This window comes from Amblyomma mixtum, chromosome 5 (genome assembly GCF_055824585.1).
Source record: "Amblyomma mixtum isolate Tamu chromosome 5, ASM5582458v1, whole genome shotgun sequence".
Classification (NCBI taxonomy): Eukaryota; Metazoa; Arthropoda; class Arachnida; order Ixodida; family Ixodidae; genus Amblyomma; species Amblyomma mixtum.
Genome location: NC_143016.1, coordinates 133,750,372 through 133,814,423, shown reverse-complemented (window position 1 = coordinate 133,814,423; position 64,052 = coordinate 133,750,372). Strand labels below are relative to the sequence as shown.

Sequence of the window (64,052 nt, the reverse complement as noted above, 5' to 3'; positions counted from 1 at the left end):
TCTGCGATTCCCTGAAGACCTCGCATTCCTAAGTTCTTAAGGAAATGAACTGCAAAGCATGATCAATGAGTTAGACAGGCAGAGGAGAACTGTGGTCTAAAACTTAATATGCAGAGATATATATTAATGTTACAATTTGTAGCGAAGCGCTGTAAGTGGTAAGGAAATACGCCTGCTTAAAGCAGGTAGTCACCGCGGATCGGGATCACGAGACTGAAACAGCCTTAAGAATGAGAATGAGGTGGAGCTCATTTGGCGGGTTCTCTCTGATTATGAGTGGCAGTGTCTGAATATCCCTCACGTGAAAAGGATAAAACAGCTTGTTTCATCGGCACTGACCGATAGGACAGAAACGTGGAGGCTAACGACAAGGGTTCAGCTTAAGTTATGAAAAGCGCAGAGAGGTATAAACAGAAAAATTATAACAGTAAGTTTAAGACACAGGAAGAGGTTAGAGTGGGTGAGCGAACAGACGCGAGTTTATCAGAATCATGTTTATGAAACATCATGTCGATGTTGGGTGCGTCGAAATAAAGCCAGTGAAAGGCTTGACGAGGCCTACGCACCCCGAAGAGGCAGTGCAGTGGTACACATCATCAGAGCACTTTCGAAGAACAACCAAGCAAACAAAATAAATAACAGATTTGGCATTAGCTGTACATTAATTGGGACTCCTTATTTAATTGATGCGGGAGGGTGTAGCTCAGCATTTGATAGTCGTAATTTCTTCACAGATTTGCAAGTCAGAATTAAGAGGAATAAATGCTCTCGGGCGCTGTAGTCTTGCAGGTGACATTGTGCCCATAACAATTTTTGTACGACCGGTTAAAACATACACTCTCATTGTGAGAACGAGCTCGAAGAAATAGCGCCTCCGAAGTTTGCGTGCGGTCAAAACACCTTAAAGATATAATTAGGTGCTCGAAATTTTGAGCGGTACTTTTAACTCCAGTAAGGACAAGATCAAACGCTTAAAGTGACTCCATTTAAAGCTCAAGTTCAGGATTCCTTTTTTATGTCCAGAGTGCGTAATGGTGCACCTTGATTTCTAAAATATTGGAAGATGCTGATGATGAGATGTTATTATTGAGAGTTTGACGGCTATACACTGCAAAACGCGAGGAAAACTCTACAGGCATTTTCCGGAGTCCTTCTCTATGCAATCTGCGCGACTCCCATACACTAAGCAGCATTTTTAATCAGGCATATATATTTTTTGACGGAGAGTAACTTCAGAAGAGTTATGGAATAAAGCAATTGACGCTGTAACATTTCTTTTCAACAGATTTAATATATTCGTTTCGTTCTAAGCAGGTTAAAAAATCCAAGGTTGTCGAGGTTATCCGGTGCCCTCCAATACGGCGCCCCTGACAGCCAGAGTCGGTTTAACACGTTAACATGTTAAATCCCATAAAACAAACCAACCATCTTTGCGAGCAGTTCCACCAGATGGCTTTCAATCGTACTGCAGTGCAAAAAATTTTATTTCTAGAAAAATTTCATTTGATTTTATTTACACCACGAAGATCTGGGCAGGCTCAGGCAAAAAAGCGAACTATCTTCACTTGAGTGACCCCCCCCCCCCCCCCCTGTACATAGCCATACAGCGAACAGAACTTATACATTGATAATCATGAATATGTAACATGTAACAAGAGCAAGGATGCAGAAGTACAAGCACATGATGTAAAATGACCCTTTTTCCAATTCAGATTTAAACAAGTTATTACAGGAACATGGATTTGATGAAACGGAGGCTACATTTATCAGCGTGAATGTTCTGGCACAAGAGAGATTTAAAAGTCGCTGCAAGTATAAAACAACATTTGGCACCCAAATTTGGATCTAGAACTAGGAACATGCCAAAATTCTTGTTGTCGAAATGGATAAGTAGGAATATTCGCCTATAAATCAACTAGCTGCAAAAACATATATCTTTATTCACTGACTTATACCTAAAACTCGAACAGTAGTCTTATAAGTTATTTAACGGGAGAATACTGAAACGTCGTAATAGATCTTTAGTATGGACACAAAAAATTAACATTGGCAATACAACGTATCGGCCTTTTTTGCAGAAGTGATACTTTACTAACATTTTTCTGTGTAGAATTCCACCACACCAATAAACTGAAATTAAGACTCGAAAGAGTGTTTTCAGTCATAAGCTCTATGGGAAAGGGAAAAACCACGAAATCTGGCAAGAATGCCGGCACTCATGCAAAGTTGTGTTTCGACATACATGTAGTGTGTACACCAGGACATATTTATGCTAAACAGAACACCAAGAGCTTTTACTGTATCAACATATTCCATTCGGCAGGTACCGCGATATAGTTCATAATATGCTGGCACCACACGCTGTCGTGGATGAAAAATGTTGGCTTTAGTTTGTGCAGTATTAATGAGTAGCGAGTTTGATTCATTCCATTTATTTATTACTGTGTCATTAACCCTGCGAACTAGTGATTGCTTGTCGTTGCCTCGAAAGAGCAAAGCAGTGTCATCGGCGTAGACAACGCACTCATGATTCTTGTGAATAGAAATCATTTCACTAATAAACAAACTGCAAAGCAGTGGCCCCAGAATGCTTCCATGGGGAACACCGGTATAGATTTCAAAAGATGATGTAGCGTTTCCAATGCCAACGCAGTCAACGCGGTTCAGGAGATAAGGCTGAAGGAGATGCTGAGCTGTTCCGCGAATTCTATGCACTTTAACTTTCTAAAGAGAGTTTAAGGATTCAGGCGGTCAAAAGACTTTGACTAGTCATTGTAATTTTCGATACACAACTGCTTAAGTTCAAAGGCTTTCAGGATAATTTCTTTCCGAGTCAGCAATGCTGTTTCCATAGATTTTCCATTAAGAACGCCGTACTGCGAGGGGCTCACGACATTAAATTTGTAAAAAAAGAGCTTGATAATCTTTTACGAATGACATTTTTCAAACCATTCGAAAATATCAGCAAAATAGAAATTGGCCTGTAGTTGCGTAAATCATTTCTATCTGGTCTTTAAAATAAAACTATAAGGGAAAATAAAATGATAAAATAAAACAGGTACGGGAAGCACCCGGCCGATAACATAAGATTGTAAATGTAGGCAGGCAGCGGCGCAATAGCAGCGCATATTTTACCGGTTCAATTTGAATGTCATTTATGTCCCCTGCCTTGCTGTCCTTTAAAGTTGCATATATCGAAGTTCAAATTCGTCTGTAGGCCGGGAATATATCCTGTATGTATTTTTCTTAATTTCACTTGTTGGAGGCAAAGCGCGCTGCGCTTGGCCGGCGGCGTCTTTAAAGAATTTATTGATTTTTTTAGCGAGGTCTATGACATGTGTATGACGGCCTTCCAGATTTATTGAGAAACAAAGGCGCCGGCAGACGATTCAGCAACCCATTGAGCTTCCCCCATACACCAGCAGCTCCCTTGGAGCAGTCATTACGAAACGGATTATGTAATGAGGTACGTTTCTCATTCCTCAGAAATGAGTTCAGCTTGTTGCGGTGCTGGCTGAATTTTTTCAAGACATGGATTGGCTTTGTTTTCAGGATTCTTTTGTATTATTTGAACTTATGCGTTATCTGTTTCAAGGACTCATGGCTTATCCGTGGTTTGCGACTTTCGGCACAATTGCTGTTGATGCGTTTTTTCAGGGAAATGCTCATGGTGAATGCGATTGAACGTGCGAATAAATTCTTCGTAGGCAGCATCAGCGGAGTCACAGCATTTGACCTTGTTCGACGGTCCTTCCCTGAGGCTAGTGAGATAGGCCTCTAAGTTTTGGGGCGTTATACTCTGATCTAACATTTCTGCACTCTGACGCATTGGTTTTTCGCAACCTTTCAAAAGGAAAAAAATAGGAAAATGATCGCTTATATCTGAGCACAGCGCGCCTGCTAAAGTTTCGTCTGCATTTGTGTTCGTAATAAAGATATCAATGAGCGTCACTGTGCATGCGGTAACACGGGTGGGCGTGTCTGCCATAACGGCATGGCCATTGGATCCTACACTTCACAGAGGCAATGCACTTTTAGAATTAGTCTTTAACAGGACAACATTAACATCACCCCCGAGTAGTAACTTACACGTGCTCTCGTTATCACACCTCACGACACTGTGGAGGTGTCCTACAAAAGAATTGAAATCACCATCCCGGGGTCGATGCATTACACAGTAAATGTAATCGCTGGATGATAGAGACAGGCATTCGATGGCCTCAGAGATAAAGCAATGTTAGGGAGGAATTTCGCACTGTACATAATTTTTCACTAAAATAGTAATACCTTCTCCACGTGGGTTTGCCCTATTTAAAAAAAAAATCTCGATAGACCTTGCCCTTATAGATTTCAGTATCAAACTTGTATCATGTTTCTTTCAGCATTCTTAAATCAAAATCGAACTCGTCCCGCAGCCCTGACAGGTCATCGTCTTTGTGCGGGGCAGACAGAATGTTTAGATGAAAAAAGTAAGGTTGCAGTTTCCAAAGGAAGTGTGACTTTACGGCTGTCTTGTCTAGTAGAGACTGCCATTTTCGATGCAGTTGAAAATAACGACAGTAAAACGTTGCATTCACGCTATTCTTTCAACGTCGAGAACGTGCGGATAGAGAATGGAGGTGATGTTTGTTTGCTTGGCCAGTATCTTTCCACCACTTGTCCAGACATAACCCCGTTTCCCAGATATTTTTTTTCCGATGGCTCTCCCGAGCGATTGTTTCATTGAAGGGCTTACGTGCTGATTCACGAAAACAGGCAGCTTGGGTCTGTCTGAGACCATAGTCTTCCGTTGATATGAGCCTTGTTTCTTTCTTTCTTGAGCACCTATTCGCGCTTTGAGTGGCTTTTAAACTGAGCCACAGTGTTTGGTGGCTCGTATTCGTTTTTCGTGGAAACCCGGTGACATACTTCCATGTCGTCTTCCGCAATGGGCACACTCGAAAGTTCCTTACCCCGTTCGAATGTTTTAGGAAGGCTTGCATTCCCTAACTTAGGCATTCCTTTGATCTCTAAGTTGCACCTGAGGGAGTATTCTTCTGCGGCTGTAATTGTTTGCTCGAGACGGCAATTACAAAAGAGAAATTCCTAACCTCTAAATTCGACTTGACCTGTGGTGGCCTATAATTGTTCCAGAGTCCGGCGTATATTTGGGAACACACTGGCATTAAAATGCTTTTGGTTACCCATTCTCGACAAAATCGCGTAGAGTATCGAGGCAAATTAGCGGCTACGCAGACGCAGGCGTAGGCACCGAATTAGTCGCTGAGATTTCCGTAACAAATACACTGAAGCACTGCAAAATGCCTCGCGATCGATCATACGAGTATCCCTTTTTATTCCAATGTCGGCCGGAAGCGGATAGCTAGAAAATATAGCCCTTCGGCGTAATATTTCTTTTCATACATTATATACCATTGTTCAAAGGTAAAGGATGAAAACAAGAGTTAAAAGTTAGCAAGCGAGTCAATACAGCACAAAGGATTCAAAATTCTTACTTTGCATGAGATAAAGATAAAGGCACAAAATAAACATAGTACACAATGTGCGTAGTCAAAAATTTATCAGTGTGGTAGATTTGGGAACGTCAACATTTAACAAAACCAGAGAGCAAATTACTCATTCGCATCCAAAAACGCGCAGCCATACGGCTAGAGAGGAGAGCTATACAGCTCTCCCATGTACCTCGTAGTTAAAGAAAAATTCTTCCTGGTCCGGCTTTGGAAACCGGGAGAAACCGTTTCATCCGAGCTGTCTCTCAACCAACCTAGCTTACCGGGACGGCTACCATATGGTAGGGTGATAAAGAATTTATCAATAACTAGAAGTGAGAGTAGCGTTCGTCAGATGGTTTTGGGGAATCCCACAAGGTCGAGATAATTTGTAACGAGGGAGCAAATTAATCATTGCATCCATCCATGAGCAGCCATACGGCTACAAACGTTACATAGCCTGGCTCTTTTATCCAGTTGCTTGGACTCCGCAACTCGCTGGAGTCGAATTCAGAGCACTAACATGATCTCATGTGGCTTTAAGGACGACAGGACATGCTACGTGAAATCACAGGCGCCGCCCGCCACTTAGAAGAAGAGGTTGTGCGTAAATCATTTGTGATTACAATCGGCACCGGTCGACCTTTATGTCTTGTACGATCGGCTCGCACGTTCACTGCTACAAAAGCACCTTTGCGGGAAAAGTTTGATATGGATGCTTTATTCAAGAGTTTCCAGTAAACTTCGCAAAAATATATAACGTTCCGTAGATCTGACAGCGCATAAAAATACCGCTTGGTAAATCCAAATCACAGGCTTTAAGGCCGGAATACATGGAGCGATTTTAACGCGGCGAGTCGTCGATTTTCTCCCGACGGCGCAGATTTGACGGCCGGCGTCGAGAAAAACGCCCGCCGCCGCCGATCAGGACCGGCTAGATTTTGACGCGCGGCGTCCGACGAGACCGGAAGCGGCGGCTGACGCGAGCCAATAGCAGCGCAGAAAGCCCGCTTTTCCGGTCCTCTGACTGACACCGCCAACATGGCCGCCATGGCCGTCGAGCTACGCAGTGTTTTTGGCACGCAAATGTTATTGTCGTGAAAATAAACGCTTCATCAGACTTGAAATGTCGCTTTTTTTTGAAGAACACGGCTGAATCTTGGATCGGAATGCCTGCGCTCTCTCCGTGAAGCAAATGTGATGAAGAAAACCGCAGCCGCTGGTGTTCGTGGCTGAGCGGGCGTCCAATGGTACGCGACGGCATGCATTCGAGCACGCAAATCTTTATAGATACTTAAGCGCGCGTGCTAAAATTTGTACAATGGTGTCGAAGTGAAACTTTCCTGATTTTAACAGATTGGTCAGCGTCGCGGTTCTCACAGACCTCCTTGCACAGTGGTGTTTGCGACTTGTTGATCACATTTGCTTTCGCGTCGATACGCGGCGGCGCACCGCCGCTTCAACGCTCCTTGTATCTCCAGCCGGGCGTAGCGTCTTTTTGTGCCGCGCGAATGCCGTCGGAAAAAACGTCGCATGTATCCCGGCCTTTACCCTGCAGCGCTAACATTCGGGGAGCTTGCCAAACACGTTGCGAATTTCACAGGTGGAGAGCGTGCAGATGCTACATTAGCCACGCGCGCCGCGCAGCCGAGACTAATCCAGTCACTGGCATATTCCACAGCTTGCAACACACGTACTATGCCTGCGAAAGTCTTAATTTTTTTGCCGTCCGTGGTAGTTCAAGTAGCATTGTGTGGTAATAAGGTAAAAGGGCTCATTGCAGATGCCATTATTATTGTTGCTGGGATTGCGATCACCAACACGCAACCATTTCTGCTGTTGGGAATACTTTTGCCGAATTCTCGCATTTGTTTTTAGCGGATGAAGTCGGTTCCACGAAAAAAACAGTTTTTAGACCGCTGACGCATAATTTGCGTGGCTATTTGATTGAAAAACTCAAATATAGTACAAATGTATTTGCCTACATTTTCTTCTCCTGGAATTGCGCGCATATCTCGGAAATGCCTGTAGCACAAGGGCCCTAGATCCGCGTCGAACATGTAGCAGGCACAAAACCCTTATTGCATAGCTAGTATTATTGCATTGCGTTCTGCAAGCAACATACAGGGGCGAAATGCCGACAATTGTATTTGTCTGTACAAGATCCGCAAAAAAGGCAGCAGCCAAACTTTTCTGAATAATAGCGCAGCCATCGCACTCAAGATAGCAGTCGCCTGGCTTCTATGTCGTGAATACCGGGAGCGCGAGGCACACACTGCGGATGAAACACCTGAAAGGAGAATGTGTGAAATACTTCCTGCTTGATTACGATGCAGCAGTGCTTAATTCAATTGTCTCTCGTGGGACATTGGCCTGCCTGCTTTAATCACTATTGAAAACACTTCAAACAGTATATGGAAAAGACGGCTGAGCAGATTCTTTTACTGAGCACAGGCATTTATCAGCACTGTCGGCGAGAACACGTGGTACTCGTCGGATCATAACTAAATAAAAGGAGTGTTGCCTATACTTGAAAGCACACGTTTGGTGTTACTGAGGCCCGACCTTTGAACAGGTGAGTGTGCTTCACTGTTACTTTTTTCGGCAAAGAATTGTTTGATGTCAAGTAGCTCGCTGCTGGCCTACAAAATGAAAAAATGTGAAATATACACGACATGCCAACTCAATAATGGTTTAATGTTTTACTTCAGACGATTTATTACGACTCTTGAGAAGGCTGGAACGCTACAAGGTTGTCAGCTTTACCTAGATGTCTATGTTCTGGGAGCATGCAAGCGCAGGTGCTCTATTTAAATCGAATTTCAAAATACTTGATTCGTCTTCTCTTATAGTGAGTTGTCATAAAGATTCTAATGTCAAAATAATTATAACACGTGTTTTAACTTTCCGAAGCCGTCTAATTGCAATTATTTACCACAGGCATGATGAAGACTATCTTGGCTGCGTTCTGCGCTTTTTGCTTCGCTGCATGTGAGTAGAAAAGCTTGTAATCAGCATTAAAGTTCGATGAAAAATTAAAGACATGGTGACCAGTTGTTGGTGCGGACTAGAGAGTAAGCACCGAATACCTTCTTTAGAGCCGCTTTGATAGTGGTTCAAATTGAGGATGGAAGAACCAGTTTTCAATGTTGAGCCTAGTGGAGGAGAGTGGCGCTACGCCGCTGACTGGTGGTACGTGCGTTCCTGCGCATATGTGAATTTTGTAAAATGAAAGTTCCTCTAGGAAGAAAACTGCATCCGCGAGTAAGTTGGAAACGTACGACTGGCGAACACGTTGTGTGCTCGTAGCTCAAGCTGTCGCTTAGATCGCGGCGCTGAAAAACGCCCGCTGGGGCCGCGTGCCAGCACAATGTGATTAACACCAAAGTACGGCATTCGCAAAGCGATTTTCATCAACTGCGTCTACCAAAGAAAGGTGCTGGGGGTGTCAAGAAAAATAAAAGGCTTTTCATCGTGTGTTTCAGCACTATATATCTTATCCAAAGTAGGGAGGCAAAATTGCTCGGAGCTCAACTAATGCGGGTGGCCCATATACGGAAGGGAAGTGTCACAAAACCTGAAGACATCTCATAGTTACTACTCGTTCAGAGGAAAACTATTTATAACAGAGAAAGAAGTATGATTATCACTCCTAATTAGCCAGTTAGAAATCAAGAATAATGTGTCGCCAATAATGTTAGAACTACCTTTATCGGGTCAAGAGAAGAAAGCGTTACAAAACATGAATGCATACTCTCGTAGCGTCGTTCTCATAGCTAGCACGTTTCTTTATTCACGATGTCGCAAAGAGCGGTGGCTTTGCGGCAAAAGCTTGAAAGCTGAGCGGTCTACATTACTAAAAGCGTTGCGCTCAGGGCGCATGCGCGCACTATTGCTGTTTTGTCTTTGCCGTTCCGTACTTGGACGGTCAATGAAGTGCTGCACGGTGCTGACGTGATATTACGGAAAAATTTCACATCTTTATAGACTGGCAGTTAAAATGATTGGCAGTTCCGCTGTATAATGCAGAGTGCACGTTGAATGTAAAAATGCACAAAATGAAGAGCTTGTTTTCCTCACGAGTGCCGCTGCAAAAAGAGGAGCAAAAAGTGTACGGAGTGGACTTTTGTCCCTCAATATCCCCGGCCAAGTACTCCTTAGGGTAATCCGCATCTCATATTTTGTGATTCCAGCGTCGGCGCATGTGATTCGGCGGGAGAATCCTTCTCATGGGGCGCCAATTGACGCAAAGCACAAAGCCGTCGGTGCGGAAGCAATACTCGTCGGCCAAGCTCTACGCTACGTGGCCCGTGAACTCGCGAAGGATGATTCACTCAATAACGAGGTAAGCATTATGACTTAACGCGGCCGGAAGGTATGGAGCGCTTAAGTACTTTAACTTGAAGGAAATGTTTGTGGCGTTACTGCGTTCCAAATGATCATATTGATCATATTGATATGATCATACTGAGGTTCCAAATGATCATATTAGGCACTCCGGTACGTCGATAGAGGGCACTGCATTTGCACGGGACTTCAGGCATACATGATTCACTGCATTGTTATGGTTTGGTTCGGTTTTGGTTTGTGGCGTTTAAAGTCTAAAGAAACTAAGCCTATAAGGGACGTCGTAGTTAACGACTCCGGACATTTCGACCACCTGGTGTCCTTTAACGTTCGCTGGTATCCCAGAGTACACGGGCTACTAGAATTTCGCTTCCATCGAAATTCGACCGTCGCGTCCAGGGTTCGAACATGCGTCTTTCGGGTCAGCAGCCGAGAGCCATAACTACGGAGCCAGCGCGGGGGCTCAGTTTTGCACAAAAAAGAACGACAAAGTTTCTCGCGAAATAAGGTTTCAGAAAGGGACATTTTCTAATATTCAGAAGTCGATTAAACATCGTCTTCTCCACGCCTACGAAGTCGTAACTCTAATTAACCATTAATATTTGATAATTGGATGGTAGTCTGTAAATTAACTTTTTTTACCTAACCAGTTAAAACGGTTTTCATCGTCACATCTCCTGTGGCAGACCGTTCGTTCGTGAATATCACGTTTGCTTTTAATCCCTCAGTATTTTTTAGATTCCCGAGAAGCTTTCCCTGAAACACTCGGCATATAGCGGCGTTAAATAAAAAGGCATGCTAGGAGCGCTCTTCTGCTAGGTTAGTGCGGACCAAAACATGCGTGAAATATTTTTTTTGGTGCGCAAAAATCCAAACGATCATAGCAATTCTCCAGTCTCATAAATTGCAGTCGCAAAAAGTAAGTGCGTTTCATTTTTTCGTTATCTTGCAGCTTGAGGAGTACTTTCTCGGTGACTTGTTCGGAGCGATCAAGGGCGCCGTGAAGAAAGTTGCGGAAGTAGCGGGCGATGTCGTGAAGGAAGTCGGAAAGGTGGTCGTGTCGCCCATCAAGACTGTTGTGGAGGTCATCAAGGATCACGTTTCTTTTTCCGCGCAAGACAACGTCACGGACAAAACCACCAAGATTCTGAATACAATTATTGAAAAGTCGGTCGCGAGCTACTCTTCCCAGGACTCCCAAAAGGCGGAAGACTTCGTGAAACAACTTTGCCTGCGTATCGATACAGTCGGACAACGACTCATCGAGCAAGGTGAAAAGCTCCTTGGGCTGTACGACGTAAAATTCTAGAATAAAGCTGAAATATGCTTTGTGTCATCGAGTACAGATGACAGAGAAAAAAATCTTTATTGCTCTTGTTTGTAGCACAGGTCACGTTTGCGGCTCAGGCTTTTTGAATCATCCATTCACCCTTTAGTTGCTATACAACATGCTCACTAAGTTCACGTGCTTATCCATGACTACATTTGCAAGTTTCTTGCCGTAGTGTATTGTCTTCTTCGGCAATAACATTAAACCCGGGAACAAAATATATTTCTCAGAAACGCTGCCATCAATAACAATACCAAATTTTTGGCATCGCACGTCGTCGAGGAGACAAAGTTTTTCTTGGAGCTGGATTTTTGGCCCATTTTTAAGTCTTCATTGCTGAATACGGGCAATAAATTTATGAAATTGCCGGCGACGAAGATATTTTTTTCCTGAGCAGAGTGACGAAAGTTTGGTTGAAAGAGGTAGGGGGGGGGGGGATAAGAGGAGTATAACGTTCCAAAGTAACTTAGGCTATAAGGCACGGCGTTGTGAAGGGCTCCAGAAATTTCGACCACCTGGGGTTCTTCAACGTGCACTCACATCACACAGTACACGGACCTCTGGAATTTTGCCGCCATGGAAATTCGACCGCCGCCGCCGCCGAGATGAAACCCGCGTCTTTCAGGTCAGCAGCCGAACAACATAATCACTGAGCCACCGCTGCGGCGAGTGAGGAATGTTCGCTAACTTTTGTTCCCACAGTAGTGACGCAGTTTCCTCACATTCTCTCTGCTCACCAATGGCCGAGACAAGATGCCTTTTTTGTCAGATGAAAGAAAAACAGCATGGTTCATTATGAAGCGCCACATTTATTTCTCAGAAATGGATACGAAGCCAGATAAGAAATTCTCTTTGTGTGCATTGAAGCTAATGTATACACCAGCAGCTTCTTTCCTCGTAGCATGCTGATGAGTGGAGACAATAAAGAGGCGTCACTTACGTCTTTAAAGGTTCTTGCGTGAGTAGCGTTAGGGTTAGTTTCCGCGACTTCTAGGTTTTTTTTTGTTAAATAGTAGCATACCGCTAGCACTCACGCTAACACCATGTAATAAATGTACCCTGGCAGCACGTCACTATAGGGCTCAATCTGGCAGGATAACTGATCAAAGACTTCAGCCCCGCACCTCCACCGCCCAGAAGCCCATCGCCTATCATCATCAGCAGCAGAGAGAAGAAGTTAACGCGTCGAAGGAAAGCGAAAGAGATCAGCTCCCGCTATCCCAGCCTCGCCGCATCAGTGCGTATCATGGCCGGTCCTTTTTTCTTACCGATTGAAAATTGCGGGTGAAAGCTTTTTACTGGAAAATTTTTACCAATGGAGAATTGGATTAGAGCCACGCGCCTGTTTCAAGCCAGCCGTATTCTTTATTAGTGCGTCAACGCTGCAGTTCTCTGACGAAGATGTCCACTGTGGAATGCTTAAGGAGAATTTGAAATGAGTTGATATGAAGGGCTCGCTCATTTAGTGCGACGTTCGGTCTGCAACTGCCATGCACGCATGTGTGCTTACAGAATTACGGCATGTAGAGAAGAGTCCAGAGGGAAGTGATTACAGTGCCTCCGTGAAGGAACCTTCCAGTGGCTTTGGCTTTTGAGGGGAAAGTCAATGTGACTCACCTTGTCATGATCAAATCATTCTGTTCTCGGCGGAGTAGCGCTTGTTTTATCATTAGATAAGAAAGTCGCTCTAATTCATAGTGCTCCATGTTAACTCCTCAAATAATTGGATTTCTCTCTCAAATTAACAATAGCACACGTGTATTTGAACTGAGAGATGAAACTACAGGTGCTTTTAAAACGGTTCTAATCATCGACTTGTTTTATTTTCTGGTATTATTGCGATCACCCAGCACGATATCACAACCAGCCCGTGTTTGAATCTTGGCCTGGTTAAACGTACCGACTTTTAGAAGGAATAAAGGATAAACCTCTCTAAGCTTGAGGTCTAACGCAAGTAATACCCCGGTATATGTGTTATTTTTACGGGTGTGCCATGACATGTGATCACCTAAGTGGATGGTTCCAAAACTGTTCTCGGACTCCCCCAAGCGGCCGCATCCTGCGAATGACAGCCGTCTTCTCCAGTTCCACATTCACTGCTTACGACGACACTCTCCTTCTCATCTTCATAATCCCAGAACTCTCCGCTCTATTTTTGCTTTGCGTTTTTCATTTTGCCGCAACCTTTATATCTTTAAATCTTTTGTTGCCATTTTTCTACATTTCTCTTATTATTCGTAAATACCTCATTTTATAAGTAAACATTATTTTCTTCATTTTTTGACTTTTCATTTTAGCAGTACAATATTTAAAAAGCTCTCCCGAACATTCTGAGGCATATCTTGATTTTCAGGAGTCCATCATTATTTATCCTTTCATTGATTTAAGCCTGTGAAGCTGTCTGGTAGTGGCCAAGGCACTTTATTTTTTCATTCCTGTTTGCTTGTCCCAAAAGACCAATTTTCTCTTTGGCACATAGGTAACATGTGAGCCGCAAGTCTTTTCAATCATTTGCAGGCTTGATACTCTGTGATTGCTGCTAGAATTTTTATTTATTCCTTTACATTATATGCTGCAAAGCACATCGTGTTTCTGCAATAACCCAAATATACAGCGCCTGCTTCTCCTTAGCTTTGAGAATATATCCCTGTAATGCTGGATTGAAGAAACGCTTCATTGTGTTCGTACTTCATATCATGTGAAACATTACAAAAAAAAGGAGTAACTTTTTATTAGAGCGTAAAGGAAATGTAGTTCTGGCCAATAAATTTAATTCACTTCGTGCTCAGTTCATGACATCCTGCCTGCAGTCTACTGCTTTGAAAGCGAGTTCAGAGTGGTAATGCCACGTGTATGATGTGTGATATGCGCTGTGAGGCTTCGGAGAGGAGATTCTCAGACAACTGTTCGTTGCCTCTGACTGCGTTATGCGACTGTCGCGTTCGGAGGCATTTCTCGAGTCAACGCGACAACTCGCCGTCGAAACCCACAGCCCGCACGATACAAAGAAAGGAGGAGGGGGAGTTTGGTGCCCGGCGTTAGTCGACTGAGACTGTTCACATAACTTCACTGTTGTACGTTAAAAAAATTGTATTCTAATTTATATATTTTGTCTGCATCCGTGGAAAAGGCTGCACAGTTTTAAAAAAAAGTGGCACAAGGCAGGCTTAGTATTTCTAATTCCTACTGGCGTGCTACGAGAATATTTCTATAACCCAGCGAAATTATGCGAAGCAGTGTTCGTTGCCACATCTAGAGGATGAAAATTTCATACAAAAAATTTAAATTTCATCAATTTCAAAAGCCACGACACCCTTCAATCAGCACAAACAGTGGCTCTTGAGCACTGACTGTCAAGCGGCGCCTAGTATTCATCTAAAGGTACAGTGCGTCGACTCTTTTTAGCTCATCGCCAATTCAGGGTGCACACAAACACACTGTGAGTGGCGTAGACTACCGTTACCGTCCAATCGGCACGCACATTGTCATTAGCCGGGAGAGAAGGCATGGTATGGAACATCTGAGACACTTTCCCGCCGTGGCTTTCCGCCGGTATGTAGAGGAAGTCGCCAGGCAGATTTAACCTTGCGCACTGCTGCCGGGAGCTCAGGATCTTCGACATCATACAATAATGTTCGGAGGCCAACACGATGTGCTGCTTTCCCATTTGCAAGGAATTAGTTTGAATTCGCCGATTGGAGACACCTCATGCGGGTATTGACAAAGCTGGCATGAAGTGGAGGCTTTTTTTTTTCTGCAGCACCTTTTTTACTCAGCGTGAAGACTACCGGCTTAAACACATATATTTTTAACTATCCAAAAAGTAAAACAAAACAAATGAACTCATTCACCGGACAGCGAAGCAAACACGGGCTGAGTATGGTTAGGAAGAACTTGGATCCTGGCGTGCCTACAGTGCCTCAGGAACCATCATAGGAGCGCCTAAGAATGTTTCAGAATGTGGCCACCGTTGTTTTGTTTGGAGACACCAATTTCTTTATAAAGGAATTTAAGCTGTACAATCTTCTGGCTCTCATATTCCTACAGATTTAAGGTAGAAATTATTTAAGAAACCCCACAAAAGCTTATGGCGAGCGCATCTGAAGACTTCTTGCTGGCTTGCTGACTTTGAATGCTGGCTTGCAGAAAAAACAAACAAACTTGAGAATCGAGAGGGACAAATCAGCGCCGACGCTAAGAAATCAGCTCCGTTTTCCGATGCCTTAGACCGCACGGTAAGTGCATCTTATCTTTTCTCCCTTCTTTTTTTTATACCCCGTCTCGAAGAAAGGTTTCTCCTCATTTAGTGCTCCCCGAAGCTGACTTACTTCTCCATAAGAGAGGAGACGTCAGGGATTTGAAAAATGACAGATTTATCAGCACAATGTCCGCTGCCAACAAGGCATTTACTAAGGTAATCGCTAATAGAGTTATAGCGCCCGGCGACGTTATAAATCGCAGGCGCTGAGATCGGCGGTACCAGCGCGCGATAGAGGAAAATAAAGCCTGGACAGCGCGTGCTCGGAAGGCACGCCCGGCACTGGCTGTTCGGAACTAGAACAGTCCAAACCTTTTTAAATTTGTGCGACTCTCCTCTCCACACATCCAATGTAATATTTCTCAGTCAACCCGCAGTCTATTTAAATGCCACCTGGTCTCGTTCGCATACTCCGCAGATATGTTTCGTGCAGTCTCTCCTCGATCCCTTAAACATTAAGCTCACAGATATCCATCCACTGCATAACATCTCACCTTCAGTCGAGATTGCATTTGATAAGATTTTCCCATCGAATGCCAAGCTCCAGCCCTTTCCTCTCCTTCACGGTTTGTGACAGGACGATCTAAGGTCCTTTCCTTTTCATATTCTCATTGCTACCGATGCCTCGCACGATCGTGAAAAGGCAGGTGTGGGCATTGTTTCACCTGCATTGGGATGGTCCTTTTCTCTCCGTCTCCTTGACTTCACTCCAATTTATCTGGCCGAATTATTAGCTGTCATTCTAGCCTTACGTAAATTAGATCCTGCCGTTTCCCAAGTCATGGTTATGACGGACTCTCTATCTATTTGCTTTTCAATTTCATCACCCTCTGAGTCTCGGGCAATAGGCCTCTTTAAGCAGCTGATCTCGCTCCATCTAAATTCGGTGAGGTTGCTTTGGGTACCGGGTCACGCGGGCTTTCATTTAAATGAGGTTGCTGATTCATTAGCAAGGGCCTCTCTCTGTGGCCCAATAATTGCTGTCCTGCCAACCTGCGCATATACAGCAGCGGTGAGGTTTCGCAATTACACAATATTTCAGGAATATTCAGCCTCGGCGCTTACTTCATCTCCCGAATATCAGCACCTTCTGCACCCTTGGAGTAGCAAAGACTGGAGTTCGCGCAGACTGGAGGTCTCTTTCACGCGTTTGCGATGCCGAGTTCCTCTGCTAAATTTCTACCTCCACAGATCTGGTCAGGCGGTTTCTCCGCTGTGCCCATTTTGTGCCGAGCCTGCGACAGTGGATCACTACCTGCTGTTCTGCCGCCGATTCTCTTCTTTGAGGAGGCGCCTATTAGAAATTCCGTTTCACCAGCTGGGTCTGTCTGTGTCCACTGAGGTTGTTCTTTCCTTTGGCGCTACTTCGCTTGGACGAAGCAACAGGAGTGCGCGCTGTGCAGTTCAAAAATTTCTTCTAGAAACACAGCGACTCCCATGCTAATACTAAATTTCTTTATTTATTTTTCTATTTGTTTCCATTTTTCTGATTATCAAACAGTTCATTTATTATTATTATTATTATTTTTTCTTTTTCTTCTGTCTCTCTTTCAGTCAATACAAAATTGATCCATTCCATATGATGCATTCAAATTTGCACATAAAGCCGTCGTCCCATCTTCGATCTCCGAGCTAACAGGACCCCTTTCGTTGCGTCGTCCAGTCTGTCAGCCTATACCTATTAATACTCCTTTTCCTCTAAAACTCCTAATCATTCCAACAGTTCACCGCCTGTGTCTTGGCCACTCCCCCGTAGTGGGTATGTGCCATTCTACTTGAGGCCAACCAACCAACCAACTAGAAGCCTGCCACGCTGGTCATCTTGCTCTGGTGCTCCGCTGCGACCCCGCAAATCTTCAACAGCAGTGAGTCCGGCCTAAGACATGACCGACCCCAGCGACCTACCGCCCTCAGGCGACCTTCCGCCTGACGCTACTTTGCGCCCACGGGACGTCGCAGCTCTCCAGCTCCGCCTACCAACCTTCTGGCCCAAGTTTCCGCAGATCTGGTTCGCCCAAGTGGAAGCCATCTTCTATCAGCATCACGTCACCTCGGAGGCATCTCGGTTTCGTCATTTACTTTCTAACCTGCCCCCTGACGTGGCTCAAGAGGTAGCAGACATCATCGCTGGACCCTTGGGCGATGCCCCGTACCAGCGCCTAAAGCAGGGCCTTCTGGACCGCACCACGGCGTCCGAGCGTGCGCGCCTCCAGCAGCTGCTCACCTACGAAGAGCTTGGAGACCGCCGCCCCTCCCAGCTACTCAATAGCATGCGGCAGCTCCTGGGCGAAAGCAACGCAGACTCGAACGGCGCAGTGTTGAGGCAGCGCTTCCTGCAACGCTTGCCGCAGTCCACCCGCCTCGTCTTGGCTGCTGCGAGCGACTTGACCCTTGACCGCCTCGCCCAGCTCGCTGATCGAGTCCACGACGCGACTTCTTCCGTCGCCGCCCTCTCTTCTCCACCGGAGACCTCCGTCATTTCACGGTTAGAGGCCCGGATCGATCAGCTGGCCGCTTCTATCGATGCCCTTCGGACGTCCTCTCATGCCCCGCACGGTTTATCCTCAACACCTCGCTGCCGTTCGTCTTCGCCGAGTGGTCCGCACTCGTCCAGTCCTCGCAGTCCGCGTCTCTTCTGGTATCGCCGAACTTACAAGCTCGCCGCTGCACTCCACCATGCAACTGGTCGGGAAACGCGCCGCGAGGTCACTGACGGCGGCGTGTGACCTCGCTCTTCAACCTGGCCGCCTTTTCGTCGTCATGGATCGCCCCAGGCAGCACAAACCGTTGGCCCAATGTTGGGAGTCGGTTAGCTATGTGTGGCCCTATACAGGGCCAATGTTGCCTTCATTGTCCCCATATTGGCACTGCCACAATGTGCCATTTCCAACATTGGCCCTACTTGTGCGATGTTTTCCCAATATTGGCTATGCCGCTTAGTTACACCTTCAACGATGGCCCTAAATGTCCGCTGTCGTCCCCATATTGGCAATGCCGCTTAGTTACACTTCCAGGGATGGTACTAAATGTCCGCTGTCGTCCCAATATTGGCAGTGCCGCCTCATTACACCCGCAACAATGGCCCTACTTGTCCGCTGTTTTCCGTGTATTGGCAGTGCCACTCTGCGACACACCGAAGGATGTCCCTGTGATTATCGGTGGTTATTTCTCTCAATTTGTTTCTTTTTCAATGTTCGGACTTGTTTATTTCTTCTTTATGACCAACAACAGCGCTAGCGTCGAATACTGACGCGAAATTACAATAAAAAGCGCGATGTAATTGATCGCGCGGAAGTGAGCAGAGGTCAGATTCATTCACGAAGGTATACGAATTTTGAAAACCGGCGTCTTTTGTAATTATGGTATGCGAAGAAAAAAAGAAAGAGAGAAAGAGGTGCTACAATCAAGAAAATGACATTTCGATTCGAGCAATGGTATAATAACGCACTAATTAACGTACTGCCTCGCATATCTCTGCGGACACCCACAGCCCCCGATTATAGGTTGCCGGTTCAAATTCGTGTCTCAAGATATAGGCTCAACCTAATAAGTTTATGCTGCACGAAACGCTGAACGATATGACACAATCCGGAACACAGTGCCTCACCCACAGGATGCTCACCCTAGAAAAGAACAAATAAATCGCTTTTTCCTCTACTACAATTTAACTAGGTCACAAATTATTACGTGGCGCATTTGGAGAGAAGAAACGATCTGAGTAAAACGGGATTTTGGTTTTATCGCAAATAAACTGTTGACGTGAACAACTTGCTGCCCATTTACTGCGTGAGGAAGCAGCAGACGGCGACGAAGATGTAGATGTAGTTAAATTTAAAAAAATAAGTGAACAAACGGCTCTGCTTCCTGAAGCCGCGAAGCTTCAGGAAGCAGAGCCGTTTGTTCACTTATTTTTTGCTAGGTTTTTTAATGTCGCAAATTGTTTTGTTATTCTGCTGTGCTTTTTGGGTATTCTATATCGACGGCTCTTGCATACGTTTTTGCTTTAAATTATCACGTTTATCAAATTAAAGATCGGAACTTTTTTCCGATCGCATTTCCACTCGTTTTTGTTTGCCTTTTCTTTGCGCGGATCCTTAATACCAACGAGCCAGAACAGGTGTATTGCTCAGTAGCGCGTCGCGCAGTTTCGAGCTAGCGCAGACACGCACGGTTGGGCCGCTGACTATGGCTCAGACCGACCTGCCTACACTGGTGTGTATAAAATGTAGGGTATTCGTCGCTCTAGAAGCGAATCATTGGATTCTATTGATGAATGGTGTTGCTTGGACGTATGTAATCCTACTTTACTTTGTCCACCAAAAGCATCATATATGAAACACTCAAAGAACACGCATTGTTCCCGCTAATTTTAGTTATTGTTTTATATTTCCGGTATTTTCATAGTAACACATTTATCTCAGCTTCAACCAAAGAGGCACACGACCGCAGAGATTGCGCTAATCTTTGGAGCCGTTTTGACGAAATCCATGCTCAAGCTCCACGTTCCCACTTCCAACATATCCGCATTGTCGTTTCCTTGACGGTTTTCACGTGCTCAACTGCCTATGGCGCATCCTCCGGACATTCCGGAATTCTTAATTCTTTCACTCATTTCAACCCTCCCCCCCGCCCCTTTCAAGACCCATACAGCCGCTTTTTGCCGGGCCGAGACTCTTTCTTGGAAGAGCGCTGGCTCTCACCATACTGGAAGTTATTTTTTTCTTTGTGATTTTAGATACACTGACCTTCTCTAACCTGTTTTCCCCTCGCGCCCAACTAAGCACAACGTCGCTCATCCACCCTCCCTAGATTTTCTTCTACCCCTTTTCCAGCTGCCGTTTCTCTTGCTGCAGCAAATTCTCCGAAAAATATAAGAAACCTGTCCCATCGTCGTCTCCTGCTTTCCCCGAAACTTGCTCAACGACTATCGCCTGTAGCTAGCAAGGCGGCGAAAAGCCACACAACCAGCGTGCCGACGAAGCATGCGCGCTGAAGCTGACGCCGTTCGTTGTCGAGAATCCACATCCGATACGTTTTGACAATTATGACGTAATTCAGTAGCCTGGCCTGCAAGATTCTATTCGTGAGTACCACCATACTTTTATCTTGAAATATGTTCGGAAATGAATATGGTTCTTGGCGTAATTGCCGGTTCGACTCAGCGCCCACCTTTTTTTTCTCCGGCAGGAAAAGAGAAAGCGACAAAGCACTGACGCGACTTCTGAATGTCAACTTTCACTGCGAAATGTCTAGCGCAAAGGCATGCACACAATGGTGAGAACTTTATTTTCAGCTTTGATGAAATGGATTTACCGAACGTTGACTATCTCTACAATCGCCGTGGCGGAGTGTTGTATGGCCCGACTCATACTGCGTTCATTACTACATTGGTCGTCTAACGATTGTGCAAGATGAGTGTCAGAAGCGCTTATTCTTCCACTGCAGCAGTTCTCTGGCCGCGTGTAATGATTCCATGCCGGGTGGCTTTGTCTTCCCCAGTTGCAAGCGTACAAGAAAATGCGGATTTCCTGGTCCCAGCGAACTTTATCCATATTGTCTCTGAATTAATCACCCCTGGACTATCAGAAGAGTGATTTCGTGTGGTTTTCAAGTAAGATTTCCGTCTCCCCTGTTACATGCATGCGAAGCGACATTGATAATCTGCTTACTTTAAAAAAAAAGTGTATTCGGTCTCCTGCGTTGAGCGCATTTCGCAAAACTGTGCAAGCCGTCTTTGCATGGAATATTATATTTCATATAGAAAAAAAAAATGCTCACAGCTGTTCAAAGATGAGGAGATGCTACCACCTGTGCCATGCTTTACTGGAACAAAAAGGCAAACAACCAGCTCGCAATAGACAGGTAATTTTGATAGAAAATATAAAAATAGATTGATTTGTATTAAACACTACATTTATATCTTTTTGGGACTTGTAATATGTATTTGAGGGTGTGAGACGGAAAATTGGGATTAGAAATTAGCAATACGGTGGAAAAAAATTGGTAAATTCAATTCAACATTTTCCTATTAGTGTGGGGATTTATATTAAGCATCATTTAGAAATTATACTTTCAACATGTGTTGCGAGTACCTTCTCGCACACCGCGCCGCTAAGATCAATGTGTTATTTTATTTCTTGTCTTTTTTATTCTGCGATGGTTCTACTTACACTCATGATCACATCATGCATCTCTTTGCAGCTGCGATTTACAGCCAGGTCATCGTGCAAGAGCTTGGCGACGAATTTGTTTCAAGGCACTGCAAAAGTTCTCTTACAAGAGGAGTGCAACGATTAGTGCCGATATGACTCATTGATTCAGCGGCTCCGGGCACAGTGCATTTCATGATGTACTGGCACCGTAGATGCAATAAATTTCTTTCCTTGAATCCTTTCTTTCTTTTTTGTATGTCTGCTGACTGCTTATATGTAAAATGTTGCATATACAAGCTCCGGCTGGTGGAAAACAAGCGGAATATGTCTGCATTGTTGTTGGTCAACAAGAGGTGTGGTACAAAACTAGGCGGGCCCCCGGATAGCATACAATTTCCCACTGGCCTTGCAATTGATATGCCACCTATAAAAGTTAGATCAAGGATGGAAAAGCGGGCGCAAGTCGGAGCGAGCCTGGGGCTATTATTGATACTGGCTGAATGTGGGCATACTATTGGCGCGAATTTCGGGGCATTATTGACAGATCGGCTGAATATGGGCATACTATTGGCGTGAATGTCGGGCCATAATTAATAGATTGGCTGAACATGGGCATAGTCTTGACACGAACGTTGGACCTTTGTGGATAGACTGGCTGAACGTAGGCCCAACCCAGCAGGAGTGAATGATGGGTCAATGCTGGTAGCTAGACTGCCTGAGTATAGGCCCATTCTTGGCATGAATGAAGGGCCATTTTTGGAAAAAGTCGGATTGCTCAAATGCTGATGTAGGACCAATATTCATGCCAATTTCCGCCACTGTTGGACCAATCAATTTGTGCTGCTTGGGGCGCATTTCTGGCCTGCGCTTCATCGTCGACACTGGTGCCGAAGCCAGCTTACTGCCGTCCTCCAAGGCAGACCGTGCTTCCAAGTCACATGGACCTATTATCCGTGCGGACAACTCAACCTCTATCGCAACGTATGGTCTCCGATCCCTCACTTTGCACATTGACCTGCGGCGCACGTTTTGGTGGGTCTTCATCGTCGCCGATGTACATCAACCCATCCTCGGTACCGACTTCCTGACGCATTTTGATCTGGACGTCAGCATGCGTCACCATCGTCTCATCGACAGCAAGACGAGCCTTTTCATCACTGGCGTTATATCAGATAACCAAGAGGTCAGAGTGGATGAGCGAAAAAAAGAACTCGAGTTTATAATTTTGGAGTCGGAATCAAGAGGAAAAAATGCTCTTGGGCAGGGCACGTAATGTGAATTCAATATATATGATGGCCGTTAAGGGTAACGGAGTGGATTCAAAGAGGAGACCAACGTAGCAGGGGACAGCAGAACGCTAATATGGGCGTTTGAGATTAATAAGTTTGCGGGGCAGGACAGGGTAAATTCGAGATATACCGGGAAGGCCGTTGCCCTGCAATGGGCCTAGTTAGGCTGATGATGAGGATGATGATCAAGCTACTTTTCCCACGTGGTCGCTCTAAGAAGGCATGTTAAGCTGCGCCACAAAAGCTGTCCAGAAAGCGCACTGTCGTTTTGAGGTGAAATTCAGCCCAGAACAGTTTTTGTACGACCAGTTAGAACATATACTCTCTCTGTGAGAACGACCTCGAATAAATAGCGCCTCCAAAGTTTTCGTGGTGTGAAAGCACCTTAAAGATCTATTTAGTTGCTCAGAATTTTGAGCTGTATATTTAACTTCATTAAGAACAAGAGGAACCGTTTCAAAGTGACACCATTTAAAGGTGAAGTTCGGCATTCTTGTTTTGCGTCTGAATGGCAGAGTGCGTAATGGTGCATCTTGATTTCTAAAATATTGGCAGAGACAAATGATTCAATGTTATTACTGAGAGCTGGACGACTATTCACTGCAAAACGCGAGGTAAACTCTACAGGCATTTTCCGGAGTCCGTCTCTGCAGGACACCCATACTCTGAGCAGCATTTTTAATGGCGCATATTTTTTTTTACGGAGAGTTATTTCAGAAGATATATAGTGCAAAGCAACTGCCGCTGTAAAATTTCTATTTAAAGACATTAATATATTCGCTTCGTTCTAAGTAGGTTAAAGATCCAAGGTTGTTGAAATAATTCGGTGCCCTCCAATACGGCGCCCCTGACAACCAGAGACGGTTCAACATGCCAACACTGCCATAAACCAAACCACCCATGTTTGCGAGAAGTTGCACCAAGATGGCTTTCAATCCTACTAGAGCACAAAAAATTTATTTGTACAAAAATTTCATTTCATTTTATTTACATGACAAAGATGCGGACAGGCTCAGGCAAAAACCGAACTATCTTCGCTTGAGTGACACCCGAGCCCCCCCTCCTCGTACATGGTTATACAGCGAACACAACTGATACAGTGATAATTAAGGATATGTAACAAAACCATATGATGTAAAATGACCCTTTTGTCGATTAAGGTTTAACAAGTTATAACAGGAACATGGATTTGATGAAACGATGGCTACAACTATCTGCCTGAATGTTGCTGGCACAAAAGATATTTAAAGGTCGTGGTAAGTATAAAACAATATTTGGCACCCAAGTTCAGTTCTAGAACTAGGAACATGCCGGAATTTTGGCTCTCGAAATGGGTAAGTAGGAACATTGGCCTCTAAATTGGCTACCTGCAGAAACATGTATTTTAGTTGGCTGACTTATACCTAACCCTCAAAGAGTAGTCATATAAGTTATGTAACGGGAGAATGCTGAATCGTCCAATATATCTCCAGTATGGGCATAAAAAAAGTAAACATTGGCAATGGAGCGTATCGCCCTTTTTTGCAGGAGTTATCCTTTGCTAACATTTTTCTATGTAGAATTCCCCCATACCAAAAGAACAGTTTTAAGACTCGAAAGAAAGAGTGTTTTAAATCATAACCTTTATGGGAACGGGAAAAAACTGCGAAATCTTGCAAGAATTCCGGCAATCTTGCAAAGTTGTAGTTCGTCATGCTCGTAATGTGCATCCCAGGACGTGTGTATGCTAAACAGAACACCAAGACTTTTTACTGTATCAACATGTCCTATTCGGCCGTTACCACGATATAGTTCGGAATTTGTTGGCGCCACAAGCTGTCCTGGATGAAAAAGGACGGCTTTAGTGTTTGCAGTATTAATGAGTAGCGAGTTCCATTCACTTCATATATTTATGACTTCCAGAGTATCATTAACACTGCGCACCAGTGATTGCATGCCATTGCCTCAAAAGAACAAAGTAGAATCATCGGCGCAGATAACGTACTCAGAGTTATGGCTAATATAAGTTATGTCATTAATAAACAAAATCATAAGCAGTGGCCCCAGAATGCTTCCATGAGGCACACCGATATAAATCTCTTCAAAGGAGGATGTAGCGTTTCCAATGACAACGCACTGAGCTCGGTGCTGCAGGTAAGATTGAAGGAGATGCAGTGCTCTTCCAAAAATTCCATGCACTTCCAAGTTTTTGAAAACAGTTCAGTGATTCAGGCGGTCAAAACCTTTTGAAAAGTCAATGTAATTTCAGATATACAGCTATTTAAGTTCAAAGCCTTTCAGAATAATTTTTCTCTGAGTGATCAAGGCTTTTTGCATAAATTTGCCATGAAGAAAGCCATGCTGCGATGGGCTCACGTGATGAAATTCCTCAAAAAAGCTTTGTGATCTCTTATGAATAACTTTTTCTGAAACTTTGGAATATAGAGGCAAAATAGAAATTGGCGAATTGGCTTGTAGTTGCGTTAATCCTTTCTATCTGCTCTTTAAAAAAAAACTGTAGCATTGGAAATTTGCGTCAGCTTAGGGAATCAGCCCGCCGATAACATAATATTGTAAATGTGAGCAAGCAGCGGGGCAATAGCATCAAGCGCATAATTTACCTGTTCAATTTGGATGTCATCAATGTCCCGTGCCTTACTGTTCTCGAAAGATCCATATATCGAACTTCAAATTCATTTGTAGGCTATGAATGTATACTGTATATATTTCTCTTATTTTCACATGTTGAAGGCAAAGAGCGCTGCGCATGACCGGCGACGTCCTCAAATAATTTATTGAATTTTTTTGCAAGGTCTATGCCATGTATATGACGGCCTTCCAGAACCATTAACAAACAAATGCGCCTGCAGATGATTCAGCAACCCGTTGAGCTTCTCCCATACATCAGATGTTCCCTTGGAGCAGTCACTGCAAAACGGGTTAAGTAAGTACGTACTTTTCTCATTCCTCAGAAATGAGTTGAGCTTGTGGCGGTACTGCCTGAATTTTTTTAAGAAATGGATCAACTTGGTTTTTAGGAATTTTTTGTATAATTTGACCTTACGCTTTATTCGTTTCAAGGACTCGTGGCTGATCCATGGTTTGCGACTTTTGGCGCTATTCTTTTTGATGCGCTTTTCAGGGAAATACGCGTCGTAAACACACTTGAATATGCGACTAAATGCTTCGTAGGCAGCATCAGAGCAGTCACAGAATTTGACCGTGTTCGACTCTTCTTCCCTGAGGCTAATAAGAAAGGCATCGAAGTTTCAGCGTGTTATACTGTGGTATTACATTTCTGCACACTGGAGCGTTGGTTTTGCGCCACCTTTCAAAAGGAAAAAAATAAGAAAATGATCACTTATATCTGAGCACAGCGCGCCTGCTAAAGTTTCGTCTGCATTTGTGTTCGTGATAAAGATATCAATGACGTCACTGTGCATGCTTTAACACGAGTGGGCGTGTCTGCGATAACGGCACGGCCATTGGATTCTACACTTAACAGAAGCAATGCTCTTTCAGAATTAGCATTGAACAGGCCAACATTAACGTCATCCCCGAGTAGTAACTTACATCTGCTCTCGTTATCACAGCTCACGACACTGTGGAGGTAACCTATAAAAGAATTGAAATCACCATCCCGGGTCGATGCATTACACAGTAAATGTAATCGCTGAATGATAAAGACAGGCATTCGATGCCCCGGGAGATAAAGGAATATTAGGGAGGAATTTCGCACTGTATTTAATTTTTCACTACAATAGTAATACCTGCTCCACGTGGGTTTGCCCTATTTAAAAAAGAAGAAACCTCGATAGACCTTGCGCTTCTACATTTCAGTATCAAACTTGTATGATATTTCTTTCAGCAATCTTAAACCAAAATCGAACTCGTCCAGCAGCACTGACAGGTCATCGTCTTTGTACGGGGCAGACAGAATGTTTAGATGAAAAAATTAAGGTTGCAATTTCCAAATTAAGTGACTTTGCGGCTATCTTGTCTAGTAGAGACCGCCATTTTCGACGCAGTTGAAAATAACAACAGTAAAACGGTGCATTTACGCTATATTTTCAACGTCGAGAACATGCGGATAGAGAATGGAGATGATGTTTGTTTGCTTGGCCAGTATCTTTCCACCACTTGTCCAGACATAACCCCGTTTCGCGATATCTTTTTTCCGATGCCTCTGCCGAGCGATTGTTTCATTGAAGGGCTTAGGTGCCGATTCACGAAAACAGGCAGCTTGGGTCTGTCTGAAGCCATAGTCTTGCGTTGATATGCGACTTGTTTTTTCCTTTCTTGAGCACCTATTCGCGCTTAGAGAGGCTTTTAAACTGAGCCACAGTGTTTGGTGGCTCGTATTCGTTTTTCGTGGGAACCCGGGTACATACTTCCATGTCGTCTTCCGCAATGGGAACACTCGGAAGTTCCTCACCCCGTTCGAATGTTTTAGGAAGGCTTGCATTCCCTAACTTAGGCATTCCTTTGATCCCTAAGTTGCACCTGCGGGAGTATTCTTCTGCGGCTGTAATCGTTTGCCCGAGACGGCAATTACAAAAGAGAAATTCCTAACCTCTAAATTCGACTTCACCTGTGGTGGCCTACAATTGACCCAGAGTCCGGCGTATATTTGGGAACACACTGGCATTAAAATGCTTTTGGTTACCCATTCTCGACTAAGTCGTTAGAGTATCGAGGCAAATTAGCGGCTACGCAGACGCAGGAGTAGGCACCTAATTAGTCGCATAGATTTCCGTAACAAATACACTGAAGCACTGCAAAATGCCTCGCAATCGATCATACGAGTATGGCTTTTTATTCCAATGTCGGCCGGAAGCGGATAGCTAGAAAATATAGCCCTTCGGCGTAATATTTCTTTTCATACATTATATACCATTGTTCAAAGGTAGAGGATGCAAACAAGAGTTAAAAGCTAGCAAGAGAGTCAGTACAGCACAAAGGATTCAAAATTCTTACTTTACATGAGATAAATATAAAGGCACAAAATAAACATAGTACACAATGTGCGTAGTCAAAAATTTATCCGTGTGGTAGATTTGGGAACGTCAACATTTAACAAAACCAGAGAGCAAATAACTCATTCGCATCCACAAACGCGCAGCCATACGGCTAGAGAGGAGAGCTATACAGCTTTCGCAAGTACCTCGTAGTTAAAGAAAAATTCTTCCTGGTCCGGCTTTGGAAACCGGGAAAAACCGTTTCGTCGGAGCTGTCTCTCAACCAACTTAGCTTACCGGGACGGCAACCATATGGTAGGGAGATAAAGAATTTATCAATAACTCGAAGGGGGGGTAGAGTTCGTCAGATGGTTTTGGGGAATCCCACAAGGTCGAGTAAATTTGTAACGAGGGAGCAAATTAATCATTGCATCCATCCATGAGCAGCCATACGGCTACAAAGGCTACATAGCCTGGCTTTTTTATCCACTTGCTTGGACTCCGCAACTCGCTGGCGTCGAATTAAGTGCACTACCACGATCTGATGTGGCTTTAAGGACGACAGTACATGCTACGTGAGATCACAGGTGCCGCCCGCAACTTAGAAGAAGAGGTTGTGCGTAAATCATTGGTGATTACAATCGGCACCGGTCGACTTTTATTTCTTTTACGATCGCCTCGCACGTGCACTCCTCCAAAAGCAGCTTCGTGGGAAAAGTTTGATATGGATGCATTATTCAAGAGTTTCCAGTAAACTTCGCAAAAATATATAACGTTACATAGAACTGACAGCACATAAAAATACCGCTGTTTAAATGTCAATCACAGGCTTTACCCTACAGCGCGAAGATTTGGGGAGCTTGCCAAACATGTTGCTAAGTTAACAGGTGGAGAGCGTGCAGATGCTACATTAGCCACGTATGCCGCGTAGCCGCGACTAATCCAGTCACTGACATACATGGTCTGTTCTGAAAGTAGTAGGACTCATTTTTTTAAGCAAAATTTATTCAAGAGAATAGTACAAGCGATTACGATTTTTCAAGGTAGCACCCTTTCGCACCTACATGCTGCTGTAAATGAGTTTTACAGTTTTCGTACGCCTCCAGGAACGCCTGGACCGGAATGCTGTTTAGCTCCCTCGTCACGGCCTCTTGAACCACCTCTACCGATATGTGATTTTTCCCCTCGAGCGTCGATTTTATTCTCGGGAATAGAGAAAAGTCTGGCGGGGCCAAGTCGAGGCTGTAGGGGGGCTGAGGCAGCGTTGCCACCTTATGCTGGGCAAAAAATAGGGGTCCTCATTCGCATGATGAAGAAGATCCTACCGATGCTCAAGTCATCAGCAATAATTCTTATGCTCATTCTACGATCACTGTTAAGTAAATGTTTCACTCGCTAATAATTTTCGTTGGTCTTGCTGGTCGAAAGGCGTCTGGAGCGGTCGTCTTCCTCCTCTCTTTCCTTACCTTCTCGGAAAAGCTTGTGCCACTCAAAAAACACCTGATCTACCCATGGAAGCGTCACCGTAGGCATCCTTCATCATGTAGTTAGTCTCTTTGCCCGTTTTACCAAGATTTACTCAAAATTTGATCGCGTATCGCTGATCCAGTAAACGCTCGACGATTCTGCGTGACGAGACGTTTCGACAGGGGTTCACAGTACAAGCGACCTCCTCTCTTCAACGGCCGAGAGCCGACTGCCGATTTTCCCCAGTATTCCCAATATCCCCCTTCAACGATCCTGCTCGCGCAAATCACCTCTCGTCCGCGCGTTCGTCCAGGAAAAAACCAGTCCTACTACTTTCAGAACAGACCCTGTATTCCACTGTTTGCACCACACGTACTATGCCTGCGAAAGTCTTAATTTATTTTCCGTCGGTGGTAGTTCAAGTAGCATTGTGTGGCAATAAGGTAAAAGGGCTCATTGCAGATGCCATCATTTTTGTTGCTGGGATCGCGATCACCAACTCGCAACCATTTTTGCTATTGGGAATACTTTTGCCGAATTCTGGCATTTGTTTTTAGCATATGAAGTCAGTTCCACGAAAAAAACAGTTTTTAGACCGCTGACGCAGAATTTGCGTGGAGATTTTATTGAAAAACTCAAATATAGTACAAATGTATTTGCCTAGATTTTCTTCTCCTCGGAAATGTGCGCATATCTCGGAAATACCTGTAGCACAAGGTCTTAGATCCGCGTCGAACATCTCGCAGGCACTAAACCCTTATTGCATAGATAGTGTTATTGCATTGCGTTCTGCAAGCGACATACAGGGGCGAATTGCAGACAATTGTATTTGTCTGGACAAGATACACAAAAAAAGCAGCAGCAGAACTTCTCTGAATAATAGCGCAGCCATCGCACTCAAGATAGCAGTCGCCTGGCTTCTGTGTCGTGAATCCCGGGAGCACGACGCACACACTGCGGATAGAACACCCGAAGAGCGAATATAAGAAATACTTCCTGCTTGATTAGGATGCAGCAGTGCTTAATTCAATTGTCTCTCATGGGACATTGGCCTGCCTGCTTTAATCACTGTTGAAAACACTTCAAACAGTATATGGAAAAGACGGCTGAGGAGATTCTTTCACTGAGCACAGGTATTTATCAGCCCTGTCGGCGAGAACACGTGATACACGTAGGATCATAAATATATAAAAGGAGTCTTGCCTATACTTGAAAGCACACGTTTGGTGTTACTGAGTCCCGACCCTTCAACAGGTGAGTGTGCTTCGCTGTTACTTTCTTCAGCAAAGAAATGTTTCATGTTAAGAAGCTCCCAGTTGGCCTACAAAATAGAAAATTATAAATATACACGAAATCCTAACTCAATAATGCTTTAATGTTTTACTTCAGATGACTTAGTACGACTCTTGGGAAGGCTAGAACACTACCATGTTTTCAGCTTTACCTAGATGTCTAAGTTCTTGGAGCGTGCAAACGCAGGCGCTCAATTTGAAAGGAATTTAAAAATTCTTGATTCGTCTTCTCTTATAGAGAGTTACCATAAAGATTCTTATGGCAAAATCATATCAATGCGTGTTTTAACTTTCTGATGCCGTCTATTTGGAATGATTTACCACAGGCACAATGAAGACTACTTTGGCTGTGTTCTGCGCTCTTTGCTTCGCTGCATGTGAGTATAAAAGCTTGTAATCAGCATTAAAGTTCGGTGACAAAATTAAGGACATGGTGACCAGTTGCTGCTATGGACTAGAGGGTCAGCACCGAATGCCCTGTTTAGCACCGTTTTTGTAGTGGTTCGAACTAAGGAAGGCCAAATCAGTTTTCAATGTTGGGCTTAACTAAAGATAGTGGTGCTTCGCCGCTGACTCTGGTGGTACGTGCGTTCCTGCGCATATCTGAATTTTGTAAAATGAAATCTCTAGGGAGAAAACTGCATCCGCGAGTAAGTTGGAAACGTACCACTGGCGAACACGTTGTGTGCTCGTAGCTCAAGTTCTCGCTTATATCGCGGCGCTCTGAAGCCCTCTGGGGCCGCCTGTCAGCACAATGTTTTTAACCCCAAAGTATGGCATTCTCAAATGCGATCTTCATCAACTGCGTCCACCAAAAAAAGGTGCTGGGGGTGTCAAGAAAAATAAAAGGCTTTTTATCATGTGTTTAAGCACTATATATATATTATACAAAGTGGGGAGGCAAAAATGCTCGGAGCTCAACTAATGCGGGTGGCCCATATACGGAAAGAACGTGTCATAATGCAAACAAAACCTGAAGATATCTCTTGATCACTACTCGTTCAGAGGAAAAATATTTATAACAAACAAAGAAGTATGATTATCACTCCTAATTACGCAGTTAGAAATAAAGAATAATGCGTCGCAAATAATGTTAGAACTACCTATAATAGGTCAAGAGGAGAAAGCGTTAGAAAACATGAACGCATACTCTCGTAGCGTCGTTCTCATGGCTAGCACGTTTTTTTATTCGGTATGTCGCAGAGAGCCGTGGCTTTGCGGCAAAAGTGTTGAAAGCTGAGCGGTCTACATTACTAAAAGCGGTGCGCCCAGGGCGCATGCGCGCACTATTGCTGTTTTGTCTTTGCCGATCCGTACTGGGACGCTCAGTGAAGTGCTGCAGGGTGCTGACGTGATATTACGGAAAAATTCCATTTTTTTATGGACTGACAGAATGATTAGCAGTTCCCCTGTTTAATGCATAGTGTACGAGGAAAGTATAATTGCACAAATAGAAACGCTTGTTTCCCACACGAGTGACGCTGCAAAAAAGGAGCAAAAACTGTACTGAGTGGACTTTCGTCCATCAATATTAACGGTCCAGTATCCCTTAGGCTAATACGCATCTCATATTTTGTGATTCCAGCGTCGGCGCATACGATTCGGCGGGAGAATCCTTCTCTTGAGGCGCCAATTGACGCAGACTCCAAAGCCCTCGGTGCGGAAGCAATACTCGTCGGCCAAGCTCTACGCTACGTGGCCCGTGAACTCGCGCAGGATGAGACACTCAATAACGAGGTAAGCATTATGACGTAACGCGGCCGGAAGGTATGCAGCGCTTAACTACTTTAACTTTGAGGAAATGTTTGTGGCGTTTTCTGCGTTTTGCATTCGTTTGTGAGTGTGAATGAAAACCGGCCCATAGAATTAGTACACAAGCACGATCTCAAATATGTAATGTGAACTCGAAGTTTGATATGAAAGAACTGCAATTATCAGTGTTCTCAAAAATTCAAGGAGGCACAGCGATGGCTAGCATAAGTGATTCTCAGAGTAGAAACTGGAAGTTTGATGCTAAAACTGTGATTTGCCGCAAATGGCATTTCTTCAACATGAAAGCGAAGAAATATTTCCTATTTTCCTGTTAAATAGAGGTCGAAACCCGATAGGGCAAATATAAACGAAAGAATTTAGTAGAAACCTATAATCCAGATCTTTATCAGGTTGAATGTCCTTTAGAGCTGTGCAGATGTAAGGCAAGACGTTGCTTTATAATTTTGTTAAATACAGTAACATTAAATTATTGCACATTTCATCGGTGATGCGTTCACTGAAAGCCCTTAGCAACGTAGATAATGTCTTCCCAATGACTGGCATAGCTGAAAAATATGAAGATAGCTTGCAGATACGGCGTTCACATATTCTAAACTGCCAGAAATCGCTTTAACACTCGCTAACGACAAAAACTCCATCTAGCCGGTAATATACTACATCTTGCAGCGGTTCTTTCTGCGAACGCTGGCAAAAGGTAATGCAGATGTGGTAGTGTATCAAGAATAAGCGTCTCTTCGAGAACAAACCGTCACGCATCGTTCAAATGCGACGGCGGAGTAACTGGCGATGATTAACCTTTTCTTGTGTTCAAAACGACGACGCGAAAGAAAGTTTCTGCCGGGGTAAAAGAGCGCACTAGGTTCCAAATGATCATATTAGGCACTCCGGTACGTCGATAGAGGGCAGTGCATTTGCACGGAACTTCAGGCATACATGATTCACTGCATTGTTATGGTTTGGTTTGGTTTTGGTTTGTGGGGTTTAAAGTCTAAAGCAACTAAGGCTATAAGGGACGTCGTAGTTAACGACTCCGGACATTTCGACCATCTGGGGTTCTTTAACGTCCGCTGGTATCCCAGAGTACACGGGCCACAAGAATTTCGCCTCCATCGAAATTCGACCATCGCGTCCAGAATCGAACACGCGTCATTCGGGTCAGCAGCCGTGCGCCATAACTACTGAGCAACCGCGGGGGCTCAGTTCTGAAAAAAAAGAACGACAAAGTTGCTCGAGAAATAAGGTTTCAGAAAGGGACATTTTCTAATTTTCAGAAGCCGATTAAACATCGTCTTCTCCACGTCTACGAAGTCTAAACTCTACTTAACCATTAAAATTTGATAAATGGATGGTATTCTGTAAATTAATTTTTTTACCTAACCAGTTAACACGGTTTTCATCAATACACTCATCTCATGTGGCAGACCGTTTGTTCGTGAAAATCACGCTTGCTTTTAACCCCTAAATTTTTTTAGGTTCCCGAGAAGCTTTTCCTCAAACACTCGGCATATAGCGGCGTTAAATAAAAAGGCATGCTAGGAGCGCTCTTCTCTTAGCGTAGTCCGGACCAAAACATGCGTGAAATAATTTCTTTTGGTGCGCAGAAAAATAAAACTATGATTGCAATTCTCCAGTCTCATAAATTGCAGTCGTAAAAAGTAAGTTCCTTTTGTTTTTTCTTGATCTTGCAGATTCAGGAGTACTTTCTCGGTAAATTGTTCGGAAAGATCAAGGACGGCGTGCAGAAAGTTGCGGAAGTAGCGGGCGATGTCGTGAAGGGGGTCGCAAAGGTGGCCGTGTCGCCCATCAAGGCTGTTGTGGAGGTCATCAAGGATCACGTTTCCTTTTCCGCTCAAGACAACGTCACGGATAAAACCACCAAGATTCTGAATACAATTCTTGAAAAGACGGTCGCGAGCTACTCTGCCCAGGACTCGCAGAAGGCGGAAGACTTCGTGAAACAAGTATGCCTGCGTATCGATGCAGTCGGACAACGACTCATCGAACAAGGTGAAGAGCTCCTGGGGCTGTACGACGTAAAGTTCTAGAATAAAGCTGAAATATGCGTTGTGTCATCGAGTAGAGGTGACAGAGAAAAAAATCTTTCTTGCTCTTGTTTGTAGCACAAGTGACGTTTGCGGCCCAGGCTTTTTGAATCATTCATTCACCCTTTAGTTGCAATACAACATGCCAAGTTCGCGTGCTTATCCGGGACTACATTTGCAAGTTTCTTGCCGTGGTGTATTGTTTTCTTCGGCAATAACATTAAACCCGGGAACAAAATATCTTTCTCAGAAACGCTGCCATCAATAACAATACCAAATTTTTGGCATCGCACGTCGTCGAAGAGGCGTTTCTCATTTTCTTGGAGCTGGATTTTTGGCCCATTTTTATGTCTTCATTGCTGAATACGGCCAATAAATTTATAAAATTGCCGGCGACGAAGATTTTTTTTCCTTAGCAGAGTGAGGAAACTTTGGTGCAAAGACGGAGGGGGGGGGGGGGGGGGGGAGGAGTATAACGTCTAAAGCGACTTAGGCTATAAGTCACGGTGTTGTTAAGGGCTCCAGAAATTTCGACCACCTGGGGTTCTTTAACGTGCACTGACATCACAGAGTACACGGACCTCTAGAATTTTGTCGCCATTGAAATTCGACCGCCGCAGCCGGGATGAAACCCGCGTCTTTCGGGTCAGCAGCCGAACAACATAATCACTGAGCCACCGCTGCGGCGAGCGAGGAAAGTTCGCTAACTTTTGTTCCCACAGTAGTGACGCCGTTTCCTCACATTCCCTCTGCTGACCAATGGCCGAGGTAAGATGCCTTCTTTGTCAGATGAAAAAAATAACAGCATGGTTCATTATGAAGCGCCAAAATTTTTTTCTCAGAAATGGATACGAAGCCAGAGATAAGAAATTCTCTTTGTGTGCATTGAAGCTAATGTAGTACACACCGGTAGCTTCTTTCTTCGTAGCATGCTGATGAGTGGAGACAATAAAAAGGCATCACTTGAGTCTTTGACGGTTCTTGCATGAGCACCGTTGACTTAGTTTCCGCGACATCTTGGTTTTTTTTTTGGTAAATAGTGGCATACCGCTACCACTCACGCTAACACCATGTAATAAATGTACCCTGGCAGTACGTCACTATAGGGTTGAAACTGGGAAGATAACTGATCAAAGGCTTCAGCCCCGCACCTCCAACGCCCAGAAGCCCATCGTCTATCATCATCAGCAGCATAGGGAAGAAGTGAACGCGTTGAAGGAAAGCGAAAGAGATACGCATCAGTGCGTATCATGGCCGGTCCTTTTTTCTTACCGACTGAAAATTGTGGGTGAAAGGTTTTTAATGGAAAATTATTACCAGTGGAGAATTGGATTAGAGCCATGCGCCTGTTTCTAGCCAGTCGTATTCTTTAATAGTGTGTCAACGCTGCAGTTCTGTGACGAGGATGTCCACTGTGGAATGGTTAAGTAGAATTTGAAATGAGTTGATATCAAGGGCTCGCTCATGTAGTGCAACGGTCGGTCTGCAACTGCCATGCACGCATGTGTGCTTTCAGAATTACGGCATGTAGAGAAGAGCCCAGAGGGAAGTGATTACAGTTCCTCCGTGAGGGAACCCTCCAGTGGCTTTTGAGGGGAAAGTCAACGTGACTCACCTTGTCATGATCAAATCATTCTGTTCTCGGCGGAGTAGCGCTTGTTTTATCATTAGATAAGAAAGTGGCTCTATGTCATAGTGCTCCATGTTAACTCCTCAAATAATTGGATTTCACTCTCAAATTAACAATGGCACATGTGTATTTGAATTGAGCGATGAAACTACAGGTGCCTTGAAAACGGCTCTACTCATCCACTTGTTTTAGTTTCTGGTATTATTGTGATTACCCTGCACGATATCACAACCAGCGCGTGTTTCAATCTTGGCTTTGTTAAACGTACCGACTTAGAAGGAATAAAGGATAAACCTCTCTAAGCTTGAGCTCTAACGCAAGTAATACCCCGGTATATGAGTTAATTTTACGGGAGTGCCATGACATGTGATCACCTATGTGGATGGTTCCAAAACTTTTCTCGGACTCCTCCAAGCGGCCCCATCCTGTGAATGACAGCCCTCTTCTCCAGTTCCATATTAACCGGTTACGACGACACTCTCCTCATCTTCATAATCCCAGAAGTCTCCGCTCTATTTTTGCTTTGCGTTTTTCATTTTGCCGCAAACTTTGTATCTTCAAATTTTTGTTGCCATTTTCCCACATGTCAGTTATTACTCGTAAATGCTTCATGTATTGGTAAATATTAATATTTTCTTCAATTTCCTTTTTGTCTATTTGTATTAGCACTACTATATTTTAAAAGCTTTCCCCAGCATTCTGAAGCATATCTTGATTATCAGGAGTCCATCATTATTTATCCTTTCATTTATTTAAGCCTGTGAAGCTGTGTAGCACTGACCAAGGCACTTTATTTTTTCATTCCTGCTTGCTTGCCTCAAGAGACCAATTTTCTGTTTGGCACATAGGTAACATGTGAGCCGCAAGTATTTTCAATCATTTGCAGGCTTGATACTCTGTGATTGCTGCTAGAATTGTTATTTATTCCGTTACATTATATGCTGCAAAGCACATCCTGTTTCTACAATAACCCAAATATACCGCGCCTGCTTCTCCTTAGCATCGAGAATATATCCCTGTATTGCTGGATTGAAGAAACGCTTCATTGTGTTCGTACTTCATATCATGTGAAAAATTACAAAAAAGCAGTAACTTGTTAATAGAGCGTAAAAGAAAAGCAGTTCTAGCCAATAAACTGAATTCACTTCGCGATCATGTTTTGACATCCTGTCTTCAGTCAATTGCTTTGAAAGCGAGTTCAGAGTGGTAATGCCACGTGTATGATGTGTGGTAGGCGCTGTGACGCTTCGGATGGGTGATTCTCAGACAACTCTTCGTTGTCTTTGACTGCGTTATGCGCCTGCCACGTACGGAGGGATTTCTCGAATTAACGCGACAACTCGCCGTCGAAACACACACCCCCACACGATGCTAAGAAAGGAAGAGGGGGAGTTTGGTGCCCGGCGTTAGTCGACCGAGACTGTATCCTAATGTATATATTTTGTCTGCATCGGTGGAAAAGGCTTCATAGTGTAAAAAAATGTGGCACAAGGCAGGTTTAGTATTCCTAATTTCTACTGGCGTGCTACGAGAATATTTCTTTAACCCAGCGCAATTATGCGAAGGAGTGTTCGTTGCCACATCTAGAGGATAAAAATTTCATACAAAAATTTAAATTTCATCAGTCTCAAAAGCCACGTCAACCTTCAATCAGCGCAAACAGTGGCTCTTGAGCCCTGACTGTCAAGCGGCTCCTAGTATTCTCCATCTAAAGATACAGTGCGTCGACTCTTTTAAGCTCATCGCCAAGCCAGGGTGCACGCTATCACACCCTTAGTGGCGTAAACAACCCCTCCCGTCCAATCGGCTCGCACATTGTCATTGGCCGGAAGAGAAGGCATGGTATGGAACATCTGAGACACTTTCAGGCCGTGGCTTTCCGCCGGTGTGTAGAGGAAGTTGGCGCAGCAGATATAACCTTGCGCACTGCTGCCTGGAGCTCAGGGTCTTGGACATCTTACAATAATGTTCGGAGGCCAACGCGATGCGCTTTTTTCGCATATGCAAGGAATTAGCTTAAATTGGCCGATTGGAGACACCTCATGCGGGTATTGACGAAGCTCGCATGCAGCGGAGGCTTATTTTTTTTTCTGCAACACCTTTTTTACTCAGCGTGAAGACTACCGCCTGAAGCACAGATATTTTTAACTATCTAAAAAGTAAAACAAAACAAATGAACTCATTCACCGGACAGCGAAGCAAACACAGGCTGAGTATGCTTAGGAAGAACCTACCTCCCGGCGTGCCTACAGTGTCTTAGGAACCATCATAGGAGCGCCTAAGAATGTTTCAGAATATGACCACCGTTGTTTCGTTTGGAGACGCTAATTTCTTTATAAAAGAATTTAAGCCGTACAATCTTCTGGCTCTCATTCCTACAGATTCAAGGTAGACATCATTTAAGAAACCGCACAATAGCTTATGGCTAGCGCATCTGAAGATTCAACAAGGGGAAGCTTTAGGCCAGTTGGTCAGACATGTTGGGGAGGAGGAATAACCGCAAACTTGACAGGACTGAAGATCGAGAAGAGCACAGGACGAGCGGTACCGCTCGTCCTGTCCTCTTCTCGATCTTCAGTCTTGCGGTCTTCAGTCTTCTCGATCTTCAAGTTTGCGGTTATTCCTCCTCCCCAGCATCTGAAGACTTCTTGCTGGCTTGCTGACTTTGAATGCTGGCTTTTAGAAAAAAACAAACAAACTTGAGAATCGAGCGGGACAAATGAGCGCCGACGCTAAGAAATCAGCACCATTTTCCGATGCCTTAGACCGCATGGTCAGCGCATCTTATCTTTTCGTCCTTCTTCTATTTATACTCCTCTCGAAGAAAGGTTTCTCCTCATTTAGTGCTCCCCGAAGCTGACTTACTTCTCCATAAGAGTGAAAGAAGCCAACAGCCACAGAAACCAAGGGACAAAGGGGATTTTTTTTATTTATTTATTGCGTGGTGTCGTTCGATTTAGAACATTACTGATTATGTTATCGCTTAAAGCTAATTGATTAGAAAAGCAGAAGAAAAAACAACCACATGCCGCCGGTGGGATCCGAACCCACGACCTCCGAATTACGCGTCCGGTGCTCTACCGCTGAGCTACGGCGACGGCTGTCGAATCTTGTGGTTTCGGGGGTATTTATGTTTACAAATAACCTAACCTTTGGAGTGCTCATCAGAGCCACTCACGTTCGTAAGCGGCGGACGTATCACGTCCTGAGTTACCGCTGATGTGACGTAGAACGCCATCGAACGGCGAGGGTGGAAGCTGTGTGAGAACCCTCTTATGCTTCCTATGGCGTCAAGGCTGCCAGAACCGAGGTCCTCGCTAAGCATTTAAGCAAACGGGGGAAGGGGATGAGCGGCCCGTTATAAATATTGTTACGTGACGGCAAGCGATGAAGAAAGGACTGCATGACCGATGGCGATGATATGATTTTATGTCTGCGAGCCCAGCACGAGCGCTCCTGCCCATGCCACTGCCCGCTTCGTCGTCTTCTAGTCCGTCACATGACTCGGGGCCACGAAGCGATCGTCCCGATCGCGCGAACTAGAAGAATGCCACAGACGATGACAAGCAGGACGTGACGATGGGCGTGGCAGAACGTATGAACAAAGATAAGATGAAGGGCTTGCCGTCACGATGAAAGAGATGATGAGCGGGTGAAGCCAGGTCCACGAAGACTGAGGAGCCACCGGTTTCTGGAAGTCAACGTCGAGGCCCGTGGACACACCCAACGGCAGGGGCTGGGGTACTTGTTTCTCGTGGGAGTGTCGGTGGTCAATGGGTTCTCTGGTCAGTGGCGGCGGTCTCGGTTCAGTGGGGTCGTAGGTCGTTGGGTCTTCTAGGTTCTCATGTGGGTTCTCATGTGGGTGGTGAGTGGGGTCACAGGGCAGTTGCGGCGGTCGTTGTGTCGTCGTGTCTTCTGGTCGGGACTTGGGGCGGGGCGGTGAAGAGCGGCGGCGTCGGGGCATACCTGGCAGGCTGGGGAAGCGCCGGGAGGTGCGAAGCCGTGAGCTCTCCACAGAAGACCTCGGTGTACAGCAGGCTCCTAAGCTCCGGGACGCGTGTTCGCCAAATGCAGCCGGTACAGCCAGCGATGACAGCGCCGCCCACCGGCAGGTAGCAGCCACATTAAGGCTGGTTATAAATATTCATTCAGAACGACGGCTTGACATCGCCGCTATGGCGCAGTTCGATTTTCGTATGAATATTTATCTTCTGTTAGCAGGAAAAAGTTGTATAAAGATTTGTGCGATGTAGTTCTTCCACAACCTATGTACAGGGCCTTATACAATGGAGGCCAGGGACGCGACGTACTTAAGCGTGTGAAGGCGATGCAGGTGCCGCCAAGTGCAAAAACTTTTTTCTTTAAATTACATACCGGAACACTACCAGTAAAGGAATTCTTGGAAAGGAAGCAGTTATTTCTACCTTGGGGATCACATTGTTTAATTTGTAAACAACCAGAAACAATAGACCACGTTTTTTTGCACTGTTGGGAGGGGGTATACTTCTGGGACATCTTGCAACGGACTTTAAAAAAAGAATTTCCGCTCGACGCTCATGGTATCCGGTACTTGCCTGTAGAGAGTGAGGATGGGACACCATTCGACCTCATTATGCTAATGGGCCTCCATTGTATTTGGCGCTCCAGAATGGCAGGATATCATTGCGATCCTGATGCACGGCCAGCACGGATCTATTTTCGGGAGTGCATGCATAAGTATATTGAAGTTCAGAAACTTGCTCCTGAAGCTCCCGAGTGGCTCGAAAGAGTCGAGCCTTTGGTGACGCTTAAGGAGTTTTAAATATGACGAAGCCACGCACCCCCGGGCGGATAGTGTTGTTAATTATTGCTCATTGCGCTCTGTAAGTGTATTTGTGTACTGTATTTGTATTTGTGTATTTGTATGTGGGTATTTGTGTATTTGTGTGTGTGAAGTCAGGCAATAAAAAAAAAAAAAGCCGCTATGGCGCAGTGGATTAGAGGCACGTGTTGCGTATGGAAGGTCGGCCGTTCGACTCCGCTCTCTGTACTGTAATTTTATTGTTTTTTTTAATTTCATTTTTTTGCCATTTTTTCCCTTTTAGGTCGCAAATCGTGATGCTTAGTGGCATATAACGCCATTTAAGAGGATTTATTATCCCTTTTAGGTAAGCCGTTGTGACAATCTTCAGTCACCGTGATCAATTCACCGTGGTTTCAAGCCTTGTGGCTGTACAGGCTGCAGTTGGCGAACACGCCTCCGGGACCGGGATGAAGAAGGTACCCAGCACCTTGCACCAAATGTTACGTGACGGCAAGCGATGAAGAAAGGACTGCATGACCGATGGCGATGATATGATTTTAATGTCTGCCAGCCTAGCACGAGCGCTTCTGCCCATGCCACTGCCCGCTTCGTCGTCTTCTAGTCCGTCACAATATGAAAGAAGCCAACAGCCACAGAAACCAAGAGACAAAGGGGATTTTTTTTAATTTATTTATTTATTTTGTGGTGTCGTTCGATTTAGAATATTACTGCATATGTTATCGATTAAAGGGGTAGAGACATCAAATTCCAAGCTTGTACAAAGGACTGCCATATGTTTAATTTGTATGTGAGGACCATAAGATCGAAGTATTAAATTTAAGGGAGGTCTAGAACATATTTTTATTTCATTTTAAAGTTTGTGAAAATGCTCACTCTTTAAGTCTGAGCCATCGCTAGTGCATCAATGTGACGTAGGAACAGAGAAGAAAACCCGAGCAAGTATTTCCTACGTCATTGCACAGTTTTCTGACGTACGGGACCAAGTTTTGCGGTTTCTCGGCCTAGCAACCTTGGTTACGAGTGCTCACGAGTCTTTTCTTTTTCTGCATGCTCGCGAGTGCGACGGTGCTTTACGTAACCCGGCGTTGCCGCAGGCGATGTCGTTGCGGAAAGATCCACTTTTGCACAGACACATTGCCGGTGCTCTAATGTAGGAAGCATTCTGTGGTATCATGGATGTTATGTACTATCTTGTGCGAACGTGAAGTACACCGAGCATGCCGGCCGGCCAGCCTGCATGCCGTCTGCCGGCGTCATAAAAAGGAGCTAAAGTGTGCTCTTGGCGTAAATAATAAACCCTGGGATAAGAAATGTGAAAAATGTGTCATTTTTGAGGACCGCTGACGAATACTGAGCTGCTGGCAAAGGTAACGACTGTGATACGAGCAAACTTCTTGCCACAACCGCCTCGCAGCTGCCGCTGGCCCGACGTTGGGGTCCGGCTCGCCTGGCGCCCGCTCGCTTCGCTGCTGAAGGCGTCGTGGGCATTTACCATACTAATATTTTATTGTGAGATGATGCTGCTGACAGTAAAGCGATGTGTAGAGTAGGCTTTTTATTATAGCGCGGGCGACTTCCGAAGGTGGTGGTGGAAAACATTTATGTACAGGTATAATACAGGAGGTTATGCATGAGCTGACCCAGAGGGGGCCAGCCCTTGCAAATACTAGGTGGAGGTCCCTAGTTCGGGACCCCAGAGGCATCGGCCGCCGCCCAGGCTCGCCCGACCAAGGCCCGTTGGGCCTGCAGGTCAGAGCAGCCGAGCAGGGTCGCCTCCCAGTCCTCCCGGGTTGGGTTGGGGTGAGGGGGGATAGCAGGGTTGGAGGGGCAGGCCCACACCATGTGGTAGATGTCTGAAGACTTCTCCGCACAGTGCGGACAGCTGCCCGAGAAAGAAGGGTCGAAGTGTTTCAGAGCTGCCGGGCACAGCAAAGTATTAGTATACAGGCGGAGCAGAAGCCGCTCCTCCGCCTTTGACAGACCTTTACACGGGCGGGGATAAAGACCATGGCCAGATTGATAGAGTAAAACGATGTCTTTGAAGGTGTAAGCTGGAATAAATTCGAGTTCCTGATCGTCAGGGTCGGAGGGGAATGTCCGGTGAGAGAGCGCGCGGGCGGCGGCGTCAGCTGCCTCATTTCCCTCAAGGCCCATGTGAGCGGGAGCCCAAACTATGCGCCGGTGGGCGGGGTCACCGGTGTAGACGCTGTTTTGAAGAATGCGGTAGGCTAGATACGGTACCCAGCCCTCCTCGACGTTCCGACATGCCCCTCGCGAGTCGGAAATAATTGTTTTTGAATTGGAATCAGATGCAGCCAACGCAATGGCGACCTCCTCCGCGTGTGTTATGTCACGGGCTCAGAAAGTAAGGCCGTTCACTGTTTTGGATTGGTGGATGATTGCGGCTGTGTACCATCCCCCATGGTGGGGGCCTGAGGCATCCACGTAGAATACGCCGGGTTTCGATCCATAGTGGCGGGCCAGGGCTTCCGCCCGCGCCAGGCGCCGGCCATTATGGTCCTCACGGTTCATGTTCGCGGGAAGAGGGCGTACGTGGACGGCGCATCTCCACTGGGATGGAATACGTACGCGCTCTTCCATGAGAGTGGTATGTTGGATGTGTAGTCGAGCAAGGAGGCGGCGACCCGACGATGTCTTCGAGAGACGTGTGTATTGGTTAGTCAAGTGGGCTTCCCGGAGCTCCCGAAATGTGTTCACCATGCCTAGCCCCAGGAGGCGCTTGTTGGAGGTGGTCACGGGGAGGCCTAGAGCCCGCTTAATAATTTTCCGGAGGATGACTTCGAGTGAATCCTCGTCTTGCTTCCGCAGGTGGAGGTATGGAGTCGAATATAGAATTCGACTGGTTACAAATGCATGCGCCAGCCGCAAGGCGTCCTTACATCGTAACCCCCCGCGCTTGTTAGAAATCCGGCGGACCAAGCGGCCCACCTGGTCCCCCACCTGACGGAGTTTGGCCAATGTTGTTTCTGACCGTCTGTCTTGATGTATAAAGAGCCCCAGTACCCGGACTTCGATATTTTCAGGGATTGGACCTGTCTCGAGAGACAATGAAATTTTGGTTGTGCACTTTGGTGAGGGGCGTATGTGCACAAATTCAGACTTTTGGGTGGAGCATTGCAGGCCGCAGCGGCGAGCATAACGGTCCACTATGGTCGCCGCCTCCTGCAGGTTAGCCTCAATGTCTGCAAGAGAACCCTGCGTGGCCCACAGGGTGATGTCATCAGCATACAGCGCATGCTGCACACCGGCGACAGCGTCCAGCTGGGCCGGTAGGCGCATCATAGCCAAATTGAATAAGAGGGGAGAGAGCACCGCGCCCTGGGGTGTACCCCTGGTTTCTAAATGAAAAGGGCCATGTTCTTTATCCTGGACTCGAATGTAAGATTGTTTGTCGGTTAAAAATTGCCGAATGTGTTGAAAGGCATTTCTGCCGCAGTTAGTTTGAGACAGGTGGGTGAGAATGATTTCGTGGGTAACGTTGTCGAATGCACCCTTCGAATCCAAGGCGAGTACGACCTTGTCATTGTGAGGGTATTCCACGGGGTCGAGGACAGCCCGATTGAGTTGTAGCAGGACATCTTGTGCCGATCTGTGTGGGCGAAACCCGAACATGGTGTCTGCGAAAAGGTGTTTGGATTCCATGAACTCGGACAACCTGTCACGTACCAGATCTCCAAGAGTTTGCCCACACAGGAAGTCAGAGAGATGGGGCGGAGGTTGTCCGTGTTGATGGCCTTGCCAGCTTTAGGAATGAAGGTGACCAGGGCGGTTTTCCACTCGATGGGTAGTGGCACTTTCCCAAGCCAGATTGAGTTAATGTAATTCAATAAAGGCAGGTATGCTGGGTCGGGGAGGTTGGCTAACAATTTGACTGTAATTTTGTCCCGACCCGGAGCGGTGCCACGTTTCATTTTTGACAGGGCCGCCCTCAGGTCATGGAGCTGGAACGGTTGATCCAGCTCAACGTTCTCAGAACCTGCATAAGAGTACGCCGGCCCGCGGGAGTCCTGGGTGGTGCACAAGTACTGGTCCCGGAGCTTGTGCGCCAATTGATTTGTGTTGCCCTGAAAGCTGTGTATTGCTCTTTGGAGGTGTTTTTGAGTTTCCGTGCTTGTTTGCGTTGGGTCAATTAGGGCGCGAAAGAGTCGCCATGTGTTCCGGCTGGACATTTGCCGCGCGGCCGTATTGCATCGGGCCACCCAGTTGGAGTCGGCGAGTTGGGCCGCATACTCAGCCGCTCGTTGAGTGAGCTCGGCGATGCGAGCTTTAAGTTTCCGGTTGTGCTTCTGCCGGCGCCACCGACGGACGAGGCAATGCCGCGCCTCCCAGAGATGGAGCAGGTGGTTGTCCACGTCCGAGACCGCCTCTGAAAGCTGAATTTGAGTCTCGGAGGAGCGAAGGCCAGAGACCAATTTTTTTATTGAATTTTTTCTTTATTTATTCTCAGAAACAGTACACAAACTGTTGTTTGGACCCATAGCCTTTACGGCTAGTGAGGGGTCCCAATACAAAACAAGTACAATATTACTGCAGAACGTGTGAAATAAAAAAAAAACTTCAAGATTAACACACACAATTGAATTCATTCCTACATTTCCATGGAAATTAAATAGTGTTTTAAAGATGCCGAACAGTTATTTTTTTCTTTAATTTCATTAGGGATTTCATTCCACACATGGGCTCCGTTGTATTCTAGGAGTCTCCGGCCGTACATATTGTAACAAGGTGGTAAATTAAATAGATTGTTGGTTGCAGCTCTTGTTTGTTTCATTGGTAATCTAAATAAACTAAGGGGCAGGGGGTTGTTAGATTTTATTACATTGTTTACTATTTCAGCTATCTTCAGTTTATATGCCACTGATAGGGGTAAGATACGAAGCTGCTGAAAGAGTGGCCTGCTGGGGTATGTATTATTTGAATAAGTTATCATACGAATAGCTCGTTTTTGAAGGCGAGAAACAGGATCTAGGTATGTTTTATATGTACCACCCCATGCTTCCAGGCAATAAGATAATTGACTCTGCACAAAGGCGAAATACAGAATGCGTAGAATTGGAAGTTCAAAGCAGTCCCTGGCCTTTAGTAAAATATGACAACCATAGGCTAATTTGGAACAAATATTATTAATTTGTTCTTTCCAGTGCATATCAGACGCGAACAGGACACCAAGATACTTGTATTGAGGCACCCTCAGCAGAGTCGTGTTGTCTATTGTTAGAGATATATGTTCGTAGTTCATGTTCTTCCTGCGCGAGTGAAACACGGTGTACTTTATTTTCTCAGTGTTAAGGGTTAGCCGATTACTTTTAAACCACTGCGAAACTTCACTAAGCTCTTCATTAATTATACATTTAAGTGCCTCTAAATTTTCCCCTGTAAAACGTAATGCAGTGTCATCGGCATATATTACAGCTTTCGAATATTTCAGCATTGATGGAAGGTCATTAATATACAGGGAAAAGAATAGCGGCCCAAGCACGGAGCCCTGAGGCACACCTAGATTAATGCTTTGTGGTAGTGAGGCTAAATTGTTCACGACAACATATTGTTTCCGTCCTGTAAAATAGCTTGTTGTAAAATAATTGTTGTGACCAAGACTGGTAGCCCTGCTCATGTATGGGTGTGACATTGTTATAATTCTGCCTGAACTTGGTCCAATCTGGGAGTCGGACTTGTGTTGTTGGTCGCGCGAAAGGAAGGGTCCTAATCGTAGTATTCAGGAGGCAGTGGTCGCTGCCGAGGGTTTCCTCGGTGTTGACCCAGTCTGCATATTGAATGTTGCGGGTGAAGGTCAAGTCCGGACATGTATCCCTAGTCACGGAGTTGCCTATACGAGTTGGATGGACTGGGTCAGTGTGAAGAGTGAGGCCCAGCGTTGACGCAAGCTCCGCCAACTTGCGTCCCCGCTTCTCTTCACGGAAGTAACCCCACATCCGAGCGGGAGCGTTGAAATCGCCCACAATCAGGAGGGGGTCTCGACCCGCAACTCTCAGTGCGCGGCTAAAGAGGCCGCAAATGATACATTCGGCAATTTCGGATTGCAGTATACATTGAGTATGTGTAGCGGTGGGTCCTGTTTGCGGAGTGGGAGGAGGGTCACCATTACATAGGAATATTCAAGTTGCATGTCTAAGTCGACCTGGTCGGCTGTATAATTTCTATGGACTAATAGACAAGACGAGGGATCCTGCTGGAACGTCGTATAATTTGTTAGTACGGCGCCTTTCCCTGGCTCTTGGAGGGCAACTACGGCAGGCAAATGCTTAAAGGTTGAAAGGAAAAGTCGGAGATCGGCCCGCTTGGAACGGTACCGAAGCCCCCGACAGTTCCATTGAGTAATCGTAATGGGGGAAGCCGATTTGGAAAGAGGGGAGCGCCTACACCGGTGGTGTCCCGCCATGATCAGATTTAGACGTGAGAGGTGGAAGTGAGGTTGCCCCCGAGCCAGATACCAGGGGCTGAAGCTCAGCAACTGGAAGGGCGCAGCTGTCTTCGTCATCGTCAAGGTCATTTACTCGGCGGGACAATCTGGAGGGCCGACCAGATACGTCCTTAAGAGGACCGGTTCTGCGAGAAAGGCGGGTATTAGTCGCGACGTGTTGAGCGATCGTAGAGGGGATGGCCTCCATGACTCTAGCGATGAGGCGTTCCATCGCAGTTTCCAACAGGGTGTCAAATTTCGCATTAAGACGGGCTTCGAGTTCGGCTAGGGAAGGTTCCAGAGCCGGCGCCACCGCCGTCTCGCTCTCCATAGCGTCCGCGTCGGGGGTACTAGGGGGAGGGGGAGTTGTTTTAGCTTCTAAGGCTTCAATTTTGGCAAGTAGCATCTCGTTTTGTGCCCGGAGAGAAGCTACAAGGTTGTGGAGCTCAGCGTCAGCCGCCGAGCGAGGGGGAGGGGAGAGGGGGTGGGAGGAGGAGGCAACCCTGCCTGAACCGCTCACCTGTTTGCCATTTTTGACGAAGCTGGCCCAGGAACCGGCCGCGCCATTCTTGTCCTGAGAGCGGACTTGCTTCTACTGGCCGACGTGTGGAGGCGGTGGTTGCACTGGACAGCTCTCGACGTCCTTCCCGCTAGTAGGCGTCTCTCGTTTTGTAGCATCGCTGCTTGGGTGACGTGGCTGCCTGCCCGTCCCGCTGGATTTCCCGCCCTTAGGGGCGGCTGGCTTGGTATGCCGATATTTAGCACTGCAGTCCCGCGAGTTCGTGGCATGGCCACCACCACAAACCGCACATTTTGGCATACACTGGTGAGGGGCCCGCACCCCCTCTTTTATGTCCACACAGGCCACACTTGTCTTGTGTTGGGTTGGGACAAGAGTCCGCCCGATGGCCGACAGTTCCACACAAACTGCAGGCCGGAATAGTGCGCAAATATTGGTGCACTGTGACAATCTTGGAGTTGTAGTGTACGTATCGAGGCCTCACCGTGCCGGCAAAAGTGAGCCGAGCCTTGTTTGAGGAGCCGAATTTGCGGATATCGAGTAAAGTGCCGCTCCTCCACTGCACGCAAGGTTGGAGAGACTCAGACGTCTCTTGGTTGGCCACCATAATGACCCCATAGCAGACGTCCGCTTCGTGTTCTTTGAGATGGCCGGCGAGAGGCACATCTCCTATGGTCGATTTGATAGAAAAGTGGCCTAGCAGACGGTCTGCGACGTGACCGTTCCGGGTGCTGGCGAGGATCAAATTTTGTTCCTTGCTTAAAAGGAGGCTCAACTCGGCTGCCTGAGGCGCCCCGAGGAAAGCGCCGAACGCGGCACCGAGCTCGCCGTGTTGAAAGGCGTCCCGGATGGCCAACGATTTCCGGGGCTTGATCACGATGACAAAGTCGTTCTTTTGAAACTTTGGTAAAGGCTTGGGCCTCCACTTGGTCACTGGGTTGCGGCCCTTACGGCCGGAGTCCTTCGCCGCTTGCGAGGCGGAAGCTTGGTGGGTAGCATTTTCGGCGGTTGCCGAGGCGTCCGCCGCTATTTTGGCCTCTCGTCTGGAGCGACGCTCAAGTAGACGGAGGAGAGATTCATTGCGGATCGGGTCCGCGGGTGCCGATTCGGGATCCACAGTGACGGGAACGGTCGACCAAGACATGGCGTCCGGGTCATAACCGCGTTGAACGGGCGTCTCCGTCATCTTGCTGAAAGCAGGAGCTCCCTCGCAGCCGAACGCCGGCGCAGCCGTTAGGCTTAGCGTCGGCGCCGGAGGCGGGAAGGAAAACCCGCTTTAAAATTTTAAAAACTGGGCCCACCTGAATGAAATTGGTGTCCACGGATACCGATCAGCTTGCCGAATCCAAAGTGAGCAAAATTGATGAGGTCCAACGACTTTAGTCGTGGCTCCTGTCAAAAAATGACGGAGCCGAAGCGCCACACGTCTGACAGACGCGATACGCTGCCGCGTTCCTGGTGTTTCGACTTCCGAAGCGCCGGCCGCTGCGGCTTCGATGCGAAAGAGGCTATAGGCCTAGCGACGACCACGGCAACTAAGCAGCAGAAGAGCTCGTCGCCCGGAGCGCCCGCGAGCGATGCCGTTGCCGAAAGCTCGAAACATAAGCAGGCGTGCTTTGTCGCTGCTCGAGCAGTCTTTCTGATAACAAGGCGATCTTGTCTTTTCTTATGAGATTTGTACACCATCCCAAGCAGCGCTCAGGCACTGCTGCACGGCGGCGAAGTGCGACACCGGTTGTGGGCGGAGCTTGAGTAGAGCGGCGCAGCGATGCTCACCGCTCCGTGTCCCTGCTTGCAGTGGGGCGGCAGTTCGCAAGCGACGATCAGTGCGGCGCGTCGGCCAAGTGGCCATATGGCTTGATGAATGTTGCTGCGCGTGCATTATTTGTCTAAATAATGATTCCACGTCGCGTTCTGAGCTCGCTACTTGTTTTTGGTCGGCGAATGTTTTCGCTCGGCCACCGATATGCCCAATGCACGTCGGCCGACGGGTCTCGTTTTGGTCGGCGGCGTTGTCACACTAGGACGACGCTGGGTCGTTGGGGCGTCGTCAACGGTGCAGTGTGACCGGCTAGTCGGGGAACGACCAGGTTGGCCGACGCGACCGTCGGCATCGCTGTCGCGTCGACCTCGGGGTCCCGTCGGCCTAGTGTGAACGCACCTGAACTGCGCGCTGGTCCCAGGCTGCCCTAGTCGTCGCTAGGCCTAGGTGGTCTCGCTTCGAAGCAGCAGTTGACGGCTCTTTGGAAGTCGACTGTGCTATAATAAAAGGCCTACTCTTCACATCGCTTTAGTGCGAACTCGTCCCATATTAGAAGATAAGTTCGATTTCCACGACGCATTCATCAACGGAGCTAGCAGACGAGCAGCGCGCACGAAGCAGCAGCGTCGTGCTGTCGGGATGGGACAACGTCGGCGTGAGGTCGGCGCTGTTGTCGGCAGAGTGTGACACACGGGTCGGCCGACGGCTGCTATCTCGGCGACGCGGCGGCGATGCGCTCGTCAGGCGACGACTGGCGCTCGGTCGGCGTCTGCGCAGTGTGACAGACGCGCCGACGGCACGGAAATCGCTGCCGCCGACCATCGCCAGACTGAAATCGGCCGATCGTCGGCCTAGTGTGAACGCGCCTTTACCATTTGACGTTGCCTACACGCTCGGCGTTCGCTGGCACAATCTGAGCTGCGTCGGGCCTGACGCGTGCCTCCTCTTCGGAATCGCTGGCCAGCGGATAAAAATGAAGTGGTTGTCGCGGTTCGAATCGCGGCGTCTTGTTCCTCGTCTGCGTCATCCCGCGATTCCTCATAATCGGTGTCTTCGCCGCAATAAAACTCTTCTTTCCCACTCGGAGCTGTTCGGAATTGCGACTTTTCCTCCGCCCGGCTCTCCGTGTTCACGCGCACCACGTGCGTGTCAAACAGACGACATGCTACAACGACGTCACGGCTTTCTGAACCCACGGGACAACGCATTGTCTGATTTTTCACGTCTTGTAAAAGCCTGGCAAAACCTGGCAGCTACGAACCGAAACCGAAACTGCTGGGTACAAATAATACTATTATTAATTATATAATGCGAGTTCATGCTTCTAAGATGGTGTTCCATGCTCACTGAATCGCTACGCATTATTTACAACCCAGAGGTACAACACAAAAAGGTGGTGTCTCTACCCCTTTAAAGCTAATTGATTAGAAAAGCAGAAGAAAAAACAACCATATGGCGCCGGTGGGATCCGAACCCACGACCTCCGAATTACACGTCCGGTGCTCTACTGCTGAGCTACGGCGACGGCTGTCAAATCTTCTGCTTTCGGGGGTGTTATAAGTCGGGTAGCGTGACCAGTTGTTACGGGGCGGGTAGGAGCATCCTTGGGGCTCGTACTGGATGAGGGACAGTCTTAAGCTTCGAAGGTTGGGGATACGAAAACAAGCAGGTTTAATGGCACTTTTTTAAGACACTTATTTACATAAAGAAGAAAAGAGCAAAGAATCAAAAATTAAGAGTTATAGCGTCGAGCGTCTGGATGAGCCTGTTACCCAAGGCCCAGAGCCACTGGATGAACCTATTATCCAAGGTTCAGAGCGTTCGTGCTCACTTTGGGCGCAGGTTAAATAGCCCAAGGCTCCGCCCTTTCACCAGGCGGCAATTCATCGCGACACAAAGATCGGCACTACACAACACAGCAAACGAAGACACCTGTTGTAGAGTCCACCCGTGGTAACTGGCGAGGAGGAAAACGTAAGCCTGCAGCTCTTTCGCACTGCGAGGCAACCATACTGTTCGCAGCTCGCGTCCATCGAACACAGGTGGGGCATGATGGCGCCGCGGCCGCAGCTGCGCTGGCTTCCTCTGATTCGTTGCGGGTCTTCTCAGACGAGGTGAATTCCTTTCTTCCCTTGTCGTATCGTCGGTCGCTTCTAGAAGGGAAGGTCGTTGGCACCGAGCCGATCGTGGGAAGAGCTCCATCGACCATTTCCCAGCTAGTCATTCTTTTTGGTGGGGTCATCTTGGGGTTCAAACGACCTTTCGAAATTTCCGCTGTTGAATCCGCCACCGTTATCATCGCGGTTCTCAAGTTGGGTCGTCACAGCTTCCTCCCCCACAAGAGGAGTCTAGGCGGGTAGCATTAAGATACGACTTGGGCTAATTGCTGGCAGAAGTATGCCAGAAGCCCTCTGCCGCTCGCAACATTGTCTTCTTTTGCGCTGACCCATCTTTTTTGGGTCGTCTCTAAAACGCAAACCACATGCCCAAGCAAGCACTCCGCTTCCCACCGAGCAAACCAGTTCCAAAAGAGGGATTCAATCTTGGTACTATAGCTGTTGGAGAAAAGCTCACACTGAAACTTCTCAGGACCCACGTAAGCTGAGAAAAACCGAACCTGCTACTGTACACTTTCATACTCAAAAACGCACGAAAAAAAAGGTAGCAATTTTGGTTCAAGAAGAGCATCCCGTACCGCTCAAAAAGAGCAGCTAAGAAAGTCCGCGTGCCTTCTTGCATGTACTTAAAAAAAAGCAAACATCTTCAAATCTGCACAACTGAGCGAAAATCACGAACTTTACCAAAAACCACTCAGCATTATTACTAAAACTGGGAACTCGTTTGCATTCACCCTTGTCTAGTTTTTTTACAGTCAGTCAATGCAAGATAAAAAAAGGCAAACGCTTATTCCCCGAATTGGACATTCTTCAGCCGCGCCCTGCGCGGTCGTGGTCGGCCAGCCGGTCCACAAGCAGGTGGTTCAAGAAAACTGCGGGGTTGATTGGTTCCGCCTCCGCGCGACCTACTGCGGAATGGGCGCCTCCTCCATTTTTATGTCCCTGCTTATCGCGTCCCCCTCCGACTCACGCGCTCTCTGCGGCGCCCCTTTGTGTGGCGGTCGCGCGCTATTCTGCGTGGCACGTGGCATGAGTCACCTGTCGAAGGGCAATGCCGACATTGTACTCTCAATGGAGAAGAGCGCTTTCGCCCCGCAAGGGCAGTCACCTTGGCTTTCATCGGGCCCATTTCGGGAAAATTTCACTGTTGATTTTCCCTTTCCCTCAACAGCTATCGTGGTGCCGTCCCGAATTAATTTGCCGGCCCTCGCATCATCATGTACACCTGTCCTAGCATTACTCAAATGCTTGTCGCGTTCGCGTTTTTTCTTGCGTAGCGACGCTACTTGCGCTTCGCTCCCAGTGCTAGGCGGCGGCTCAACTGTCGAATTGTTCACTCCTGTGGTTCCGTCTGAGCATCAAAGCTCATTTTCCTGCTGTCTTTCTATCGGAGCAGCACCCTCCCCTTTACGGGTTACAGCAACAATTTCGTCTCTGTGGCACTTTCCGGCGAGCGTTGCGCTCCTGCCTGGCGCTTCACTGTTGCCGTCAGGCAATTTCCGTTCACTCTTTGTGCCCCTTAGTACCGCCTCAACTTCCTGCCTGCCAGTGATCGCCAGCTGCACCAGCGGTGTCTCTTCTCTGGCTCCGTCAATTAGTTAATACCAAAATTCACTGCAGCCTTAGTGGCGCGGGACCTCTGCCTTATATGACAACGCGCTATCTGTCTCAGGGCTAACAGTAAGCGCGTCACACCTTTCTATTTCCTCGCGAAGCTTTCGCCTTTCTTGTTCTTTCTCCACACGGAGGCTTCTCTGCGGAATAGTTTCACACTTCTCGCCTGCCTCCTTGTTGAGAAGAGGTACCACTTGCTTAGGAGAACTGCCCGACCTCTCGCTCAACTCTTCTAACTTATGGAGCTCAATCTCCCGCTGCAGAATCGTTTCACCCATCTCATCTGCCTCCTTGTTGAGAAGAGGTACTACTTGCAGGGGACAACCACCCGACCTCTTGCTCAACTCCATATCTAACTTACTGAGCTCAGCCTTTAGCTTCAGTAATTTTGCTTCATTCTCACGTTCGCGCTGACGCCACTTTTCCTGTATTTCTCGCTCTTTCTGCTGTCTCAGCTGCTCTTTTTCCTGCTCTTTTTGCTGTCTGAGCTGCTCTTCCTTTTTTTGTTCGATGAGGCTCCACGTTTCACTGGGCTCCTCATCATCTGCCCCCAAATCAGTAATTGCCTGAATTATTATGGGTTTTCGTGCCAAACCCCTTGTCTTAATTCCCAATTTCTCACACAATAACAACAGGTCCGGCCTCTGCAGTTTCTGTAGATCCATGACAATTCTGAGTCCGAGCTATTTCCAAAACAACTATGCAAAAATACGAAACCTCTAGGATTTAAGCCCAGAGTCTCTACCAGTTCTAAATTTTAACCCTCTTTTAGAACCTGGTCCACATCAGAGGAAAAGCCAAGCACTCACCCACACACGTGATCATGTTCCGAGACAGCTGCACTCTCGCTGGCCGACCGTTGTTGTCGCTTGTGGCTTCAGATTCCCATCACTGATCCACAGTTGTTGGGTCTTCCAGGCCTCGAATCCCAGGCTTCGGATCCCACCGCTGTTCAGCAGTTGTTATAAGTCGGGTAGCGTGACCAGTTGTTACGGGGCGGGTAGGAGCATCCTTGGGGCTCGTACTGGATGAGGGACAGTCTTAAGCGTCGAAGGTTGGGGATACGAAAACAAGCAGGTTTAATGGCACTTTATTAAGACACTTATTTACATAAAGAAGAAAAGAGCAAAGAATCAAAAATTAAGAGTTCTTAGCGTCGAGCGTCTGGATGAGCCTGTTACCCAAGGCCCAGAGCCACTGGATGAACCTGTTATCCACGGTTCAGAGCGTTCGTGCTCACTTTGGGCGCAGGTTAAATAGCCCAAGGCTCCGCCTTTTCACCAGGCGGCAATTCATCGCGACACAAAGATCGGCACTACACAACACAGCAAACGAAGACACCTGTTGTAGAGTCCACCCGTGGGAACTGGCGAGGAGGAAACGTAAGTCTGCAGCTCTTTCGCACTGCGAGGCAACCATACTGTTGGCAGCTCGTGTCCATCGAACACAGGTGGGGCATGATGGCGCCGCGGCCGCAGCTGCGCTGGCTTCCTCTGATTCGTTGCGGGTCTTCTCAGACGAGGTGAATTCCTTTCTTCCCTTGTCGTATCGTCGGTCGCTTCTAGAAGGGAAGGTCCTTGGCACCGAGCCGAGCGTGGGAAGAGCTCCATCGACCATTTCCCAGCTAGTCATTCTTTTTGGTGGGGTCATCTTGGGGGTCAAACGACATTTCAAAATTTCCGCTGTTGAATCCGCCACCGTTATCATCGCGGGTCTCAAGTCGGGTCGTGACAGGGGTATTTATGTTTACAAATAACCTAACATTTGGAGTGTTCATCAGCGCCACCCACGTTCGTAAGCGGCGGACGTAGCACGTCCTGAGTTACCGCTGATGTGACGTAGAACGCCATCGAACGGCAAGGGTGGAAGCTGTGCGAGAACCCTCTTATGCTTCCTATGGTGTCAAGGCTGCCAGAACCGAGGCCCTAGCTAAGCAATTAAGCAAACAAGGAAAGTTGAATGAGGGGCCCGTTATAAATACGAAAGAAGCCAACAGCCACGGAAACCAAGAGAGGAGACGTCAGGGATTTGAAAAATGACAGATTTATCAGCACAATGTCCGCTGCCAACAAGGCATTTGCTAAGGTAATCGCTAATAGAGTCAGTACAATCTTATACACGAATCAACAAAATGATCAGGGGGCCTTTTGTTAACGATACACGACCACAGCCCTCGTTCACACAATCAATTATGTGACAGGAAAATGGCATAATTTAATCAACCCTCACATATAGAATTCATTTATTACGAGAAAGCATTTTACTCAGTGGAAACCTCGGCAGTCATGCTGACATTGAGATATGAGGGTATAGAAGAGACATCAAAAATTTTGTAAGACATCTGTAAGGACTGCATAGATAGCATAGTCCTCCTTATAGTCAGCAATAAAACTGCAATAAGGCAGGGTGTCATGTAGAGAGAGACGATCTCGCCAGTGCTATTCACCGCTTCTTTACAGCAGCTATTCATAGGTCTGGATTGGAACAATCGGGGATGAGAATTAATAGACAATACTTTACTAATCTGAGATTCCCTGTAGACATCGCCTTCCTAAGTTCTTAAGGAAATGAACTGCAAAGCATGATCAATGAGTTAGACAGGCAGAGGAGAACTGTGATCTAAAACTTAATATGCTGAAAATCATATTAATGTTCCAATTTGTAGCGAAGCGCTGTAAGTGGTAAGGAAATAAGCCTGCTTAGGGCAGGTAGTCACCGCGGATCGGGATGACGAGACTGAAATAGCCTTAAGAATGAGAATGAGATGGAGCTCATTTGGCGGGTTCTCTTTGATCATGGATGACGGTGTTTGAATATCCCTCACGCGAAAAGTATAAAACAGCCTATTTTATCGGCACTGACCGATAGGACAGAAACGGGGAGGCTAACGACAAGGGTTCAGGTAAAGTGGTGAAAAGCGCAGTGAGGTATAGACAGAAAAATTATAACAGTAAGTTCAAGACACAGGAAGAGGTTAGAGTGGGTGAGCGCAAAACGCGAGTTTATCAGAATCATGTTTATTTATCATCATGTCGATATTGGGTGCGTCGACAAAAAGCCAGTGAAAGGCTTGACGAGGCCGACGCACCCCAAAGAGGCATTGCAGTGGTACACATCATCAGAGAACTTTCGAAGAACAACCAAGGAAACAAAATAAATAACAGATTTGGCATTAGCTGTACATTAATTCGGACTGCTTATTTAATTGATGCGGGAGGGTGTAGCTCAGGATTTGATACCCGTAATTTGTTCTCAGATTTTCAAGTCAGAATCAAGAGGAATAAGTGCTCTTGGGCACGGCACGTAATGCGAAGTCAATATATACGATGCCCGTTAAGGGCAACGGAGTGGATTGAAAGAGGATGCCAGCGTAGCAGGGGACAGCAGAGCGCTAGGTGGGCAATTGAGATTAAGAAGTTTGCTTGGTACGGCGGCCGCATCTGGTGCAGGAGAGGGTAAATTCGAGAGACATTGGGGAGGCCGTTGCCCTGCATTGGGCTCAGTTAGGCTAATTATGAGGATGATGGTCCAGTTACTTTTCTCACATCGTCGCTCTAAGCAGGGTAGTTAGGCTGCGCCACAAAAGTGTCCATAAAGCGCGCTGTATTCTTGCAGGTGACATTGTGCCCATAACAGTTTTTGTACGACCGGTGAAGACATACACTCTCTTTGTGAGAACGAGCTCGAATAAATAGCGCCTCCAAAGTTTGCGTGCGGTCAAAATACCTTAAAGAAATAATTAGGTGCTCGAAATTTTGAGCGGTATTTTTAACTCCAGTAAGAACAAGATCAGAAGTTTAAGGTGACTCTTCCCTTTTTTATGTGCAGAGTGCCTAATGGTGCACCTTGATTTCTCAAATATTGGAAGATGCTGATGATGCGATGTTATTATTGAGAGCTTAACGGTTATAAACTGCAAAACGCGAGGTAAACTCAACAGGCATTTTCCGGAGTCCGTCTCTATGCAATCTGCGGGACTCCCATACACTGAGCAGCATTTTTAATCACGCATATATATTTTTTTGACGGAGGGTTACTTCAGAAGAGTTATGGTATAAAGCAATTGACACTAACATTTCTGTTTAACGGATTTAATATATTCGTTTCGTTCTAAGCAGGTTAAAGAATCCAAGGTTGTCGAGGTTATCCGGTGAACTCCAATACGGCGCCCCTGACAGCCAGAGTCGGTTTAACACGTTAACATGTTAAATGCCATAAACCAAACCAATAATTATTGCGAGCAGTTCCACCAAGATGGCTGTCAATCGTACTGCAGTACAAAAAATTTTATTTCTAGAAATATTTCATTTTATTTTATTTACACCACAAAGATGTGGGCAGGCTCAGGCAAAAAAGCGAACTATCTTCACTTGAGTGACACCCCCCCCCCCTTTACTTAGCCATACAGCGAACACAACTCATACACTGATAATCATAAATATGTAACAAGAGGAAGGATGCACAAGTACAAGCACATGATGCAAAATGACCCTTTTGCCAATTCAGATTTAAACAAGTTCTAACAAGAAGATGGATTTGATGAAACGGAGGCTACATTTAGCAGCGCGATTGTTCTGGCACAAGAGATATTTAAAATTCGCTGCAAGTATAAAACAACATCTGGCACCCAAGTTTAGATCTAGAACTAGGAACATGCCAAAATTCTTGCTGTCGAAATGGGTAAGTAGGAATATTGGCCTCTAAATCGGCTAGCTGTAAAAACACGTATTTTTATTGACTGACTTATACCTAACACTCGAACAGTAGTCATATAAGTTATTTAACGGGGAATACTGAAGCGTCGCAATGGATCTTCAGTATGGGCATAAAAAATTAACATTGGCAATACAACGTATCGCCCTTTTTTGCAGAAGTTATACTTTACTAAGATTTTCCTGTGTATAATTCTACCACAGTAATAAACAGAAATTCAGACACGAAAGAAAGAGTGTTTTTAATCATAAGCTCTATGGGAAAGGGAAAGAACCATGAAATCTGGTAAGAATGCCGGCACTCTTGCAAAGTTATGTTTCGACATACATGTAGTGTGTACCCCAGGACATATTTATGATAAACAGAACACCTAGAGCTTTTACTGTATCAGCGAATTCTATTCGGCAGTTACCACGATATAGTTCATAACATGCTGGCGCCACACGCTGTCGTGGATGAAAAAGGACGGCTTTAGTTTTTGAAGTATTAATGAGTAGCGAGTTTGATTCATTCCATTTATTTATTACTGTGTCATTAACCCTGCCAAACCAGTGATTGCTTGTCGTTGCCTCAAAAGAGCAAAGTAGCATCATCGGCGTAGACAACGCACTCAGGATTATAGTGAATAGAAATCATTTGTGAGCGCCAGCTCATCCCCGCCGACGGAGATCCTTAGCCGGAGGGCGAGCAACCCGAACTTTGAGTCCGAGCAACCCGAGCCGCCCGTGGGAGGAGATAGTGATGTGAGGAGAGGATGAGGAGGACGAGCGCTCGCGCGGCGTGAAAAGAAGAGACTCAGGTGTTGGACACGAAAGAAGCAACACGGCCTCTTGTTAACCCAGTGATCCTTTGTAACGGAAAGACGAATAAACGTCTTTTGAATTGTTCGTTTATCCTAACAATTCAGAAGTGGGATAGAGTCAACGTTCGCCCGAACTTACGAAGTTAACCGGCAAGCCCCACCATGCCTGTCACCCGCACCGGAGCATCTTCAACGGACATGGCAAACGAAGATGGCGGACGACCGAGCAACGATGGCGGGAACGACGGCGCCGACGACTCAAGTGAAGGCGGATCCGACAACGTGGTGACAAGTGGAAGCTTACCTCCGATACCTCAGTCAACGATTAACGTGGCGGAAATCCTGCAGGCCAGCGTCCAGGCAGCAGTGAGAGAAGCCATCAACGGAATTGCCTTGCTTCAGACGCAGCAAGCAGCAGACACACCCATCATCGGCGCGGGAGAGACAGCTCGGTTAGTGCCATCGTTTGATCCGGTGTCATCCAGCTCTCCGACAGTAGATGCGTGGATAAGACGCGTGGACGACTTGGCACAAGTCTACCATTGGTCCGACCGGCTGACATCTGGCAACGCACTCTCGAGGTTGGAACGGCCTGCGAAGACATGGTATGACTCCATCTCTTCCGTCAACAAAACATGGCCGGAATGGAAAGAAGAAATTAAGCGCGCCTTCCCACGACAGCGGGATTCCAGCGACTCCATCGAGAAATGGAGGAGCGACGACAAAAGCGCGGTGAGCCCATCGAGTGTTATTACTACGACAAGCTCTCGAAAGCTCGCCGTTGCAACCTCACAGCTGAGGCTTGCATTGAATACCTCATCACGGGGCTATACAATGACGACGTAATTAGAGCAGTCAGCGTACGCACGTACGAGTCGCCGGAAGACCTTCTTCACTGCATGAAACGCCTCGAAGAAAGATTGGGAAACACTGCCTCCAAAAGTTCAAAATCAAGTGGTCCCCCGAACTATTCTCGTTTCTCCGCATATGCCAACGCCCATGGCAACAAAAGCGAAGCAATGGCGTCGGCCTTGAACACTACTGACCGCAAGAACCTTTCTCCGAAGGCGAGGAGGAAGCCGCCATGGAATGAAAGAGGAGAGCCCCTCTGCTTCAACTGCAGCGAGTACGGTCACGTGTCCCTTAATTGCCCGGCCCCACAGCGAAATGGGAGATGCAACGCTTGCGGACGAGTGGGCCACGGAGAAAAAGACTGCAGGGCAAAAACGGAGAGAGGAGCGCGCGTCGCTCAGAACGCGTTGGGCTTTGACCTCCGAGCCGCTGAAGAGACGAACGAAAAGTACTTTATGATGGCGAAAGCGAACGGCTGCGACATACGAGCATACGTCGATCTCGGTAGCCAATGCGTAACTCTGCGGAAGGAGGATGCCAACCGAATCGGAGTCGCTTACACGAAGTTGACAAAGCCGTTCACTATCGGGGGCTATGGGTGCGGACATGTGACACTGTATGGGGAAACGAACATCACCCTCACGGTCGACCAAGCTACAGCGGACGTTCCCGTGCTGGTCGTGCAGGACGCGTCACAGTCCATACCCCTACTTGTGGGCCAACCTTTCACCGAGCAACCACACATCACGATTGTGAGGCGGAAGAACACAGTGCGGATTTTTGAGGAGCACAGGAACGAGGACACTGGAGACGACACGCTTCAGTCCATTGAAATCCCAGAGCTCCCAGAACGACCTGTGTGCCTATGGGCGAAGGAAACAACGGTTGTGCCACCAAAATACGTTGGTTTCGTTAAGCTCTGCGCCACTGGTAGCGCACCACGCTCAGATGTCTTCGTGGACATGCAGCTCAGGTGCCAAGAAGGTCGAGAGCATTGCATACCACGCTGTGTCCTCAGCGTTGACGGGACCAACGAAACAGTAGTCCCTATAATGAACATTTCCAATCCTGAACTGATCATCAAAGAGAACGAACGAGTCGCACGAGCGGAAATTTGCTACCCAGACGATGCATCGCCACGAGAGGGTGAGTCGGACACCAGCATTGTCCAGACCTTAATGATACCGAGCGAAGAGATTCAAGTAGGTCCTGGTGTTGCTCCTGAGGAACGTGCAATGCTCGAACAGCTTATTTTTGAGTATCGGGATTGCTTCGCAACCACCGTTTCAGAGATTGGCTGCACAAATGCCGCTGAAATGAGCATTGAGCTAACAACGCTTGAGCCAGTCAAATTTCGTCCCTACCGACTCTCTTACGCCGAACGGGCACACACAAAAGAAATGATTGAAGAACTAAAGCAAGCTGGCATTGTTGTCGACTCCAAATCGGATTATGCAAGTCCTATCCTACTGGTGCGAAAAAAGACAGGGGAGCAACGAATTTGCGTGGACCACCGTGCCCTCAACCGTGTCACAAAAAAGGATCGGTATCCACTGCCTTTAATTGAGGATCAACTGGACCGTCTGAGAGGAAAATGCTTCTTCACGAGCCTAGATCTTGCGTCAGGCTACTATCAAATTCCTATGACCGAGGAATCGAGACACAGGACGGCGTTCGTTACTCCAGACGGCCATTACGAATTCGTTCGAATGCCATTTGGCTTGGCCAACGCACCGGCAGTGTTCCAGAGAATGATCAACGCTGTACTGGGTCCCCTACGGTACACCGTGGCTCTAGCCTACATGGATGACATCCTGCTGCCCACAACGACCGTGGAAGAGGGGCTTGACCACCTGAGAATGCTTTTGGATGTCCTCCGTGGAGCGGGATTAACGCTGCGATTAAGCAAGTGCCGTTTCTTCTTCGAGAAAGTCGATTACCTTGGCTACGACATTTCTGCCAGAGGAGTGCGACCCGGAAGTTTAAAGATCCAGAGCGTCGCTGACTTTCCCGAACCAAGGAATGTACACCAGGTGCGTCAGTTTTTGGGTCTGGCAAGCTATTTTCGAAGATTTGTAAAAGGGTTCGCCAGCACTGCGAAACCTCTAACGCGACTGACGTCTAAGGACGCAGTTTGGAAGTGGACACAAGTGCACGAAGCCGCGTTCACTGAACTGAAGATGAAGTTGACTGAAAGGCCAGTTTTGGCGCATTTCGCGTTCGACGCAAGAACAGAGGTGCACACGGATGCCAGCAAAGAAGGCCTAGGAGCAATACTTCTGCAAGAACAAGCAGATGGGCAGCTTCATCCTGTCATCTACGCAAGCCGGCGGACAACTGGCTACGAAGAGAGATACCACTCATACGAACTAGAAGCGCTTGCGGTTGTTAGGGCGTTAGAAAAGTTTCGAGTGTACCTAATCGGGGTGAACTTCAAGGTGGTCACTGACTGCAACGCAGTACGGGCAACAATGAGCAAAAGGAATCTGCTTCCCTGTATTGGCAGATGGTGGCTGCGACTGCAGGAGTTCACCTTCGACATGGAATATCGTAAGGGGGCGGCAATGATTCATGTTGATGCACTTAGCCGCTCTGCATACGACCCTCCAGAAGAGACGGATATTGTTCCTGGCCTTCACGTCCTTGCAACATGCATAGCGACAGAAGACGTGCTCACCATTTCCCAGCTGAATGATCCAAAGGTTCAAGCTTTGAAGGAAAGGCTAAAAAAAAAAAGAAGACCAACGCAAGCAACAGGTGCGGTACAATAGGAAGCGGGTGGAAGCGCCGACATACAATCCCGGAGATGTACTTGTTGAGCGAGAACCGGCAGCAAGTGGGGAGTCAAGGAAACTGAAAGAAAAATAAAAAGAACCGTACATCATCCGAGAAAGGCATCCCAACGACCGCTACCGCATCGAAAACGTGCCTCCGGGGCGGCAAAGGCGAAGAGCATACGGCAGTATGCACCGGTTGACAAGCTGAAGCTTTGGGACCAGGAATTCAACGAGACAAGTTCGGAAGAATCGGAACGCGAGGACGATTCCGACCGGGACGGTCGGTGGCACAGGATGGCCGAATGTGAGCGCCAGCTCATCCCCGCCGACGGAGATCCTTCGCCGGAGGGCGAGCAACCCGAACTTTGAGTCCGAGCAACCCGAGCCGCCCGTGGGAGGAGATAGTGATGTGAGGAGAGGATGAGGAGGACGAGCGCTCGCGCGGCGCGAAAAGAAGAGACTCAGGTGTTGGACACGAAAGAAGCAACACGGCCTCTTGTTAACCCAGTGATCTTTTGTAACGGAAAGACGAATAAACGTCTCTGAATTGTTCTTTTACTCTAGCACATTTCATTAACAAACAAACTGCAAAGCAGTGGCCCAAGAATGCTTCCATGGGGAACACCGGTATAGATTTCAAAGGATGATGTAGCGCTTCCAATGCCAACGCAGTCAACGCGGTGCAACACATAAGGCTGAAGGAGATGCTGAGCTGTTCCGCGAATACTATGCAATTTAACTTTCTAAAGAGAGTTTAAGGATTCAGGCGGTCAAAAGCCTTTGAATGGTCAATGTAATTTCCGATAAACAACTGCTTAAGTTCAAAGGCTTTCAGGATGATTTCTTTCCGAGTCAGCAATGCTGTTTCCATAGATTTTCCATTAAGAACGCCGTACTGCGAAAGGCTCAAGAGAGGAAATTTGTAAAAAGAGCTTGATAATCGTTTACAAATGACATTTTTCAAACCATTGGAAAATATCAGCAAAATTGAAATTGGCCTGTAGTTGCGTAAATCATTTCTATCTGGTCTTTAAAACAAAACTATAGCTCCGGCAACTTGCGCCAGCTAAGGGAAGCAACCGGCCGATAACATAATGTTGTAAATGAAGGCAAGCAGCGGGGCAATAGCATCAAGCGCATATTTTATCGAAGTTAAAATTCATCTGTAGGCAGTGAATATATCCTGTGTGTATTTTTCTTAATTTCACATGCTGAAGGCAAAGGGCACTGCGCTTGGCGGGCGACGTCTTTAAAGAATTTATTGAATTTTTTAGCGAGGTCTATGACATGTGTATGCCGGCCTTCCAGATTCATTAACAAACAAAGGCGCCGGCAGACGATTCAGCAACCCATTGAGCTTCCCCCATACACGAGCAGTTCCCTTGGAGCAGAATTACGAAACGGATTATGTAATTAGGTACGTAACTCATTCCTCAGAAATGAATTGAGCTTGTTGCGGTGCTGGCGGAATTTTTTCAAGACATGAATGGGCTTTGTTTTCGGGATTCTTTTGTATTACTTGAACTTATGCGTTATCTGTTTCAAGGACTCGTGGCTTATCCGTGGTTTGCGACTTTCGGCATAATTCATGTTGACGCGTTTTTTCAGGGAAAGGCTCATGGTGAATGCGATTGAATTTGCGA

General features: G+C 46.7%; 2 protein-coding genes across 2 annotated transcripts; both read left to right on the top strand.

Annotated features, from left to right (window-relative positions):
- Positions 1–8,434: 8,434 nt before the first annotated feature.
- Positions 8,435–11,145, top strand: LOC149343785 (uncharacterized). Its single transcript, XM_089542481.1, has 3 exons — positions 8,435–8,480; positions 9,683–9,834; positions 10,789–11,145. The coding sequence occupies exons 1-3, from the start codon at positions 8,435–8,437 to the stop codon at positions 11,143–11,145; spliced, it is 555 nt and encodes a 184-aa protein (XP_089398607.1).
- Positions 11,146–30,892: 19,747 nt separating this feature from the next.
- On the top strand, positions 30,893–34,379 carry LOC149343784 (uncharacterized). Its single transcript, XM_089542480.1, has 3 exons — positions 30,893–30,938; positions 32,147–32,298; positions 34,023–34,379. The coding sequence occupies exons 1-3, from the start codon at positions 30,893–30,895 to the stop codon at positions 34,377–34,379; spliced, it is 555 nt and encodes a 184-aa protein (XP_089398606.1).
- The last annotated feature ends 29,673 nt before the right edge of the window (positions 34,380–64,052 follow it).

What these genes read in the sequence shown, in the direction of transcription:
- LOC149343785 (XM_089542481.1), top strand. Translation starts at nt 8,435, where the DNA reads ATGAAGACTATCTTGGCTGCGTTCTGCGCTTTTTGCTTCGCTGCAT. An exon ending in CGCTTTTTGCTTCGCTGCAT is followed by an intron (nt 8,481 to 9,682) that starts GTGAGTAGAAAA and finishes TTGTGATTCCAG; the next exon opens with CGTCGGCGCATGTGATTCGG. An exon ending in ATGATTCACTCAATAACGAG is followed by an intron (nt 9,835 to 10,788) that starts GTAAGCATTATG and finishes GTTATCTTGCAG; the next exon opens with CTTGAGGAGTACTTTCTCGG.
- LOC149343784 (XM_089542480.1), top strand. Translation starts at nt 30,893, where the DNA reads ATGAAGACTACTTTGGCTGTGTTCTGCGCTCTTTGCTTCGCTGCAT. An exon ending in CGCTCTTTGCTTCGCTGCAT is followed by an intron (nt 30,939 to 32,146) that starts GTGAGTATAAAA and finishes TTGTGATTCCAG; the next exon opens with CGTCGGCGCATACGATTCGG. An exon ending in ATGAGACACTCAATAACGAG is followed by an intron (nt 32,299 to 34,022) that starts GTAAGCATTATG and finishes TTGATCTTGCAG; the next exon opens with ATTCAGGAGTACTTTCTCGG.